Raw genomic sequence first — 72,089 nt, forward strand, 5'->3', positions numbered from 1 at the left:
AGGTGTTCCAGCGAGTGTCTCTATAGATCTTAGAAAACTATGTCTGGATTTAAGTTGTTGACGTGCTGGCTGATACCCAAACAGGGGATGAGCTGGAGTAAACCAGTTACATTGTTTGTTAAGGAAATTTCAGGTAAATGCCAGTTCAGCTAGGATAAGAGCAGGAAAATGTTGATGATCAGGATAATGATGAACTACTATTATTACTACAATCAACATCCACATTTCAACAGGACCCCTATGAAAGTGAAAAACCTTGAATAAATAAATTGTTGGATTTTTTTTTAACTTGGGAGATTTCTAGGTCCTTCAGCATGGCTCTATGTCAACACTAACTGGAAGCAGGTCATAAAATCTTACTGGAGAATATATAGTGAATATTTTAATCAAATCTATGACTAGTCACATCCTCAAAACTCAAACCTTCAAATGTGGAAGGCTGACTGCATTTCCGTTTGGAACTTCTCCCTTGATCAATCCATTTGGGATGATGAGAACTGGAATTCGGGAATAAACAGATCTAAGCCAGGTCTAAGTCATTGATGGAAATGATAGCTTTTAGCCCCTAGCCAAAGGAATGAAGCAAGTTAAGTTTGTTTACAAGAAATCAATACAAAGTAATAGGTTTTGAGATGAAAGCTGCATCATTCTTTTGTTGTTTGCTTGCTGTTTTGTATTTTTAAATTATGTAAATCACCTCTCAGTTCTTTCGAGAACATGAGACACATTTACCATTCAGTTGTAGTCCTGTTCATCCTGGTTTATGCGATTTACCTATTGATGTGCAAAATTTTCTGGAAGTCTTCCATTTTGCTGGACTAGGTAGATGGCTTTCCATTGAAAATATATTTACAATTTATTTATTTATTTATTCGCTATACTTGTATACTGCTGCTTCACAGCCTAGCCGGCGACTCAGCGTGGTTTACAACAAAATATAACAATCGGCAATATACAGTTTAAAAGCATAAAAAACATAATACGCAATACATATATCAACAAACAATCCAATTCAACTCCTGACTAAAATCGTGATCCAGTTTACAAGGTACATTAAGTATCTTAATTAGTTGTCAAAGGCTTTCATGACCAAAATCACTGGGTTGCAGAGTTTTCCACGCTGTGTGGCCATGTTCCAGAAGCATTCTCTCCTGATGTTTCAACCACATCCATGGCAGGCATCCTCAGAGGTTGAGGGACCTGTTGGAAACTAAGTAAGTGAGGTGTATATATATATATATATATATATATATATATATATAATCTGTGGAATGTCCAGGGTGGGGAAAAGACCTTGTCTGCTAGAGGTACATGTGAATGTTAATAATATAATAATAAAATGTATTTATTTATTTATTTATTTATTTATTTGCTGTATTTGTATACCGCCTATCTCAGCCAATTGGCGACTCAAGGTGGTTTCCAACAAATCAGTATACATAAAACATAATATAGATTAAAAACAGTATAAGACATCACAAAAGCAATAAAAACAACATCATCAGCGTCTCATTATTCTCAAGCATTGCCCAATTCCATTGTCAGGTCATTCGATTTCCTATATTAACTACTCTGTATTTGTAAACACTTGCTCAAATAGCCATGTTTTAACTTGCCTCCGAAATGACAAGAGGGAGGGAGGAGATCTGATCTCCCTAGGGAGGGCGTTCCATAGCCAAGGCGCCACCACTGAGAAGGTCCTGTCTCTCATCGCTGCCAAATGTGCTTGTGATGAAGGTGGGACCGAGAGCAGGGCCTCCCCAGATGATCTTAAAGTCCTCAGAGGTTCGTAAGGGGAGATAAGTTCGGACAGGTAAGTTGGGTCAGAACCATTTAGGGCTTTATAGGCCAAAGCCAGCACTTTGAATTGGGCCCGGTAGCAAACTGGCAGCCAGTGGAGCTGGCGCAATAAGGGAGTTGTATACTTCCTGAGCGCCGCTCCCGTTAGCAACCTGGCTGCAATTCATTGGACTAGTTGAAGCTTCCGGACTGTCTTCAAAGGCCATGTAAAGAGCGTTGCAGTAGTCTATACGGGATGTATACTTTATTCATGTACTGCTTTATTTAAGTACTGCTCTATCTCCCCTGGGGGACCCAGGGAGGTTTCCAAATTGTAAAAACACAAAACTATACAGAGTAAGCAAAAACAAAAACAAAAACAAAACAGAACACTATATAAGTATAAATAGTCAAACAACACATGTACAATAAAACCAATCGAGCTTATTCTTCATGCCAGGATTAACTATTAGGGCTGGACTTTCAGAAATGTTGCAATGTGCCACCTTGATTACATTTAATTGCTTGAAGTTTATTTATTTATTTATTTATTTATTTGTTTATTTATTTTCTATATTTGTACCCCACCTTTTTCACCCCGAGGGGAGACTCAGGGCGGCCTCACAATAAGCACCATACAATGCCATTACCATCATAAAACATTCAACAGATAAATTGGAAACATTAAAACAGTTAATTAAAAACAACTGATTGCACACACCAGTTAAAAACCAATCCAAGTCTGGGTCAATTCATTGTCACGAGTTGCCTAAGTTTCAAGGCCTGGCTGGTTGTTGCCTGTGGGAATCCTTTGTTGGGAGGTGTTAGCTGGCCCTGGTTGATACTTGTCTGGAATTCCCTTGCTTTTTGAGTCTTGCTCTTTATTTACTGTTCTGATTTTAGAATTTTTTAATACTGGTATCCAGATTTTGTTCATTTTCATGGTTTCCTCCTTTCTGTTGAAATTGTCCACATGCTTGTGGATTTCAATGGCTTCTCTGTGTAGTGTGACATGGTGGTTGTTAGAGTGGTCTAGCTTTTTTGTGTTCTCCAATAATATGCTGTGCCCAGGTTAGTTCATCAGGTGTTCTACTACAGCTGATCTTTCTGGTTGAATTCCTCTCTGTTGTTGTGCTGTTGTAATTTTAGAGTTTTTTAATACTGGTAGCCAGATTTTGTTCATTTTCCTGGTTTCTGTTAAAATTGTCCACATGCTTGTGTATTTCAATGGCTTCTCTGTGTAGTCTGACATGGTGGTTGTGAGAGTGGTCCAGCATTTCTGTGTTCTCAAATAAAATGCTGTGTCCAGGTTGGTTCATCAGGTGCTCTGCTATGGCTGACTTCTCTGGTTGAAGTAGTCTGCAGTGCCTTTCATGTTCCTTGACTCGTGTTTGGGCAATGCTGCATTTGGTGGTCCACAGCTGCATGGAATATGGTAGACTCCAGCAGAGGTGAGAGGCTCCCTCTTGTCCTTTGTTGAACATAGCATTTGTTGGATTGTCTTTGTGAGACCCCTCAACCTCTGAGGATGCCTGTCATTAATGTGGGAGAAACATCAGGAGAGAATGCTTCTGGAACATGGTCATGTTGCTGTTGTTTATTTGTTCAGTCGCTTCCGACTCTTCGTGATCTCATGGACCAACCCAAGCCAGAGCTCCCTGTCAGCCGTCACCATCCCCAGCTCCTTCAAGGTCAAGCCAGTCACTTCAAGGATACAATTCATCCATCTTGCCCTTGGTCGGCTCCTCTTCCTTTTTCCTTCCATTTTTCCCAGCATCATTGTCTTCTCTAAGCTTTCCTGTCTTCTCATTATGTGGCCAAAGTACTTCAACTTTGCCTCTAATATCCTTCTCTCCAATGAGCAGTCGGACATTATTTCCTGAAGTATGGACTGGTTGGATCTTCTTGCAGTCAAAGTCACTGTCAAAATTTTCCTCCAACACCACCGTTCAAAAGCATCTATCTTCCTTCGCTTAGACTTCCTTATGGTCCAGCTCTCACATCCATAGGAACATGGCTATACAGCCCAGGAAACCCAATATCTTAATTAATTTTGGTTTCCATTACTAACTACATCCTCCAGCTATAGCCTCTGCATATCAATTGCATGTCCTGCATCAGATGGCTGATATAAATCTATCTCGTTGCATTGCATGGTTCATTTGTAGCCTTCAGGTCATATAGAGACCCATTCCTGTAGATAAAATCTTAGGTATAAAGATGTTTCAGTCTTAAAGCTTCATATGCTATAAATATTAGAACATTTTCAGGATGATTATCCTTCCAGTCAGCCTGAAGGCACAGAACAACAGCTCTCTCTAGAAGCCAAATAATTAAACTAAAATGGTTGTATTTTAGGCATATCATGAGCTAATGTACCCATTGGGAAAAATTATCATGCTTGACAATAGGCAGTAGGAAAAGATGAAGACCACATTGATTCAATCAAGGAAGCCGTAGTCCTGTGTTTGCAAGCCCTGTGCAAACAAATCAATGACCAGGGCACTTGGAGGTTCCTCATTCATTGTTGTCATGTGTCATCTAGTTCTTTCTGACTTATGGAGATCCGAAAATGAACCTATCACAAGAAGTTTGGGGGCATCTTTCCTCAGAGGAGATTTGTCGATGCCTTCATCTCAGGCTAAAAGAGTGAGCTTTATCTGAAAACCACCAGTGGATTTTCACAGATGAACATGGAGTTGAACCTTGGTCTTCCAGATTCCTAGTCCATGATTCAAGTCATTACACCAAGTTAGTTCTAATAGATAGGGCCACCATATATCAAAGCTGACTTGAGAGCAACTAGGAGGAACAGCAAGAACAAATCCTTTATTTCAGAACACTTTTCTGCTTCCACGTCAGCTCATGCTCCATTCTTCAGCCTACTATCTAGTCACGAAACTTATATTGAGTTTGGAAGCAATGAAGCCTACTCTGTGACCATGTCAGATCAATGCAGCACCATTTGTGTGCAGTAGGATTTGATAACCCTTCATGTTGGAAAGAGAGAAAAAGAGGCCAAGTGCTTTTTCATGTCCCCAACAAGCAGTCCTCTCAGTTCCATTTACTTATGTAATGTCCATGAAACACTCCCAGCATTGTAGTTTTCAGCATTTCAAGTTATTCTAGCCACCTGTGATGCCTAGAACTTATACAAGCTCTTCCCCAGACTCGTATGAGCGCAAAGAGTATCACATTTCCCCCCACATTACTGAGATTGATTCTGTTAATTGTGGGGAAGTGGCACCAAATAAAAAGTCAACAAATAACAAATCCCACATTACCTCTATTTTATTTAGTTGTATATAAATATGTGTATATATTACACTGCAGTTCAACAGCATGATCATCTGATAACAGAGTGAAGAACTATATCTTTCCTTATAAATGAAGACAGGAAAAAATGTTTTTACACCATTTTTAAAGGTAGATCAAGATTAAACAATCAAAAAATTGGATTTGACTGGGAAGAAAACACATGGGACAAAGTTTTAAAAATTGAGAAGAAGGTAGTCACAATTCTTTATAATAAATTGATCCAATGGCAAACGGAAAAGGAGCAAGTTAAAAAATTGTATGATTAAATGGGCCGAAAATTTAAGAAGGCCCATTCAATTTAGAGAATGGGAACAAATGTGGAATAAAAAATTGAAATATACTTATGCCATGGACTTGAAGGAAAACTGGTATAAAATGTTCTATAGATGGTATTTGACTCCGAATAAACTAAGCCATATGTACCCAAATGTCTCAGATAAGTGTTGGAAATGTGGAGAACAAACGGGCACATTCTTCCACATGTGGTGGACGTGTAAAGAAACAATTAAGTTCTGGGCATCTATACATGAAGAAATACAAAAGATATTGAAGAGAAGTTTTAAAAAGAAACCTGAATATTATTTACTAGGATTTACGGACTCTGATCTTAAAGTGGAGGAAAATGAAGATAAACTACTTACATACTTTACTACTGCGGCAAGAATTACTTATGCCAAATTTTGGAAAAATGAACAGATACCTACTGCTGAAGAATGGTTGGAGAAAGTTAAAGAAATTAGAGACATGGATGAACTGACATTTTTAATGAGAAGAAATACCGGGAAACCGCTAAAGAGAACAGATTGGACTTCTTTTTATGACTATGAAAAGAAATTTAGAAAAATATTAGAGGATAAGAATATACAAGAGTAAAAGAAGTTGACGGAAAAGATCCTGATGTTGGAGTGGAAGTCATTTTAGAATAGTTTAGGTTAGTTTAGTTTTCTTTTTTGTTCTGTTTTTGTATGTTTTTTTCTCTTTCTCTCTTTTCTTTTCCTACTTTTCTATCTCCTTTTCATTGTTCCCCCTCTTTCGTTGTTTTGTTTTATAAAATACTTAATAAAAATCATTTAAAAAAAAAAGATTAAACAATCCTGTGTCCCTTATTCTGGTGAAAGGTTGACAGGAAAATAGATTTAAAGATGAGCTTAAAGCTAACCTTAAAAACTGTGACATAGACACTCAAGTGTTCTAACTAGAGGTCAGCTGTGGCCAGCAGTGCTGCGGAATTCGAAGAGGCACGAATAGAGGGTGAAAGGAAGAAATGTGCCAAGAGGAAAGCATGTCAAGCCAACCATGACCGGGACCACCTTCCACCTGGAAACCGATGTCCTCACTGTGGAAGAACATGTGGATTTAGAATAGGGCTCCACAGTCACCTACGGCCCCACCACCATGATCCTATACTTGGAAGGCCATCATACTCAGACTACGAGGGATCGCCTAAGTAAGTAAGTATGGTGAAAGTTGACAACCGATTGTATATATAGATACAAATATATTATCTGACCTATTTATATCTGGGGTACTTACAATAATATTGATTTAAAACAATGAATAATAGTAATCATTTCGAACATGAAAAATATATGAAACAGTTCAGGCATGAAAAAAACAAAACAATTCAAAACTGGTTAAAACAATTGTATCAAGTGCAACCATGAGAAATGAGCAGTCTGGATAAAATCACTTAGACCTCAAAGCTTTAATTGAGAACCATGTTTAGACTTGATGCCAAAATTATCGCAACATTATTTAATTATTTACCACATTTGTATACCGCCTTTCTCAGCCAGAGGCGACTCAAGGCACTTCACAGTCGGCAACGATTCGATGCCATAGCAATTATAAAAATAGAGTTAAAACAGTTATAAAAAACAGTTAAAACATTTAAAATGTGATATACAAAATACAGCCTGTAAAAACAAAATCCTCGGCGTCTCCTCAGTAAAATCATTGTCCAATTGCATAGTCAGTCATTTCACATATTCATTTTTGTCTAATTATGATCCAGTAGTAACCTTTTTGCAGAATGTCAGAAGGGAGAGAGCCAATCTTATATCCCTGGGAAGGGCGTTCCACAGCCAAGGGGCCACCACAGAGAAGGCACTGTCTCTCGTCCTCACCAAACAGATCTGCAAGATCCCCAGACCATCTTAAGGTCCTAGATTGTTCATAAGGAGAGATACATTCGGATAGGTAAGCGAGGCCAGAACTATTTAGCGCTTTATAGGCTCAAGCCAGTTGATGTCAGTTGGGGTTCCAGAGGGAAGTAGTTCCACAAATGAGATGCAGTGACAGAAAAGGTCCTCTCCTATGTTCACCAAGAGTATTGTCCCAAAATTGATGACTTTGAGAGAAAAGCAGATTTTTTAGACCTTGCTCTAGATAGGAATTGCTCTTCTTGTGGGTTTCAAGGATTAGCAATGCCCGTTTTTGAGCCCTCTCTCCAAAATCTGCTCAGTGAAGAAAACCTGAGACCTTGGTTTAGAAATTAGCATTGTGGTAGAACCTAATGTTTTCTGGTAAATATTTAGCACAAAAAGTGAAGAAAAGTTCCACAAAAAGAATGTATCCAATTATTTTCCTGCCAGTTTGCTGCTTTTTGTAGGGTTTCTTCTAATGTGTGTAGATTCCCCTTCCTTTATTTGTGTATGTAGCAAAATGGAGATAAATAGACCATGGAGCCAACCAGATTTGGCTGTATGACTATAAGAATGAAAGCAAATTAAGAGTGAAGAAAGCTCTTCTTGGGTTGGAAATTAAGTGCATTAAGTTTGTAGGACTGTCAGTGTTGCAACGAAGTCGTAGGCAGGGGCGGCTCGTCCATTATGCGAAGTAAGCGGTCGCAGAACACTTTTTTTTTTGCCAGGGGCGCAGAGACGCCTCTGTAAATGCCCCTCGACCGCCACTTGAGGAGCGCCCCCTCAGCTCACAACAGCCTTAGCAGTCTGGGGGGAGCCTCAGCTTTCTTGCCTCACTGCCAGGCGATCCTCTTCCCAAAGGGGCCGGGCCCTTGAGTCTCACCTAGCCCCTCTCATTCCTGCTCCACCCGGCCACTGGGTTCGCGAGCAGAGCGGGCGCTCAATTGTTCTCCACATTCGATCCCTTCCCCATGACCGGCTCCATTTCCCGATCTCCCGGTGCTCCACCCACCTCCTCTCCTCTCCCCAATCCGCGGGTGTGCCAAGGGGCGGAGCCGCCGCGCCTGGCCCGCTTCGGGTCCAGAGGCATGTCTGAAGACCCCAACGTGTGCACCGAAATTTGCCTCTTCTCCTGACTTTCACTTCAGCCATTGGGACCAAGAGAGAGAGAGAGAGCCCCTCCAGCTGGAGGTATCTCCCACCTCCGCTCCCTCCTTTGTTTTTGCGCCTACCTTCAGGAAAGGTGGGCATCTCCACCTCTCTCTCTCTCTCTGTTGGTCCCAATGGCTGAGGAGAAAGTCAGGAGAAGAGGTGACTTTTGGTGCACATGCCGGGGTCTTCAGGCATGCCTCCGGACCCAAAGCGGGCCAGGCAAGGGAGCAAGTGCGGCAAGTGTAGTTACTGGGATGTATAGTTCACCTACAATCAAAGAGCATTCTGAACTCCACCAATGATGGAATTGAACCAAATATGGCACACAGAACTCCCACGACAAACAGAAAATATATATCAATGATTGGTTGGGAGGGGGGGGGGCGCCAAAATACCATTTGCTTACCGTTGAAAATTACCTAGGGCCGCCTCTGGTCGTAGGGCTATTTTTCAAGCAAAATTTCTGCCAGTTGAAGCTGCCAAGAATCTTAGAATAGAGTGCTGTTGCTATTGCTGAAAGCCAGCTGCAAATGGGTTATCTGGATGCACTGGGTCCTGAAATATATTTATTTATTTATTTATTTATTTATTTATTTATTTTTATTTATTATTTGCATTTGTTAACCGCCACTCTCAGCCCGAAGGCGACTCGTGGCGGTGTACAGAACATAGAACATAAAGACAACAGTTACAGTAAATCCAGATCATGACGCACATCAACTAACACACAACTAATTAAACTAAAAATCCGCTTCGTCTTGTTAGGGTCATAATCAATCTCGTGGTCATATGAAACATGGGAGAGAACTGCAGAAATATTTTATGACCCAGTCCCATTGGGGAAATAGAAAATGGGGGTCTTATTACCTCCAAAATAGTCTGAATAACCTGTAGGTTTCTTTTATGCTCTCTGGATCTCCAGCTACCAGTTAAAGTGGGGGTGTTGTGGTTTTCAGACTAGCCTGCAGCAGGAAGAAAACTGCTAAAATATCTCTACCCTTTGAGAATAAACTTGATGAACGATTATATCTCTTACTTGGATAGAATCATAGAATTTGAAGATCCCAAGGTCCATCCCATCCAACCCTTTCTGTCATGCAGGAATACGAATAAAAGCCCTCCTACAAAATGGACATCCAAGGAAGCTGATAAAGAAACACAACCTCCGAACTATCTACAGAACCACTAAGAAAATCCAATAAATGCTTCATTCAGCAAAGCACAAGAGAGATCCTCTCACCTCTGCAGGAGTCTACCGTATACCATGCAGCTATGGACAAGTCTACATAGGGACCACCAAACGCAGCGCCCAAACACGAATCAAGGAACACGAAAGGCACTGCAGAGTAACTCAACCAGAGAGGTCAACCATAGCAGAGCACTTGGTGAACCAACCTGGGCACGGCATATTATTTGAGAACACAGAAATGCAGGACCACTCAAACAACTACCATGTCAGACTACACAAAGAAGCCATTGAAATCCACAAACATGTGGACAATTTCAACAAAAAGAAAAAAACATGAAAATGAACAAAATCTGGCTACCAATATTAAAAAAAACCTCTACAATCAGAGTTTTGTGTGTGTGTGTGAATCATATATATCTATCTATATGTATGGCTGGATGGCTCTTTGTCAGGAGGGCTTCTTGCACTGGTGAAGGGAGTTGTACTGGATAGCCTTAAGTATATTCTGTTGGTCATGGGGGTTCTGTGTGGGAAGTTTGCCCCAATTCTGTCGTTGGTGGGGTTCATAATGCTCTTTGATTGTAGGTGAACTATAGATCTAGTAACTACAACTCCCAAATGTCAAGGTCTATTTTCCCCAAACTCCATCTGTGTTCATATTTGGGCATATGGAATATTTGTGCCAAGTTTGGTCCAAATCCATCATTATTTGAGTCCACAGTACGCTCTGGATGTAGGTGAACTACATCTCCAAAGCTCACGCTCAATGTCCACCAAACCCTTGGTCATGGAAGTCCTGTGTGCCACGTTTGGTTCAATTCCATTGGTGGAGTTCAGAATGCTCTTTGATAGTAGGTGAACTATAAATCCTAGCAACTACAACTCCCAAATGACAAAATCAATTTTTTTTTTAGTGATGGCCACTCCTCGAGTTAGTAGGTGTATTGTGTCCAAATTTTGTGTCAATTCGTCCAGTGATTTTTGAGTTATGTTAAAATTACATTTTTATTTATATAGATTATTATTATTATTATTATTATTATTATTATTGACACAAAAACACAGTATGTCACAGCAAACAAGATCTATATGCTGGATTTCATATCACAAAATCACAAGTTCCCAAGCGTCTAGGACTATGTGATGTATTTTCAAATGATGCACACAGGTTCAAGTAAAGTGGCCCTTTGCAGCTGACAGATCGTGATTTTGCCAATATTTATGGTTTCCAAATGCCAGCTAAGGTCTTTTGACACGGCACCCAGTATGCTGATGACCACTAGGACCATTGTTGTTGTTGTTGTTGGTGGTGTTGAAGGCTTTCATGGCCGGAATCACTGGGTTTTGTAGGCTTTTCGGGCTATATGGAATGCCTCTAGAACATGGTCATATAGCCAAAAAAACCTACAACAACCCATTATTATTATTATTATTATTATTATTATTATTATTATTATTCCCCCAGGCAGTAAGAAGCGGCAGCCAGATTGCTCACCGGAGCGACATACAGGGAGCATACCACCCCCCTGTTATGTCAGCTCCACTGGCTACCGGTTCAGTTCCGGGCACAATTCAAGGTGCTGGTTTTGACCTACAAAGCCCTGTACGGTTCCAGTCCAGTGTATCTGTCCGAACGTATCTCCCTCTACGTCCCACCCCGAAATCTAAGATCATCTGGGGAGGCCCTGCTCTCGACCCCACCACTCTCACAAGTGAGGCTGGTGGGGACGAAGAGCAGGGCTTTCTCAGTGGTAGCCCCTCACCTGTGGAACTCACTCCCGGGGGAAATCAGGGCATCATCATCCCTCCTCTCCTTCAGGAGGAGGGTGAAGACGTGGTTATGGGACCAGGCCTTTGGGCAATCAGGCAATTAAATAAGACAATCAGGTGAATAAGACCAACAGGATTGATGAAGTGGAACGGAAAACTAGAACTATGAGTTAGCGATCGCTGACCATGTAAGAGAGGAATTGGGTTTGTATTGGTTTTTATTGATTTTATTGATTTTATTGATATAATGCATGAACTAGTATGATGTAATTGTGTAATTGTGTAATTTTGTGTCTTGATTGTTTTGTACTGCAGGCATCGAATTGTGCCTTGCTTCTGTAAGCTGCCCTGAGTCCCCTTCGGGGTGAGAAGGGCGGGGTAAAAGAACCCCAAATAAATAAATAATAAACCTTGAAACTGCTGGGCCATTAAATGCTAATCAATTTGGCCAATTGAAACATTCACACCTACTTCGAACAGACAAAAGTTCTTTCTCCCACCCTGGATTTTCCACAGATATATAAACCCAATTTTCCTAGTTTCCAACAGACCTCACAACCTCTGAGGATGCCTGCCAGAGATGCAGGCAAAATGGCAGGAGAGAATGCTTCTGGAACATGGCCATACAGCCTGGAAAACTCACAACAAAGCCTTCGACAATGCGATCCAGACTGTCTCAAAACCTCCAGAGAAGGAGATTCCATCACATTTCTGGGCAGAATATTTCACTGTTGAACAGCTCGTATCATCATGAAGATCTTCCTAATGTTTAGGTGAGATCTCTTTTTCTAGAGTACAAATCCATTGCTCTATCATGCCCTGGCCTCTGGAGCAGCAGAAAACAAGCTTGCTCCATATTAATAGGACATCCTTTCAAATATTTGGACATGGCTATTATGTCCCCTCTTAACCTTCTCTTCACTAAACATGCTCAGATGGATTATAATGCCCATCACTGGGATGGCGGGACTTGTAGTCCCACCTGTGTAGTGAAGTCTGGGTTGCAGAAGACTGGAGCAGCCGCAAGCTAGACCAAGCCTGCAATTCTTAACGCTCTAATTCCTTTGCAATTTCTTTTCCCGAGAACATCAGAAACGGCATTCGGGTAGATTTGTAACATCAGAGCTGTCACCTGGAAATGAGAATACAAGGAGAACACACCGCTGTGTGAGTGACAGAGACATCTCTTTGGATGATGGTTATTTAATGTGAAAAGCACACTCAATCTTCTTTTTCCCTACGGGACCTGCAAGCTCCCTTCCAGGAGTTGTCAGCAAACAGTGAAGCCATGGCTTGAAAGAGGACCAGACTGGAAGATTTATAATGTTAGAAAGACCAGCACTTAGTTTGCTTCTGCATCTAATGGTACAGGAGATGAGTTACTGTCATAAACACTGGAGAGATAAATAACTCTGGCAGATCAGAGTAAAATGTACCTAACCGTATGACCTCTGCATGTACTATTACTGTTTAACAGGTAACTGTGGATAATAGTAAACCCCACTGAAATGAATGATTTCCACCAGAAGTTACCTTACTTACTTAGGTGCCTTCTCATTGTCTGAGGATGATGGTCCTCCAAGTGTAGTGTCTTGGTAGTGAGTCCATAGGTGACTGTGGAGCCCTATTCTTGATCCACATGTTCTCCCACAGTGAGGACATCGGTTTCCAGGTGGAAAGAGGTCCTGGTCAGGGTTGGCTTGACATTCCTTCCCCTTGGCACATTTCTCCCTCTTGCCCTCCATTTGTGCCTCTTCGAATTCTGCAACACTGCTGGCCACAGCTGACCCCTAGTCAGAGCACTCGAGGGCCAGGGCTTCCCAGTTCTCGGTGTCTATGCCACAGTTTTTAAGGTTGGTTTTGAGCCCATCTTTAAATCTCTTTTTCTGTCCTCCAACATTTGATTTCCCCTTCTTGAGTTGAGAATATAGTAACTGCTTTGGGAGACAGTAATCAGGCATTTGGACAACATGTCCAGTCCAGCAGAGCTGATGCCGTAGGAGCATCGCTTCAATGCTGGTGACCTTTGCTTCTTTCAGCATGCTGGCATTTGTCTTCCCAAGAGATTTGCAGGATTTTTTTTGGAGACAACGCTGATGGATTTGTTCCAGGAGTTGAGTGTGATGTCTGTAGACAGTCCACATTTTGCAGGCGTATAGCAGGGTTAGGAGTACCATAGCTTTATAATTAAGTACCTTGGTATCCCTGTGGATGCAGAGGCGGCCCTAGATAATTTTCAATGGTAAGCAAACAGTATTTTGCCCCCCCCCCCCCCAGCCAATCACTGATATATATTTTCTGTTCATCGTGGGAATTCTGTGTGCCATATTTGGTTCAATTCCATCATTGGTGGAGTTCAGAATACTCTTTGATTGTAGGTGAACTATACATCCCAGTAACTACAACTCGCATATATCAAGGTCTATTTTCCCCAAGAGTGCCTCAAGAGCACCCCTGGGCAAAATCAACTATACTGCAAATGCTTACTTTGCGTAATGGGTTGAGCCGCCCCTGTGTGGATGTCCTGGTCTTTAAACACTCTGTGCTTCATTTGGAAAAATGCTGCAGTCGCAGAGCTCAAGCAGTGTTGCATTTCAGTGTCGATATTGACTTTTATGGAGAGGTGACTGCCAAGGTAGTGGAAATGGTCTACATTTTCTAACATTACACCATTAAGCTTTATTTCTGGCATTGCAGAGGGATTGGCTGTTGACTTCTGGAAGAGAACTTTGGTTTTCCTGATGTTCAATGAGAGGCCAAGCTTCTCGCATGCCTCTGCAAAGGTGCTTATGGTGACTTCTAGGTCTTCTTCTGAATGCGCACAGACTACATTATCATCAGCATATTGGAGTTCTATAACAGATATTGTTGTGACCAGTGGATAATAGTGAGTGAAATGAATGATTTCCATCAGAAGTTACCATTCTAAAGGACCTAGAAAATTGACAGTGAGGTATCTTCTCTGGAATTTTGGTAGATCCTTTAGTGCAGGCATGGGCAAACTTTGGTCCTCCAGGTGTTTCTAAATGTCCAACAGACATTTCAAACTGAGACAATCCCAGAAATTTGGGGACTAAAGGAACATTTCAGAATTCTTATTAGGGGTGACAATGCCCTCATTTTGGCCTTCTCCATATTAGCTCTGGAAGAAGTAAGAAGAAGCTCTGCAAATAAGATTCTCAGAAGGTCATGAAAATCATTGAAGGAAACTCCATTTTCCCCCTTATACTGTGATTGCTCAGACATTAAATCAGACCTGACAAAGCAACCTTTTCACATGAGCTCCTTCCATTTCCCTTTTTTATCACAAGAAAATAATGTCCAACTTTTTAACAACTCCCAAATGAATTAGGGCGACGCTTCATTAAGGTGAGAGCGCTAGCTTTTGCGCTGCCATGATTTTTACTGTTCAGGCCCCGAATATGATAGCAAAATTGGTGTTTTAGAGTTATTAAGACATCCTCTTGGAAGCAGGTGAACATTTGTAGTGATTCTGCAAGAGCTGCGGGGGAAATCACTTTCTTCTTATGAGGATGGGTTTACCTCTCTGATTGCACATGACGTACAAGAAGCTGATTTTATTACACTTGGACTGCTTTCAACGGATTTAGCCGTGGCTTAACTGCGCCATATCGATTGACCTGATGCTCTCACTAAAATGCCAGTCTTGGAGAAGATGCTGTGCCTCTCATCTGTAATTTAAAATCTCCCAAGATCAATTTGTAACTATCATTTTTTATTTTAAAACAATTGGAAGTTCAGAGATATCAGAACACCCATTAACAAGGACAGTGCGGACTACCATTACAGTAAAGGAATTTAAAGGTTAACTTACACCCATATTGGCATAGATCAGTGGTTCTCAACTTTACTAATGCCGTGACCCCTTAGTTAAGAGTCTCATGTTTTGGTGACCCCCAATCATAAAATTAATTTCGTTGCCACTTCACAACTGTAAGCTTGCTATTATTATGAATTATATAGTGTAAATATCTAATATGCAGATTGTATTTCCATTCATTAGACCATATTTAGCACAAATACCCAATACACCCAAATTTTAGTACTGGTGGGGAGTTTGGAGGGGATTGATTTTGTCATTTGGGAGTTGTAGTCACTGGGATTTGTAGTTCACCTACAATCAAAGAGCATTCTGAACTCCATCAATGATGGAATTGAACCAAATTTGGCACACCCAAGTCCCATGACCAGCAGAAAATACTGGAAGGGTTTGGTGGGCATTGACCTTGAGTTTTAGAGTTGTAGTTCACCTATATCCAGAGAGCACTGTGGACTCAAATAAATGATGAATCTGGACCAAATTTGGCACGGATACTCAATATGCCCAAACGTGAACACTGGTGGAGTTTGAGGAAAATAGACCTTGACATTTGGGAGTTGTAGTTGCTGGGATTTATAGTTCACCTACAATCAAAGAGCACTATGAACCCAACCAACGATAGAATTGGGCCAAACTTCTCACTCAGAACCCCCATGTCCAATGAAAATACTGTGTTTTCTTATAGTCTTTGGCGACCCCTCTGACACCCCCTCGCGACCCTCCCAGGGGTCTCGACCCCCAGGTTGAGGAACGCTGGCATAGATTATCCGACACCACTTTTTGTTGTATCCCAGGCAGAAACACCTCTGTACTTAAACACCACCACAGTCCAGTATAAATCAGCAAGCAGTTTATTGAGGATTATATAAAAAGCAAAGTAGTAAAAATGGAAGAAGTAACTTAGTCCAAAACCACAAAATAGTCCATAAAATCCAAGGTATAAAGGTATAATGCACAAACTAGGAAGGCAAGGAGTTGGAATACAAAAAGACAGCTTAAAATCCAACACAGAACTACAAGATAATCCATTAGACTTGGAAACCAGAACCCGAACCACTTGATGCATGAAACAAGAAATTTCCCTTGACTAAGGCACTATTCCAGATGCCTCCTTAATCAATGCTGTCCAGACTAAAGAAAGATCTTTTCCCTGTCTCATATAAAGGATCCCCTGTCACATGGAGAGACAAAACGTTTACAGCATTACGTTTACAGCCAGATCACAAACTCTTTGCTAATGAGCGAGTTGTTCCTCAGTTTGCCTGGGAATCTATTCTTTTAAGAGGATTATGTTTATGTTTTATAGTGTTTCATTTTTGTATGTTTTTGTACCATTCAGCAATTGAACATTTTGCCCTATGTTGGAAACTGCCCTGAGTCCTCTTGGGGAGATAGGGCAATATGTTATTATTATTATTATTATTATTATTGACACAAAAGCACAGTATGTCACAGCAAACGAGATCTATATGCTGGATTTATTTATTCATTTATTTGCTTTATTTCTATACCACATTTTTCAGCCCTTAACAGGCGACTCTATGCGGTTTATATCACAAAATCACAAGTAAAACACTTCCCAAGCGTCTAGGACTGTGTGATGTATTTTCGAATGATGTGCGCAGATCCAAGTAAGGTGGCCTTTTGCAGCTGACAGATCGTGATTTTGTCAGTGTTTATGGTTTCCAAATGCCGGCTGAGGTCTTTTGGCACGGCACCCAGTGTGCCAATGACCACTGGGACCACCTGTACTGGTTTATGCCAGAGCCTTTGCAGTTCGATTTTAAGGTCTTGATAGCGGCTGAGTTTTTCCTGTTGTTTTTCCTCAATGCGACTGTCACCTGGTATTGCGACATCAATAATCCAGACTTTTTTCTTTTCCACAATCGTGATGTCTGGTGTATTGTGTTCCAAAACTTTGTCAGTCTGGATTCGAAAGTCCCACAGAATTTTTGGATGTTCATTTTCCACTAACTTTGTGGGTTTATAATCCCACCAATTCTTTACTGCTGGCAGGTGGTACTTGTGATGTAAGTTCCAGCGAATCATCTGGGCCACAGAGTAGTTATTATTATTATTATTATTATTATTATAAAACTTTATCTGCCCTAACCCTAACCCTTGCCTAGAGAAAGGCTGCTGCGGGCCTTTCTCAGGAATTTGGCCTTCAGCTTCAGGTACACAGCTCTCACTTTCTGGAGTTAACTCAGGATGACTTGCAAGTTCATCACCCCCATTGACATCAGGTATCAGAGGTGGCTGATTAGGTACAACATTAGGTATCATTAGCTGCATCACAACACTTTTCAGTTGCTTTTGAAAAGCCCATTTCTCACACCTCCTTCCATCCCTCCCCCACTTTGTCCTCAGATAATCTTGGTAGTTGAGTTCAGAGTCCAAATGTAGTTTGCATACAATTCAGCAGAGAGGAGCCACATCGTTATCAGTTTTATTATTCACCATAAAACTATAAAGTAGTAAACATCGGCAGAATGTTTGCTGAAGTGGGGTGTATGGAGGAGCAAAGTTCAATAGGAAGTGCATGTCTACTATGAAACAATGAGATACATGGAGTAGGGTGCAATTTGACTACAGGCAGCAAACAAGCTATGTTCTGTAGGTTTGTTCTTAGACTGAATTTGTTTACAAGTCAGCATGGGTATGGGTACATCTTTTCAATGAAACTCATCCCAGCATTTGCGGGGGAGGAAAGGAGCCTGCTGACAGGCTCCCTCATGTTCCTCTTCAGCCAAGGAAGGCTCTGGAGAAGGAGGCTGGACAGAAGCTAATGCTCCTCTATTGTGGTTGGAGAGGAGGAATAAAGAAGTCTGTTGCCAGCTTCCTTCACCTTGGATAGGGAGAAACCGGGAGCCAGCTCCACCACTCCCCAGCTGGTTACCTCTGCCTCGTTCATATTTATGAGTTGCTTGTAAGTCAGATGTTCATAACTCTGAGATTGCCTGTATTTCCAAGGTCTATTGCTCTGATCTCAGCACATTAACATATCAACCTAGAACAGGAATGGTCAGACTGTGGTTCCTGGATCCCATTTTTGTCATTCCCATATCCCCCTGTCTCCAATTGCCCCTTCACTTAATTTGGCCATAAAACAATCTCACAGTAGGTGAGATCTCCAGTCCCCAACTGAAAGCAGTAGGTAGCAAAGTGGAGGTGAAACAGAAAGGAGAGTTCATATCTCTCTTGAGTAGACCATATTGTGGAAACTCCATGCTTATATTTTGCATCTTAATATTCCTGCCACACAACCAATCAGAAAATAGGAAGGCAACATTGAGGGTGTTGTTGTTGTTCAGCCGTTCAGTCATCTCTGACTCTTCGTGACCTCATGGACCAGCCCACGCCAGGGCTCCCTGTCGGCCGTCACCACTCCCAGCTCCTTCAAGGTCAGTCCAGTCGCTTCAAGGATGCCATCCATCTTGCCCTTGGTCAGCCCCTCTTCCTTTTGCCTTCCACTTTCCCCAGCATGATTGTCTTCTCTAGGCTTTGCTGTCTCCTCATGATGTGGCTAAAGTACTTCAACTTTGTCTCTAGTATCCTTCCCTCCAGTGAGCAGCTGGGCTTTATTTCCTGGAGGATGGACTGGTTGGATCTTCTTGCAGTCCAAGGCACTCTCAGAACTTTCCTACAACACCACAGTTCAAAAGCATCGATCTTCCTTCGCTCAGCCTTCCCTAAGGTCCAGCTCTCACATCCGTAGGTTACTACAGGGAATACCATGGCTTTGACTAGGCGGATCTTTGTTTCCAGTGTGATGTCTCTACTCTTTACTATTTTATTGAGATTGGATATTGCTCTTCTCCCAAGAATTAAGCGTCTTCTGATTTCCTGGCCATGAGAGTGGACTGAATTAATTAAGGAAGCCACAGCTCTGAATTTACTCTCTTGTTTACCACCCTTGCTGTAAACACCATTGAAACTGAATGGTCAGTAGATTCAGTAGTAATCAACTTGTGGCCGATAGCTGCCAGTCACCATAAAAATTAATGGATTACTAGTACTATGCTACTTCACTTCCGTCGTCACAGAAAACAATTAGCAGTTTCTGAGAGATGACAATAGCTGTGCAGTAAACTCCAGTTATGTCACCCACACAAGGTAAGGCCTGCCTGCTGTCATACACCCATAAAAATATAAAACCTTAAGACTTATAAGGATCACAAGAGTGATATAGTTTAACACACTGCTATGCAGAAAGACACTTACACACTCCTGAAAGATGTCCAGCCAACTTCTGTTTAAAGGTTCCTTTTTTCTATTGAAGACTTCCAAAGGAGGAGAGTCCCCAAGGCAGTCTTTTCCATTGTTGAAAGGTTCTAACAGTGGTTCTCAACTTGTGGGTCCCCAGATGTTTTGGCCATCAACTCCCAGAAATCCTAACAGCTGGTAAACTGCCTGGGATTTCTGAGACTTGTAAGCCAAAACATCTGGGGACTCACAGGTTGAGAACCACTGTAAAGACTGTCTTCCTAAAGTTTACATGGAATTGCCTGTTCTTTCTTCACACATGAACAGAACATTGGTTAAATGAAATGAAGAGAACCAAGTAGCTGTGTGTGTGAAAAAATAAGGTTTATAACACGTGGGAAATATAGACAATTCCCCATAGCCAACATATAAACGGATAGCAATTGTAGGCTACTTTGTTCAAAAGGACTCCCAAAGGTTCCTGGTTGTTACAGTAAGTCGTAGCAGGATCAAGCGTGTGTTAAAGAAAAACCTTATGATGTTAATTATGTGCAGCTGGTAATGTAGATCAGCTAGCATGTTTGGGCCTCACCCGGTGGGGTATAACTGTATGGATTTTAGAAGCAATATGCTACTCTGGAGAAGCAATATGCTACTCTGAGGAAGAGAAGCAATATGCTGTAATGCTGCTACGCTCTAACAATGATGGTGGAATAGCTATTTACTCAAGGCTGATGTTTTGCTCTCGCATTTGGATGAAGAAACCTTTTACTTACAAGGACTATGTAGGTTTATTGCACTGTTTTATTTTGTATACAAGACTGCAAGTTTATGCCTCTGCTGATAAAAGTAAAGTTTTCCTGTTCTGTTTTTCCTCTTGCCTGTGTGTCTTTTGCATGGGACTTGGCTAAAACACGCTGTCAACACTGGTTACCCAGCCAGAGTTTATAAATTGACGCCCGTTTCTGTAATCACAAGAGGGATGACCCAACCAGAAAAGCTCATATAGGCAAGATCCCAGCCCTTGTCCAACGGAATGTTGGTGGACAGGAAAAGAGGTTTAAAGATGGGCTCAAAGCCAACCTTTAAAACTCCGGCATAGACACTGAGAACTGGGAAGCCCTGGCCCTTGACCCCTCCAACTGGAGGTCAGCTGTGACCAGCAGTGCTGCAGAATTTGAAGAGGCACGAATGGAGGGTGAAAGGGAGAAGCGTGCCAAGAGGAAGGTGCATCAAGCCAACCCCGACCGAGACCGCCTTCCACCTGGAAACCAATGCCCTCACTGCGGAAGAAGATGCAGAGCAAGAATAGGGCTCCACAGCCACATACGGACCCACCAGAATACTGGAAGACAATCGTCCTCGAAAAACGAGGGATCGCCTAGGTAAAAGTACTTGTGTTCATTTCAACAGGATGTATATAGGTGACCTTTCCACTAGATTGTCCCTCAAACAAATGCTTTATCAAAGAAGAGCATAAATGTTCACATTGCTGCATTCTGGAGCATATTAGAAGATACATGATATCTAAGGTTGCAGAGATTGAAACTTGCTCACTCCTAAAGGTTGTAGGCCAACTATATGTCTCATCTAGAAGCCAGGGACCATATTGCTGCTTTTAGACCTGCAATTCTTAACATTTACTCTTCCAAATGTTTGAAACTTCAACTTCCAGAAGTCTCTGCCAGTACAGCTAATGATTCAGAACCGTGAGGGCTGAATTTTCAAGCAATTATAGGATGAAAGGCTAAGAACCGTCTAGAACAGGGGTTCTCAACCTGTGGATCCCCGGATGTTTTGATCTTCTATTCCCTGAAATCCTAACAGCTAGTAAACTGGCTGGGATTTCTGGGACTTGTAGGCCAAAAGACTTGGGGACCCACAGGTTGAGAACTACTTGTGTAGAACTTCTTTTAGATGACCTTGCATTTAATACCTTGTCGTTGCCACTAAAGCAAAAAAGAAGCTTTGGAATTGGACTCAGTCCCACAAGGAACATTTCTCTGAATATATACATTACAAAGTTATTCCTTCCCATATTCCCAAAATCCAGCTTTTATGCGTTGTTCTTCCTTTTAAGTAATTAGTGTCATGCTCTGTAAGCAGCTGAATTCATTTTGCTTTTGTTGATTTTATTTCCATTCATAAATGAAAGCAAACTGAAAACTTCATCAAATTTTGTTATAGGCCATAAGGTTCATTTATGATCATCACACTTCATCTGTGCCTAGAAGTAGCAGATCTTGGCAGTAGAGGACCATTGGTAATTATCCACAGGGAAAAAAATGTATCCCCAATAAATATTCTATCTTCTTTTTAAAAGTGCCGCAACTCATTAGTAGTTCAAGCCACAAGAAAAGGTGTATCATACAGGAGCAAGGAAAAAATAGTATAACAACATTAATCAAAGAGATATAAATCAAGGCTTTTACATCAGCCACAAAACACAAAAGTAGACATATTGGCCATAAGGGAAAAAAAATCACATAATCCACATTGTGGTATACTTTTATGAGCCCAACCAAAAAGGTACAAACAGGACAAGTATTTGAGACAAGCACTTCAGATTTTAATATCAACACTTACCTGATGAAGGGATTGAAAAATCTCAAAGGCCTGTAAACATTGTTATGTCTTCTAAGATGTCCTAATAAAAATATTCCACAATATGGAAACTGGAGCTTTATGAAGACAACTAGCCGTTCCCTGCCACACGTTGCTGTGGCCCAGTCTGTGTATATGTGTTTTGTGCGTGTATATGTGTATGTGTGCATATATGTGTGTGGTTTTGTGCATGTGTTGTAATGTATTTTTTTATTTTTTGCCTTTTTAAGTCTCTTCTGCTGTGTTTTTCAGTGTTTTATGAGTGATAGTCACTCGTTGGGCTCAAAGCCAACCTTAAAAACTCTGGCATAGACACTGAAAGCTGGGAAGCCATGGCCTTTGAGCGTTCCACCTGGAGATCAGCTGTGACCAGCAGTGCTGTAGAATTTGAAGAGGCACAAATGGAGGGCGAAAGAGAAACGTGTCAAGAGGAAGGCACGTCAAGCCAATCCCGACGGAGACTGCCTTCCACCTGGAAACCAATGCCCTCACTGCGGGAGAAGATGCAGGTCAAGAATAGGGCTCCACAGTCACCAACGGACCCACCGCCAGCACACTGATCCTGGAAGACTATCCTACTCGGACAACGAGGAATCACCTAAGTAAGTAAGTAAGGTCACTCGTTGGCCTGATGGGTGTATTGTGGCCAAATTTGGTGTCAATTTGTCAAGTGGTTTTTGAGTTGTGTTAATCCTACAAACGAACATTACATTTTTATTTATATAGACTAGCCATCCCCTGCCACGTGTTGCTGTGGCCCACATGGGGGTTCTGTGTGGGAGGTTTGGCCCAATTCTATCATTGGTGGGGTTCAGAATGCTCTTTGATTGTAGGTGAACTATAAATCCCAGCAACTACATCTCCCAAATGTCAAGATTCTATTTTCCCCAAGCTCCACCAGTGTTCACATTCGGGCATATTTAGTATTCGTGTAGAGTTTGGTCCAGATCCATCATTGTTTGAGTCCACAGTGATCTTTGGATGTAGCTGAACTACAACTCCAAAACCGAAGGACACTGCTCACTCTATGATTCTATGATTCTATGAAGCGATAACTATTGATCTACTCACATTTGCATGTTTTTGAACTGCTAGGTTGGCAGAAGCTGGGGCTAACAGTGGGAGCTCACCCTGCTCCCCAGATTCAAACCATGAACCTTTGGTCAGCAAGTTCAGCAGCTCAGCGGTTTAGCCCACTGCGCCAGCAGGAGACCTGCCCACAATCATACATACCAAATAAAGTTTTTTCAAAAAAAACTTCACAACCTCTGAGGATGCCTGCCCTAGATGTGGGTGAAATGCCAGGAGAGAATGCTTCTGGAACATAGCCATACAGCCTGGAAAAATGACAGTTTTTGTTGAAAGCCTTCAACAACACAAGGTTTAAAAACTCCCATCAGGGTGGAAAAGCACTTTTACTTTGAAGTATATGCAATCTTTAAGTTTCTAGGTATTTTCGGTATTGAGCTCTAATTGCTTGCATTAGAACAGTGGTTCTCAACCTGGGGTCCCCAGATGTTTTGGCCTTCAACTCCCAGAAATCCTAACAGCTGGTAAACTGGCTGGGATTTCTGGGAGTTGTAGGCCAAAAACATCTGGGGACCCCAGGTTGAGAAACACTGCATTAGAATGACTGAAAGGGGAAAAAAAGAAGGTACCAAGCTTCATAGTGGTAGATTTATTCATTTGCTATGATGTACAATCATATCTGAACAAAGGAGCCACTGAAAGAAAAGCTTGTGGCTTTAAAGCTGGAGCCATAAGACTGATGTTGGCTGTATTCAGCAAAGAAAAATGAGTAGGAGAAAAGCACAGAGCATGGACGGAAGCGAGGGCTGTGCTGGTACTTCTGCAGGGGCCGGTTTCTTTCTGGCGGCAGCACCTTCTCTTCCTCCCCTCTCACAGCATTTTCCTCTTCTCAAACTCCTTCAGGGATTTTTTTTTAAAAGAATACAAGAATACAAGATTTCGTTATAGTCATGACAAGTCTTTGCCAGATGCTTCTCTCTATACCTGATTGGGTCATTTCATATCTGCAAACAAACTCTTGCCCTGAATGTTCACTCCCTTTTCTTAATGGCTCCAACTGATCTTAAAGAAGCTACAAGATCCCCCATGCGTACCGATATTCCAGACTAACACAGCTATCAATCTATTGACTAACCTTGTATATAGTAGATCCCAGCTGAGCAGGAGACATACTGACAATGACACCGGCGTTTTGAAGGGCCGTGATTTTCTCTTTCGCGCCACCTTTCCCTCCAGCAATGATAGCCCCCGCGTGGCCCATTCGCCTGCCCGGAGGAGCAGTAACTCCTGCTATAAATGATACAACTGGCTTGGAGTCCTGGCCCTGTGAGGAAAGAGGATTCGTGTCATAAAAGAAAAGGAGAGGAGGCAAGAAATGCAATTGCTACAGTAAGTGCACTGAATGGTACTGGCTGCCAAGAGACAACAAAATTCTAAGTAACCGATATATTTTTTGTGTGTGTCAGAAGCAACTTGAGAAATTGCAAGTTGCTGCTGGTGTGAGAGAAGTGGCCATCTGCAAGGACGCTGCCCAGAGGACGCCTGGATGTTTTACTATCCTGTAGGAGGCTTCTCTCATGTCCCTCTATGAGAAGCTGGAGCTGACACATGGGAGCTCACCCAGGGGATGTCCAGATATTTAACTATCATGTGGGACTCGTCTCTCATATCTCTGCATGAGAAGCTGGAGCTGACACATGGGAGCCCACCCCACTCCCAGGATTTGAAGCACTAACCTTTTGGCCAGCAGTCCTGTCAGCACAAAGGTTTAACCCATTGTGCCACTGGGGTCTCCAGTAATCAATAATAAAATAGTGCTAAAGGGCTTGACTAAGGATCATGAACAGAAAAAAATGAACATCAATGTCCAATGGATGTTCTGAACAGAACAAAAATGGGCCTTAAAACCCAAGGAAATATTTAAACCAGAAAGCTGTGACCAACAGACCAAGTGGGCCCTCAAAGCAGACATGGGGTCAACATAAATTGAGAGGTGATGCGAAAGCACATTGGCACACCTGGGCTTCAATGACCTCAAGTATCTCCGCCTTTTGGGGTGGTATATAAATAAGTTTTTATCATTGTTTTATTATATTACTTCAGAGGAAAAAATCAAAACACCTGCCAGTATATTTTAGTGCCAATGTGGGCACAGTGCGCTTATCCTGAGCTTGTTATTATAGCTCCCAAGAGTTAAAAAAAGCTGTGAAAATTCCAAAAATGTGCTGTCCTTCTAGATCTGGCATGAGTAAACTTCAGCCCTGCCTCCAAGTGTTTTGGACTTCAACTCCCATAATTCCTAACAGCTGGTAGGAAGTTTGCCCATGACTGATCTAGATACACTCTTTGGGCAGAGTTATAATGTTGCAATGTTTTTAGCACAACTATTTTAAGCCCTTAAAACAATCAGGAATTTCACTAGACATGGTGGAGCCCCCGGTGGTGCAGTTGGTTAAACCCCTGTGCCAGCAGGACTAAAGACCGACAAGTCGCAGGTTCGAATCCGGGGAGAGGCGGATGAGCTCCCTCTATCAGCTCCAGCTCCTCATGCAAGGACATGAGAGAAGCCTCCCACAAAGATGATAAAAACATCAAATCATCCGGGTGTCCCCTGGGCAACGTCCTTGCAGATGGCCAATTCTCTCACGCCAGAAGCAACTTGGAGTTTCTCAAGTCGCTCCTGACACGACAAAAAACAAAAACAAAAAACTAGACATGGTTAAAAACTACCTAGGAGGCCAAGAACTGAAAATCTGCACAAAATGTCAATTAATTATTTATTATTTACTGTACTTATATGCTGCCTTTCTCAACCCTGGGTGGACTCAAGGTGGTTTGAAACATATTAATTGCAAAAATTCAATGCCAACATACAGTACAAAAAGAAATCATAATAACTAATTACTACACATAAATTTGACTTATGTTGTACTGTGGGTTGTATGCTGTATATTTATGTGTATGTCAAATGTTTTTGATATGGCCAATGGGCTAATCAATAAAATGTACCTATATATAACAGTGAACTTAAAATCAATTAAAAACATTAAACATAAGGCATACATAAAATTTAAACATTCAGTATTCAGACAACAACAAATGTGATAAAATAAGCCATGCTTCTGCAAGTTGTGCAAAAAGCAGCACATATTTGGACTTATCTTCCCTGTTCTCATGCAATGTATTAGTGAAAATTTTCAAACCCGTTCTGTGAATGGGAAGGCATTTCTGGATTTAAACCAAGGGATTTAGAGTTGAATAAAGGGCAGTGATTTTTTTTTCAAATGACGATTTCTTCTTCCTCCCTAAGAACAGAATCTACACATATCTTTTGATCATTTAACCTTACAGAATTGTTTTTCCTTAGGAAGTCAGCAGCATCTTCTTCAGCGTTTCCACCAATCTCTCCTATCAGTATAATCCCCTCAGTGTGAGGATCCTTCAAGAAGACATCCAGACAGTCGATAAAATTCGTTCCATTAAATGGATCTCCACCGATTCCTGAAGGGCGTAAAAAAAAAAAAATATTCAGAAGCTAAAATGTGCTTCAGAGACACTAGGGACTGCTGGATTTTAAGGTTATATTTTTAAACTCTTGCTTTTATGTCAATGGCAACATCATTTTTGCACTTCCCAACAATTATTTCAGCATATTAAACATTTTGACAGATATTTTTAAAAAACAACAACAAAAAACCAATTTTAAGATACATAAAATTAAAAATAGTTGTATTCTGTCTCAAACAATCTTACAACCAATATAGGTACTATATTGAATTTCATCACCGTTGTAAGTCACCTTGAGTCCCCCTACGGGGGTGAGAAAGGTGGGGTATAAATGAAACAAACAAACAAACAAACAAACGAATACTATGTATACCATTGGAGAGGGCAGGGGCATTTTATAATCCGTGAAATGGCACTCCAGCATCTATATAAATAAAATGTAATATTTGTTTGTGGGATTAAGATAACTCAATAACCACTGGGAGAATTGACACCAAATCTGGACACAATACACCTATCAGGCCAATGAGTGACCATCACTCATAAAAAAATTGGAAAACACAGCAGAAGAGACTTAAAAAGCCAAAAAATAAAAATTACACTACAACACATATGCAAAACCACATATATAATCTCAAACACACATACACACACAAAACACATATACACAGACTGGGCCATAGCAACATGTGGTAGGGAACAGCTAGTTCCTAATAAAAATTGATGTAAAATCATTTTGAAATTTATTTTCAGATGCATTTTTGGAGTGGAGCTGGACCAGGGGAGTGAAATGGACACATCTGCAGGCAGTTTTCAGCCATTTTGCACCTCAAAAAGCTAATAAAATCTTTACACAATGTTCTGATACATTGTGTAAGCCACAACTACTTTTAGCATTACATGTCTCCAAAGGTTTCTTTCATGCTGTAAAGAGAAAGACATCTATCACATCTTCTTTCAGATCCTCTCTGCACAATGATAAACAGGAATTTTCAGAAGAAAAGGTAACTTGTGAAGTGCCCCGAGAAAACTTTAAAATAGAATTGTGCCGACACCTCTAATAGGAATCTTTTTATTTACAGTGGCACTAGGGCAAGATTTCACAAACCCATCAAAGTATTATTATGATCCAGTTGCCCCAGTGGCACAGTGGGTTAAACCCCTGTGCTGGCAGGACTGAAGACCGACAGGTCACAGGTTCGAATCCGGGGAGAGGCGGATGAGCTCCCTCTGTCAGCTCCAGCTCCCCAAGCGGGGACATGAGAGAAGCCTCCCACAAGGATGATAAAAACATCAAATCATCCGAGCGTCCCCTGGGCAACGTACTTGTAGACAGCCAATTCTCTCACACCAGAAGCAACTTGCAGTTTCTCAAGTCGCTCCTGACACGACAAAAAAAAAAAAAGTTGCTAATGGGCTCCAATCTTCCAGACACCATTTATTTGTTTACCCCACAGGACATCAGAGAAGGGGCCAGAGGTGCCACCAGATGAGCTTCAGACATCAATGCATGGTGTAACCCTGAAGCCAATTCAGAGGGACCACAACAATTCCCACTGTTGCAATGTGTGGGTCTTAAACGTTGTTCAGGAGAACCTGGAACTGTGATTCCCATAATTCAACTCTGATGACACATCCAAATGGCCATAATGTCTTTTGAATAACACCCATTTTAAAGGCTATAGGGGAGGAATGTCAAATGAGCACTACTCCAAAGAAAAAGAAAAGGCAGAAGGGAAAGTGCATTAGCATTTCTAAGTAGTTTCTACAATTTGATGTGTTTTCTTACACATGGACTGAGTCTCTCTCAAAACCCACCAACACAGAAGGATTGTCCCAGTCCAACTTGAGTTGTCTGATGAACAGCTTCGTATGTCAATGTGCCAGATCTTGATACAATACCTGAAGGGTAAGGAGGAAAAAAAGGGTCATTGCAGATAAACAGCTTAAATGACAAGCTTAATACTTATTCATATCTATGCCACAAGGTCATGGTAGCGCAATGGGTTAAACCCTTTTGCCGGCTGCACTGAAGGTTGGCGGTTCAAATACGTGAAACAAGGTGAGCTCCCATCTGTCAGCTCCAGCTTCTCATGCAGGGACATGAGAAAAGCCTCCGATAGGATGATAAAACATCAGGGCATCCCCTGGGCAATGTCCTTGCAGACAGCAAATTCTCTCACAACAGAAGCGACTTGCAGTTTCTCAAGTCGCTCCAGACACACAAAAAAAATCTATGCCATACCACAATGCATATAATCAGTCTATACAAATCCACCGTGCTATTCAATTATACTTACAAGACACTGAACATTGCGATTATTTTACATTATGGATTCCTATGCGAAACTGCAACACAGAGGGCCCTGTTAAACCTGCAGTCCAGTCCCTGTTACATCACCTTTACTGCAATGGATTTGCACAAGTGGACTCAAACCATTTCAGCTGGAGACGGGACATTTTATAGAAAAGATTTCTGAGCTGTTGGAACCTATATACCCATTGCACAAGTTTGTAGACTGAGAGTGAAGAAATGAAAACATTCCCAAATATAATACGATCTGACATGTTATCATTCCCTGATTTTAGAATCTGTCAAAGATCCCACAAATAGTAGACACAGAAGTGTACATCTACCGAAATGGATTGTGCACCTGCTTTGGACCTGAAACACAAGCAACTTCAAGTTTTCACATTTCTGTTTATATGTTTTCTAAGGCAGACTAGGGCTGAAACAACAATCAGGTTTGACAGTAACAAGTTCAGCAAATGGGATCTGAAATTCCTTTCTCTTTTTGCCAAAAGGAAATAAATAATAGCATGCAACTATGCAACAATTCAAAATTCAAATCCCTACTTTGAGGGCTATATTCCAATGGTGGATGGAGGCAAAAGGCTGGAATCAAAAATACCAGTATGCTTTAATTAATGAATTTATTATTTAAAATATTTATATTCCACCCTTCTCACCCCGAAGGAGACTTGGGGCAGAGCAGAAGAATTCATTATATGCATACATATACGTTAAATACATTTGTGTAAGTTAATGCTCTCAGCTTTTGAGGAAGGCAAAGGCAAAACTTCTCTAAATAAATTCTGCCAAGAATGCCCTGAGATAATCAAGAATGGAAAATGGAATGCTGGTGGGCAGGAAAAGAGATTTAAAGATGGGCTCAAAGCCAACCTTAAAAACTCTGGCATAGACACAGAACTGGGAAGGCCTGGCCCTTGAGCGCTCCAGCTGGAAGTCAGCTGTGACCAGCAGTGCTGTAGAATTTGAAGAGGCACGGAGGGTGAAAGAGAGAACTGTGCCAAGAGGAAGGCACATCAAGCCAACCCCACCTGGAAACCAATGCCCTCACTGTGGGAGAACATGCAGATCAAGAATAGGGCTCTACAGTCACCTATGTAGCCACCGCCAATACACCGATCTTGGAAGACAATCCTACTCAGACAACGAGGCATCGCCTAAGTAAGTACCCTGATATAGGTTCATCTTAGGCTTGCCACAAGTCAGAAATGACTGTAAAGTGCTTAACAAAAAAACAAGCAGGGTAGAAAGAAACCCGTTAGCATTATAGGGACACATCCATCCCCTTAATCATGCAGTCGTACTTTCTTCACGATTGCACAATGATTAGATTTAGTTTATACTTGTGTAAGTGAAGCTGTGTACTCTTCATGCTGTTTTCTTAGGTGATGCATAACTATTTGCACTACATGAATCATAAGGACTGAATAAATTGCTACAGTGTGCTCAACACTGCACAAGAAACGGGCATGCATATCACACAACAAGAGCAACTACTACTACTACTACTACTACTACTGAAAAATCTAAATCATTGCTGGTCTTAGAATCACAGAGTTGGAAGAGACCTCATGGGCCATCCAGTCCAACCTCCTGCCAAGAAACAGGAAAACTGCATTCAAAGCACCCCCAACAGATGGCCAGCCAGCCTCTACTTAAAAGCCCCCAAAGAAGGAACCTCCACCACACTCTGGGGCAGAGAGTTCCACTGCTGAACAGCTCTCACAGTTAGAAAGTTATTCCTAATATTCAGGTGGAATCTCCTTTCCTGTCGTTTGAAGCCATTGTTCCATGTCCTAGTCTTTAGAGCAGCAGAAAACAAGCCCGTGCCCTCCTCTCTATGACTTCCCCGCATGTATTTATACATGGACCTCATCATGTCTCCTCCAAGCGTTCTCTTCTGCAGGCTAAACATGCCCAGCTCTTTAAGCCACTCCTCACAGGGTTTGTTCTCCAGACCCTTGGTTTTAGCTATAGTAGGCTTCTTGAATCAATAGAATCTTGAAAGTCAGCAATTATGTGCATTCCTGTGATCCAATGATTTTTTTTATTTATTTATTATTTCAAATATTTGTCCCTGAAGGGGGACTCTCTAGAACACTAACAATTGTTTTAGACCTAGGTTGGGACATTAAATGAGCTGTAAATGGACTACATGATACACATTTCTCCTGTTTCCAATGAATGCATCAGACTAAACTGAGATCTTACCAACTCTTCCTTTCTTGTGAATGTGTCCAGGCATGATACCAATTTTACATTCTCCAGGCTGGAAAAGAAAATAAAAAAAACCTTGATCATATTGGGCTTTCTTTCCTAGTCTAGCACAAAGAGATTTATCTGAAGATGTCTGCTTATCAAGATGACAATCTCAAAAGATAGGCAAGGATCCCATACTGCAAGGTCCTTTAGCCTTCAGTAAAAATCTATAGCCTTCCATTCTCTTAAAAACAACTAAAATAAAATGATACCGTTCTGTTTTAATGTCACTTGAACCCTTACGTTGATAACTCCGGGACAATTTGGGCCCACAAGCCGAGTCTTGTCCTGACGAAGCAACCTGTGCTTGACACGCACCATGTCCTGTTGAGGAATACCTTCTGTAATGCACACAACAAGGGAGATTTCGGCATCAATGGCTTCATTGATTGCAGCAGCAGCGAATGGCGGTGGCACGTATATGACAGAGGCAGAAGCACCCGTTTTTCCTATAGCCTAAAGATTAAAGAACATTGACACAACTGTGTCATATTAAGGAAATATTCAGCTTGCCATAAGAATATTCTTGTTAACAGGACCAACAATTCTCTCACTCTCTCTTTTTTTTTTTGCCATCCAAATATTTGTACAGCTTGTGTTTCCAAACTGCTTGGGACCAAAATTTTTTTGAGGTTTGGATTTTTTGCGGGTTTTGTGAATGCCCTATATACTTGATTATAAGTCGACTCGAAAATAAGCCAAGGAAGCAAATTTTACCACAAAAAACTGGAGAAAGTATTGACTCAAGTATAAGCTGAGGGTGGGAAGCGCAGCCAAAATTACATTAATTGAGGAATCAGTAGGCTAAATGTTTTTGAATCTATATAAATAAAAATGTAATGTTCATTTGTGGGATTAACATAACTCAAAAACCACTGGTCAAATTGACACGAAATTTGGACACAATGCACCTCTCGGGCCAACAAGTGACCATCACTCATAAAAACACTGTAAAACACAATAGAAGGGAATTAAAAGGCCAAAAAAGCAGTGCATGCGCAAAAATTACTCCCCCTGGCAAACAAAACACACAAAAGCATATCCACACACTCTTTAGAACTACAGCTCCCAGAATCCCCTAGATCAGGCCCTTTAGGGGAGGAGGATGCTCCAAATGCACTGCTTCTAAGCTGCAAGCTTGCTTCTCCTTGGATTTCTTTGAGAGCATCCCATTCTATACATATTTCCTATTTCCCATTCCTGGACTGCAATTCCCAGCAATCCTCCAGATAGATTGTAGGAAGATAGATCAATCAGAAAGACTGCTGAGTTACAGTCCAAGAATAGTTAGAGAAGGAAGAAAGGAGAGAAAGAAGAAGGGTGGAGAAGAAAGGAAAGAGGTAGAGAAGAAGGAACGAAGAAGAGAAGGAAAGAAAAAAAGGGAAAGAAGGAAAGAGGGAGGGAAGGAAGGAGAGAAAGACGGAGGGAAGGTTGGCCACAGCAACGTGTGGTGGGTACAGCTAGTATGTACATAAAACTGTAATGTAAGGTAAGACTGTCCAACTCTGATTAAACCATTATTCTACCCTTCTTCAATGTAAATGTTCTCATGTATCCTTCCAGTAATAATAAAATATCATTTGTGCCATACTGTTTAAGGCCTTACCACTTCTGTACCACTTCAACTGGTACAGAATCCAAACATTTGACTTTGAAAGTATCCTAGAGGCTGTATTCCCCATCAATCAATCTTTGGATCTGCTAGCCCTATGTAACAAGCATTGCAATCCACACTTCATGGAACCAAACATTACCTCCGACACAGAGTTGAAAACTGGAAGACCCAAATGAGTTTTGCCCCCTTTGCCTGGTGAAATTCCTCCTACTAGATTAGTGCCATATTCCAACGCCTGTTGACTGTGAAAGGTGCCCTGCAAAAGAGATACAAATATGACAAAACCCAAATAAGAACAGAAATGAAATGGTACTGAGCACAAGCCCTACTGAAATAAATTGCCACAACTGAGATACATGTTTATTGTATAGTCATATAAGGAAATACTGATGGAAGAAAGATGGTAAAACTGTACAGCAATCATCCAAACTGCTATAACTTTAAAAATCTAGCGTATTTTTTTGGGAAAAGACCAAGAATAAAGTACTTATTAGACTAAATTAACATATGAATTCTAACAGCCAGTAAGATTTCTGCACTCTTGTGGGCAGGACAAAAAACAAAAGTCAACTCTGTTCTGAAAGAAGAATCACAGATCTTTTCTTTGGAAGTAACCCCGCAAATTCAAACCCAAGAAAAATGCAACATTTCAAAATAAAATAGCAAATTTACAGAGGAATAGCATTTGGATACTATTACTCAAGGTCAGCCAATGAATGTCATGTAATGTAACTCAAGAACTGCAGAAGGAAAATTGTTTATCACAGGACACCCAAGCAGGAAAGAAAAGTCTTGCCACTAGATGGCATGATGGCTCATTTTAATTTAAAAGAGCAAATACCATTCTATATAATGGCACAATAAAATGGTATCCCTTTTTTGAAAAATGTGTTCCAGGTATGAATGATTAAATTCATAGATACGATAGCCAACTTCATCATTGATACGAGGACCAACTGTATCATTCAATACCAGATACTGAAAGGACAATGCTTCCATCCCCCAATTTTACTTGAGTCAACCACCTGCTTACTACTAGAACCAGGATGCTGACTTTGATGGACCTATAGTTTAACACAGGGATCTTCAACTAAGGCCCATGGACTAAATGCAGCCCTCCAAGGTCATTTATCTGGCCCCTGCCCTAAGCTTTACTTAGGTTTGCCCTAAGTCTGAAATTACCTAAAGGCACACAACAACAATCCTAATTAACTTGACTATTTCGTCATCCAAAAGTAGGCCCACACTTCCCATTGAAAGATGGGTAAGTTTATGTTGGTGAAAATTGTTCTTCATATAAAATATTGTTTTTTCTTTTAGGGTTTTTTTTTTTTTGCATTACAGATATGTGCAGTGTATATAGGAATCAGTTCATTTTTTCCCCAAACTATAGTTTGCCCCCAAAAAGTCTGAGGAACTGTGAACCAGCCCCTCACTTAAAAAGTTTGAAGACCCCTGATTTAACTCATCAGGGCATTTCTGATCAACTATAATGAAAAAGAGGGTTCTGAATTTAACAGATCTTTGATTTAACTCATTCCGTCTTCACTGTACCCACATATATCAGCTTCTATAGAAACAGATTCCTTCTGAAGAAAGTTCAAAGACCCCCTTGGGCTCCTGACACACAGTTTGAGTCACTTTGCTATGTTATGAGTAAAGGAACTGATTGGCCACTGAAATACACACCTGTTTGCCAGTAAAACCCTGGCAAATGACCTTTGTGTCTTTTGTGATGTAAAGATTCTTCCGTGTCGCTGAATAGGAACAATGCCGTACCCCATTTTTTTGCACTAAAAAAAGAGAGGAAAAGATACCAGAAAAATTATACACATACTTTCACCATTAAGCTGAATTATACATTCCATCAACTACTCACTTAGCAAAGACAGTTTTTTATTGGAGAGAGAGAAGGAAAGCAAGAATGAGTAAGGTAATGCAGTGCAACTTTAGCTGAGACAATTTTACTAATAAAGCAACGGTATTCATGTGCATTTTCTACTGGATTAGAGTATAACTGTGGGCTGAAAATGCGATAAATCAGTGAAGATAACTATGTTCCATGACTTCTTATTTAGAAAACACCCTTTAGACCTTAAATAGAACAGCACACATATGTATTGCAAGTATATGTTTCATGTTACGAATTATCACTTTGCACATACTTACTTAAAATTTTACTTATACTGTTTTATTACGCTCTGAAAAATTTCCTACTAACCCAATGATATACTAAAGGCAAAATTACTTATTATCCCACTATCATACTATAGAAAAAAACCTCAATTTCTATCCTCTAACTTCATTAATATTTTACCACTCTTCAAATCCTACAAGTATTTTTCTTTCTTTTTAACATAAGACATAAAGGCTTCCAATTGTTTTTTTAAAAGCGTCTTTTGATTTTTCCTTTATTGGACATGAGAACTTGTCCAAGAACAGAACATACACCTGCACAAAACTCAGGTGTTATTCTGAATTTATTATCCCACTCTCAGGTAATTCTCTTCATTTGCAGTGTTTAGAAACTATAAAACAATTATGACTGCCACCAGCTGCCTTTCCTCCATTATATTTCCCACCAAACGCAAATCTTCATGGGGAAAATAGTTGTTTTTGCTTTGAAAGGAGACGGCATGAACCTGAAACAATACCAAGAATTCAGTTTGCAAGGATACATCTGAGGCAATATTTTGTCATTGTGGAAACAAATCCAGCTGCTATGAGCACAAGATAGTAAAGGCAAACCCTCTGAGGGAGCAGAGTATTTTGCCAAAGCAAGTGGAAATAATCTGTTTGTACAGACTTCAACTAACTTTCTCAAGAAGGATTAGCCTGTCCCAAGCGAGAAAAGGTTTGCTTTTTGTTCCCTTATTCTGCAAATAATAGTCCTATTCATAGGTTTGTGCAATGATTGTCCACTTATGGCTTCTCCTTTAAACTGAAGGTTTGGAATAATTCCCTGCTCTCCAAAGGTTCTTCAGTTGTAGTATGGGATACATAGTTCTCTTCAGGCAGCTTCCTGCAGCCTGCTGGCTGCCTGTAAGCAGGAAGAGAAAGAAAGCTCAACAGCAGGAATGCAGGAAAAAATGAAACAAGGAGGCAATGGAAACTGTCCAAATTAATTGCAATTCAAAGGACACATATGCCAAGTCTCAAGGAGACATTTGTTATTACAGCAAAAGAGAAAATTAGAGATTTTTAAAAACAGTAAAATGGGATCTGTGTCCTTTAGCTGCAACTTGGAGTTTATCATAGCGAACGTGCAATTCTTGTTAACTGCATGTCTCGAAAAAACCAAGTTAGGTACAGCTCATGATATTTTGATTTTAGATCTCAGCCTTAGCAATGAAGTATTTGAATTCACGCACATTTTGAACAAAATGGGAAATAGATACCCATTTTGCATCCTTCTTCTTGGCTCTTTCTTGAACAGAAGGTTGTAGTCAATGAAATCTTAGTCATTACAGAAAACTATTATATGTAGAAAGACGCTTCAGGGAAATCATAACAACAACTAATCTTTAAACTCTCCAGGACTGCAGACAACCATTCTGGCTTGCTAGGGTTTTATTTTGTTTTATTTTTCAAACTGCCAAGTCTTTGCACTTTGTGGATGTCACAAAGAACCTGGAGTCCCTATATTTCATAGGGAAAATTCTCAACTAATTCCACACTGCTACACATTTTAACTGTGTAGAAAATGAACAGTTCCAAAATGCATTTTGTTACTGTTATGTGCCTTCTAGTCAGCTTTAAGTTACACTGACTCTATGAATGAGAGACCTCCAAAAGACCCTATTACTGACAAGTCCCCTCTGATTTGGAAAACTCTTCTTAGAATCATAGCGTTGGACGAGATCACATGAGCCATCTAGTCCAACTTCAGCCGTGAGGAAAAGCACAATCAAAGCACCGATGTGAATTTATGCTTTGATTGTGTCTTCCACTGAATCAATCCACTTGCAATGCAGTTTTCCTCTTTTCCTAGTGCTTTCTATTTTTTAGGGTATATCTACACTGTAGAATCAATGCAGTTTGACATCTCTTGAACTGCCATGGCTCAATGCTATAGAATTCTGAAGTTTCCAATTTGGTGATTCATCAACTGGGTTGTTTTAGGTTTTGGCAGAGAAGGCTAGAGACCTTGTAAAACTACAACTCCCACGGTTCCATATCATTGAGCCATGGCAGTTAAATTGGTGCCATGCTATATTAATTGTGTAGATCAATGATGGGCAACCTTTTGAGCTTGGTGTGTCAATACTTGCCACAAAAAAAAAACGAGCATAATTCGGGTGGGGTGTCACTTCGAGAAAAAACCCATAATTTCATGATATTTGTAGTTTAATAACAAAAATATATTATTGTAATATATAACTGTATTTAATAATCCAAAAACTATATCTCGGCATTATAGAAAAATGCTGGTGTAGGAGCCGAGGATGAAATGCCCTTCTTGGAATGTGGCCCCATCTTCTCTGTATGCGGCCGCATGCGACCGTGTGTCATCGAAAATGGCTACACGTGTCATAGGTTCGCCATCATGGGTGTAGATGCACCCTAAGAGACTTGCCCAAGATCAACTAGTGTGCTTCCTTATACATTTGAATCCTAGTCCAATGTTCAAACCAATATACTCTGGTGTCTTCCTTATATTTCAGTTCTAAAATCAAACTCTTGTTTTAATAGCACAATGAAGAAATAAGAGAATAAGAAAAGCATAAGAATAAGAATAGGAGTAAAAAGAAGAAATGCTAGGACAGCATCTTCATTGAAGGCTGGAACAGAACCCTGGGCTATTAAAAGGAAAAAGCTCTGTTGCTATCAGTGATGCAGGCTGAGTATTTCTTGCCTAAAATGCTTTGGACATCCGACTTATGCAGGCAGTCCTTGAGTTACAAACATGACTTATGAAGTCTTATAGTTAAGAACAGAGGTTGAGAAATCTACCCTTTGGAAGGGAAATTCGCTTCTGAAAAAGTTATCATGGGGCAAAGGTGTCTTCACTATAGCTGTTTCACCAATTCTTATTTCCACAACAAGCCATTTTTTTTTCCAAAATCACAGGGACATAAAGTGAAATTAAATCTTCTGAACAGGGGCACAGAGAGCAAAACAAACACCACAGGGCTGTTAACCCTTCCCTATGCTATCCACAGCATGCATTTGTGTGTGTGTGTTTGTGTGTATACAAGCAAGCGCACACACACACACACATGGCTGGAGCTACACTTTAAAAATGTACCTGTTCCAATTTACAAAGCAATTCAACTCAAGAACAAACCTGCAGAACCAATCTTGTTCCTAATTTAGGGCCTGTATGCTTCATATTGATCTTATACATGTGAATATTACAGATATTCAAAATCGTTTTGTGCATGCCTCAACATTTGCGTGCACTGAAAGCAAAGGTGTCATAATCTTAGCCACCCATTTGGACAGCTTGGATTTGGGGAGAATTTTTGATGCACAAATTATAGATAAATGAGGCATATCTTGTATTGAACTTGAAAAGTACCTTCTCACTGCCCTCAGGATCAAGTTAAACTGCAAGAAACGGGGGCCAATTCCCACGCTAGAAGGCTACATTCCTATTTATTCCACATCTTTCTTCTAGACCAGTCTACACTGCCATATAATCCAGATTGTCAAAGCAGACAATCCACATTATCAGCTTTGAACTGGATTATGAGTCTACACTGCCATATAATCCAGATTGTCAAAGCAGACAATCCATATTATTAGCTTTGTACTAGATGATATGAGTCTACACTGCCATATAATCCAGATTGTCAAAGCAGAAAAATCCACATTATCTACTTTGAACTGGATTATGAGCCTATCTGCTTTGAACTGGATTATATGAGTCTACACTGCCATATAACCCAGACTGTCAAAGCAGAAAATCCACATTATCTACTTTGAACTGGATTATGAGCCTATCTGCTTTGAACTGGATTATATGAGTCTACACTGCCATATAATCCAGATTGGCAAAGCAGACAATCCACATTATCTTCTTTGAACTGGATTATGAGCCTATCTGCTTTGAACTGAATTATATGAGTCTACACTGCCATATAATCCAGATTGTCAAAGCAGACAATACACTTTATCTACTTTGAACTGGATTATGAGCCTATCTGCTTTGAACTGAATTATATGAGTCTACACTGCCATATAATTCAGATTGTCAAAGCAGACAATCCACATTATCAGCTTTGAACTGGATTATGAGCCTATCTGCTTTGAACTGGATTATATGACTCTACACTGCCATATAATCCAAATTGTTAAAGCAGACAATACACTTTATCTACTTTGAACTGGATTATATGAGTCTACACTGCCATATAATCCAGATTGTCAAAGCAGACAATACACTTCATCTACTTTTGAACTGGATTATGAGCCTATCTGCTTTGAACTGAATTATATGACTCTACCCTGTCGTAGAATCCAGACTGTCAAAGCAGACAATCCACATTATCAGCTTTGAATCGGATTATATGAATCTGCACTGCCATATAATCCAGATTGTCATAGCAGATAATGCAGATTATCTGCTTTGAACTGGATTATATGGCAGTGTAGACCAGGCATGGGCAAACTTGGGCCCTCCAGGTGTCTTGAACTTGAACTGGAGGGCCCAAATTTGCCCATGCCTGGTCTACACTGCCACATAATCCAGTTCAAAGCAGAGAATCCGGATTTTACAATGGCAGTGTAGAAGTGTCTTAAGAATCCTCAGCCCATACAAATGTGTCAAAGTGACTTCGTTTGTGGGCTGCGAGCCTCAGAAACCTCCCCCAGCCTTGCTCTCAACAGGCCACCGCTGCAAAGCTTGGGAAAGTAACTCCCAGAGCCCTCCCAAGCGAATTGTAGTCCTAAAGAAGTAACTTTTCCAAGGCTCCAAGGTCGAGGGAGCATTCCCCCGGCGTCACCTGACGCCAAAGGACCCAGAAAGAGCGACCTAGCCTGGGGCGAGGCCTTCGCTTACGGAGGAAGAGGAGCCGGCGGCCCAGGCCTCGAGCGCCGCTCCCGCAGCCGGACATCCTGGCCTTCCTTCTTCACCCCGGGCGCCAATGACAAGGGGGCCTCGCCGCCCTCCCCACTTCCGGCCTCGGGAAATCGCTCCTCTGCTCAGTGCGCCTGCGCGCGGAGACGAACTTAGCTGTCTAGAGAGAACGCCTGATTTTTTTTCTCCCCTCAGAAAATACATACACATATACACATAGGTGACTACAGACGTGCCTTAGATTCTAAACAGGGGTCCTCCAGTGGACTTCAACTCCCAGAAGGCTCAGGTATCTTGGCCGATTGGTAGGAACTCTGGGAGCTGCCGTCCAAAAGTAACCCTGGAGGACCAAAGATTGGGAAACTCCTGCTGTATGTCTCTCTGGGACCCCTTCGACACAGCTGAATAAAATCCCACATTATCTGCTTTGACTTAAATCTAGAAATAGTTTTCTAAGATCTACAGAGACACTACAAACACACCTCAGCAAGCGAGAGTCCAAAAGTGGCAGGCTCAAACCCAGAACCTCAACCAATGGCTGATACCAAATGAGAGACTCCTCCCTGGGCACACAGAGGACTGGGCGACTTGGAAGGCACTGAACAGACTGCGCTCTGGCACCACGAGATGCAGAGCCAACCGAGTGTGGAGAGGAGCAAACCACTGACCACCTGCTGCAATGCAACCTGAGCCCTGCCACATGCACGACGGAGGACCTTCTTGCGGCAACCCCAGAGACACTCCAAGTGGCCAGATACTGGTCAAAGGACATTTAATCAACTACCAAACTCACAAATTTTGTATTTTGTCTGTTTGTTTGATTTGTTCTGTTAGAAATGTAATATAATTTGACTGGTTGTCCTGACACGACAAATAAATAATCTGCTTTGAACTGGAATATGTGGCAGTATAGACTCAGGGCCCTTCCACACAGTCATATAACCCAGAATATCAAGGCAGGTGAACGGTTTGGTGGGCACTGACCTTGAGTTTGGGAGTTGTAGTTCACCTACATCCAGAGAGCACTGTGGACTCAAACAATGGTGAATCTGGACCAAACTTGGCACGGATACTCAATATGGCCAAATGTGAACACAGGTGCCCCCCCCCCCCCCGGTGGATCTTAGAGTTTGCACCAGTTCATAGAAGGCAATTTGGGAGTTGTAGTTGCTGGGATTTATAGTTCACCTCCAATCAAAGAGCATTCTGAACCCCACCAATGATAGAATTGGGCCAAACATGGAACCCTCATGAAAATAATGTGGTTCTGATGGTCTTTGGTGACCCCTCTGACATCTCCTCGCGACCCCCCCCCCCTCGGGCCCCAACCCCCAGGTTGAGAAACGCGGTACTATACCATTATAATGTAATATTATTAGTAATATTACATGTAATATATAATAATATATTATAATTTATTTATGTCTATGTTCTGCTAACATTGTGTAATTTTTGTATATTTTGTTTACGTGGAAACCGCCCTGAGTCCCCTAGGGGAGATAAAGTGGTATATAAATAAAGTTTTATTATATTTTTATTATATCAGTAGCCGTCACCTGCCACATGTGGCTGTGGCCTAGTCTGGTGATCTAGAAAATAAAGTAATGAGAAAATGTTGGTTTCTAATCTATGTAATTTCTTTATGCTTGTGGGTAAACAATATTTCTTGTTGTTTCTTTGTCAGTGTTGATGTGGAGAGTGTCTGGTTTGCCTACTCTGGAATATGCAACATATCATTGTCCTTCTTTAAGGGTCCCTTTCAAATCTATAATACTATATCTGTTTCTGTGTTAATCATATCTATCTCTATCTATGGCTGGATGGCTCTTTGTCGGGAGGGCTCTGATTACATTTCTTGCCCTGGTGAAGAGAGTTGGACCGGATGGCCTTAAGTATTTTCTGTTGGTCATGGCGGTTCTGTGTGGGAAGTTTTCCCCAATTCTGTCGTTTGTGGGCTTCAGAATGCTCTTTGATTGTAGGTGAACTATAAATCCCAGCAACTAAAACTCCCAAATGTCAAGATCTATTTCCCCCAAATTCCATCTATGTTCATATTTGGGCATATGGAATATTTGTGCTAAGTTTAGTCCAGATCCATCATTGTTTGAGTCCACAGTGCTCTCTGGATGTAGGTGAACTACAACTCCCAAATTCAAGGTCAATACCCACCAAACCCTTCCAGTATTTTCTGTTGGTCACGGGAGTCCTGTGTGCCACATTTGGTTCAATGCCATAATTGGTGGAGTTCAGAATGCTCTTTGATTGTCGGTGAACTAGTTAAACAACAGCTCCTGGGTTTCCATAATACTGAGCCGTGGCAGTTGAAGTAGCATCAAAGCATGTGAATTCTACAGCAGGCATGGGCAAACTTGGGCCTTCTGGCTGTTTTGGACTTCAACTCCAAAACACCGGGAGGGCCCAAATTTGCCCATGCCTGTTCTACGATGTAGATGCATCCCCCAGTGCAGCAATGAGCAGGGAGGAAGACTCGAGGAACCCCAACCCCACCCCTATTAAAAAGGAATTGGGCTCTATTTATTTGTTTCGTGTCAAAAGCATTGCATAAATAAACATGCATAAACCTGATAAAATGGGGGAACACAAGTGGCTAATTTTTTTTTTAACCAAAACAGGCAACAGCGACTGCATTGACTGTAGCTTGAAACAATTCTTCATTTGTGCATGAGGCAGGACATGGTGGGCAAACTTACAGATGTGGAGTTGTTTGTTCTGCTCTATAGTCGCACAAGGTGGAGGATTATTCTCGGTAGTGCCATTTTGTCAGGGTTTCTTTTGTCAGCCCACTCCATTTCTGAGTCTGTTCAGGGACTTCCAAGGTCCCTTCCACACAGCCCTATATCCCAGAATATCAAGGCAGAAAATCCCTCATTATCTGCGTATGGACTCAGATATCCCAGTTCAAAGCAGATATTGTGGGATTTTCTGCCTTGATATTCTGGGATATAGGACTGTGTGGAAAGGCCCCAAGTTGCCCATTCTTGTTTTGCCCCTGGAGGCAGACTCTCATAGAGGGTCATCCTTTTGGGATTTCCTGGTTTAGCTGCCCAGAGGGATACTCTTGCTGTTGCTGGGGGAACATTAAGAGGAGTGGTGGTTGGCATGAAGCGAGGCTGATAGCAATGCAGTGGGTGGCTTTCACAGTGTTCAACCTTATTTCTCTCACTGTTGGCAGCAAGTTCTTATTGCACATCGGGGGGGGGGGGGGGGATGGCAATGCCAGCTAGCTTATAGAATCTATCAACAGGTGTAGGTTTGAGAAATCCTGTGATTATTCTACATGTTTCATTGAGTGCTATATTCACCTGCTTCACATGGGCAGACTTGTGCCAAACAGCACAGGCATACTCAGCAGTTGAGTAAGACAAAGGCCAGGGCAGATGCTCATATTAATTTTGGGTCTGCACATGGATTGAACCTCCTCGAAGACCGACTAAATACAGTTGGGCGTCTCTTGGGCAACATTTCCTGTAAACAGCTAAGATCTTCAATCCAACCAAGTGTACAGCTCTTTGGGAGAACAACATTGCCTTCAAGTACATACAACTTCTAAGTACTATGGCCTTGCTCCCAAGTTTCCAAGTTCATGGAACAATAAAAAATGGACTATCCTTCTCTGTCTAGCACCCCTTTGTGGCTTCTGCCTGGATAATGGAACAGTCAACATATTTCTGTAAAGTACACATATGAAAATACACTGAACAATTTAAAATTTATAGTTAAACATTGACTGTGTAGGCCTGCCAGATTTGCTTCTCCTTTTCCTGTGATCAAGATTAAATTTATCGAAAAGAACAATAAAAAATCTATACATATTTTTCATATTGTTCAAAAATGTATATGGATTTTTCAGTGACTATGATTTGTGGAAAAGTTGATAGCTGCCAGGGTGACGGTGGTGGTCCTCTGGTGAGCTATTTTCCAAATGCCACCAGGTATTATCAGTTAGGAATTACCAGTGCTGGTTACGGCTGTGGCAGGCCAAAACACCCAGGACTGTATGTACGTACAGCGAACTACAGAAGTTGGATAGATTCACAACTATTTAACAAAGCCATTAGTGTGGGCATACGATTTGTTCTGGTTTTTTTTCCTGATAGTTGGGAGGATGTTGTTACATACTGTTCTATGAAGAAGCAAAATATCCTTTTCTTGCACTTGGGGCATCATGTATTATTTTTAAAGTTTTTTTCTTCCTACAAATATTTGACAAAAGTAATAAAGTTAAATTGTGTTCCACTGAAAAAAATGCATATGGATATGGATATATACACATATACATATACATAGAGAGACACATAGCAAAAAGTGTGTGACGCCAGCTGTAAATCGTAGCATCGTCATCTCCATAACACCAAAGTGGCAGTCTGCTTCCTTTATTGCCAGCCAACATTGAGCTCCATATATTGTGGCAGGCCTTATGAGTTTGATTTTTGATTTTAGGTGATCAGGCATCTTCTTGTCTCAAAGTACATCTGCTACCAAGTGCCATTTCATCCAAGCCCCCTTAATCCATGTTGTTGTTTATTCGTTCAGTCGTCTCCGACTCTTCGTGACCTCATGGACCAGCCCACGCCAGAGCTCCCTGTCGGCCGTCACCACCCCCAGCTCCTTCAAGGTCAGTCCAGTCACTTCAAGGATGCCATCCATCCATCTTGCCCTTGGTCGGCCCCTCTTCCTTTTTCCTTCCACTTTCCCCAGCATAATTGTCTTCTCTCGGCTTTGCTGTCTCCTCATGATGTGGCCAAAGTACTTCAACTTTGTCTCTAGTATCCTTCCCTCCAATGAGCAGTCGGGCTTTATTTCCTGGAGGATGGACTGGTTGGATCTTCTTGCAGTCCAAGGCACTCTCAGAACTTTCCTCCAGCCCCACAGCTCAAAAGCATCTATCTTCCTTCGCTCAGCCTTCCCTAAGGTCCAGCTCTCACATCCGTAGGTTACTACGGGGAATACCATGGCTTTGACTAGGCAATGGATCTTTGTTGCCAGTGTGATGTCTCTACTCTTTACTATTTTATTGAGACTGGACATTGCTCTCCTCCCAAGAAGTAAGCATCTTCTGATTTCCTGGCCACAGTCTGCATCTGCAGTAATCTTTGCGCCTAGAAATACAAAGTCTGTCACGGCCTCCACATTTTCTCCCTCTATTTTCCAGTTGTCAATCATTCTTGTTGCCATAATCTTGGTTTTTTTTATGTTTAGCTGCAGCCCAGCTTTTGCGCTTTCTTCTTTCACCTTGATTAGAAGGCTCCTCAGCTCCTCCTCGCTTTCAGCCATCAGAGTGGTGTCATCTGCATATCTGAGGTTGTTAATGTTTCTTCCAGCAATTTTCACCCCAGCTTTGCATTCCTCAAGCCCCGCGCATCCTCGCATGATGTGTTCTGCATACAAGTTTAAAAGGTTGGGTGAGAGTATGCAGCCTTGCCGTACGCCTTTCCCAATCTTGAACCAGTCTGTTTTTCCGTGGTCAATTCTTACTGTTGCTACTTGATCCTTGTACAGATTCCTCAGGAGAGAGACAAGGTGGCTTGGTATGCCCATCCCACCAAGAACTTGCCACAATTTATTATGATCCACACAGTCAAAGGCTTTAGAATAGTCAATGAAGCAGAAATAGATGTTTTTCTGAAACTCCCTGCCTTTCTCCATTATCCAGCGGATATTGGCAATCTGGTCTCTCGTTCCTCTGCCTTTTCTAAACCCAGCTTGAACATCTGGCAACTCTCACTCCATGTATTGCTGGAGTCTTCTTTGCAGGATCTTGAGCATTACCTTACTGGCATGAGAAATAAGGGCCACTGTACGGAAGTTTGAGCAGTCTTTCGCATTTCCCTTTTTTGGTATGGGGATATAAGTTGATTTTTTCCAGTCTGATCCATGTAGTAACATCAAAAGTTGCCATCTCGAGTTATTGATCCCAGATATTTGAAGGTGTTGACTTTTGGGCGATCCACCCCATCCACCTGGATGGTACCAGTCTTCTCTTTGTTGTTCACCAGGTGCTCCGTCTTTTTGATGTTGAGGTGATGACCGAATTGCACCAACTGGTCACGCCATGCTTGCACTTGACATTCAAGTTCTTTCTTGTTTTCAGAGGCAAGCATTACATCGCCAGCATACAGCAAAGTCCAAAATGCTGGTTTCTGCAGCTGTCTAGTAATTGCTTCCATTACAACAACAAAAAGGAGGGGAGATAAATGGTTCCCAAACTTTGATAGCCAATTTATCTATTTCTGCTTTTCTAAAAAAAGTTTACAATCCATTATTTTATTGTTGGGAGATTTGACTTCCAATGTTGTGCATGTCGCATCTTTGCTGCAATTATCATGTAGTGCAGTACTTTGTAGTTTAGTGGTTTTGTTTATTTATTTGTTATTCATCATCAAGGTGGCAGGGAGAAATAACAGTAATTTAAGTTCCAATTACATATTTGATTTTAAAAATCCCTGTAGAGTTTTTAGTGTCCATTTCCAAAGAAATCGCTTGCTTTTTTAGCAGACCATCACATGTGATAGAAAGTTTCTTTCTTTTTTTTCTTTTTTCTTTTTTGCTTTCATTTCCAATAGGTACTGTTTTTACACTTATACATTTTAGCAAGTTTTGCTGGCATCATCTTGTAAAACTTTTCTCTATGGTCATAATACAAGATTTTCTTTCCACATTTTCCCCATTTATTTAATTCTATGTTACATCCAAAAATTTTGTGCCCATTTGATCATACATTTTTTTTTATCAGGGCTGGTTCCATGTTGCTCCTCCATTTCTTTTCTTTTAACCACAGTCACCATACACTGAGTTGATAAAGGCTTCACTTTCAAGTAGGATATTTCCTACTTCTCAAATATGTACAACTCAGGAAGACCATCTTGCCCGTTTTATGAAGGAGCCCAAGGCTATAAAACACTGTGAAAACAAATGCGATGCTGCTAGACTTGGGTAAACACCCTCCTCAGAGGTAATAAACTCAGGAGACCGAGAAGTAAAACAAAGACTTTGAAACATGGGCCAGACTTTGTTCCGATTCAATGATTTCTGTTTTCACAAAGTAGTAGAGATGGAAGCAGTGTACCAAAAGGCTTTAGGAGCAAAGAAAAAGTTCTCCAGGAGTTCAATCTTATACAAGCCATGCCACTTTGAAGCTGCTTTTAAAATGTCCAAATTTCTATCATAGAATGATACAAGAGTTATTCTGCCAGTACAGGCTTATTCTGCTATGGAGGAATACACCACTAAAGCACTCCCAAACAATGGCCATCCGAACTCTTTAAAAACTTCCAAAGAAAGTGCAGCATCTCCTAGCTCCTCTGTTCTTCTTGAACACACTATGATGATGTTTGATCAATAACAAGCTGCAAAACACCAGCACAGCTTCAGGAAATGTTCACTTGGGGTAATTTGTAGGAGTTTGGAAATGTCAGTTTTAGTTTTTCAAAAGGCAATTGTCACATTTCCCCAACAGGAAAGGCCAATGGGAGACTGAGTCTATGACAATTCAGCTCTCCTGGCTGTGGGAAACCATGCACTTTTCCAAATCAATCTTGCCATCTAGATCCAAGCTAAGTGAATAAAACAGGGTAGATTTTATAACACCACAACAAAGCAAATTCAAGTGAAGATAACTGGGATAACTGTGAAGTCCACAAAGTTCTAGTTAATTCTTGAAAAATCCATGAGGAGAGGGGAAAAAAGAAAAAAATTGTGTCGTTCATTCTTGATAAATTGGCCGATGATTTCTGATAAATTGGCCGAGATTTCTGGGAATTGTGGGTCAAAACATCTGGGGACCCACAGGTTGAGACACACTATTACAGAATCCCAAACTGGTCTTCTTCCTCAGACCACATGGAATGATGATAAAAACCTGTTCAAATAATATAGGACTAAAGCATTTTGATACTATTTTAATTGTCATGGCTCAATGCTATGGAATTCTGGGAGTTGTAGTTTGCTAGGGCACTAGTACTCTCGGTCAGAGAAGGCTAAATACCTTGCAAATCTAAACCCAGGACTGCATATTATCAAGAAGAGAAAAGTAGGTATATAGTATATGTAATGGACTATCCACTTCCGTAGAACTTCTCTTAAAGATATTGAATTTGGCAACACTTCACTCAAGTATTACCATACCATTAATTCTCTATTCATTTTAAATAACAATATTGACAGAAAAGGAATTTGAAACACCAAAACACAGTTTTACTACAGACTTGATAATATTCTCAAGTGTTCCAGAAGCTTTAAATCAAGTTACTAACACTCTCTTAACATCAAGCTCTAAATCAAGTTACTACCATACTCTTAACATCAAGATATACATTCTAGTAACGCTTTACATCAATATTATTATACACAAGTGGCAGTAGTACAAATTCTTCATATGAGTAATATCAACGTCGAGTTGCTCTTGAATGAGTTCCTGCCCGCTGTGTAACAGAGTAGTTGTCACAGTTTTTTATCAATATTTATCAAGGTTGTTTTTTCTGGATAACAGGGATGGCCAAGAAGTTCGAGTACAACTGGTTTCCTGGGTACAGGCCAGTTTTGATACTTCCTCAGGTATTCTCCCTGCTTGCTTGGCTCTGCCTTCTCATTCCTTCTTGTACATATGAAAATATAAAGGAAAACTACTAGTATACTAAGCAGTACAGTTGAACTGATATATACCATACTAAAAATAGACATGTAGAAAAACATCCCTAACTGATGTATATAGTAATCAATAATCTTAGTATTATGGTCATCACTTACATGTCCATGCAGCATCTTTGCATGTGGTGTTCTTTAATTGCGAGCACTCTAACGTATTACAGTAGGTTCTTAAGTACTGGAGGATCATTAAGAGACAATGAATACTATGGGATCATTAAAGGTAACAGCTGAATTCTAGTTTGTCATTCAAACCTTGAGGTGTTAATGTCTTGTCTTAATGTATTATCAAGCCAGGGCAGTTAAATTGGTATCAATACATTAATTCTATGGTGTAGATTAGAATGTAGATGCCACCCTGTTCATTCTTTTTCTAGTTACTTAAATTTCTCAATAGTCCACCAGATGTCACTAGTATTCCATGGCTTGAAGTGAAGGCAGAACTTGATTTTGAAGCTGTTTTCAGACATAGACATAGCCAATGCCATTCACTTGCCTTAACAAAGCATTTCGCTTCATAAGGCAAAAGAATAATAAATTTAATAAATAATAAATAATAAATTTCAGAAGGACAGGGCTTGCAGTTCTTTTTCTCACTCTGCTAAATCATCAAATCATAGAAGGTCAGACAATTGTAAGGATAGGGCTGATGAATAAGGTGCATAGGTCATATGGCAGCAAAAGTGATAGAGGTTATAATTTGGTGCGGAACAAAAGTAAAGTGTGAGGACAATATTTGATTCTTAGTTGGGGCAAAGATATCTGGGGGACTGTCTAGTCAAAAGCACAGCAGAACATGTCTTTAGAGCTTTGCAGAAGGTGTACAGGGAAGGAGTTCCAGTGCAAGGGGCTACCACGAAAAAGGGCCTCTCTCTTGTCCCCACCAACTGTACCTGTGACGTGGGTGGGAGCGAGAGAACAGCCTCCCCAGAAGATCTTAGAGACTGTGTCCGTTCATAGGGCAAGATGTGGTCATGAAGATCGACAGTCCCAAACTGTTAGATTCATATTCACTTTGCACAATGGCTGGCTGAATATTGTCCTTTTCAGACATCTAATGTAAGAGTCTGCTACATCCAGCCAGATAAAATTTGAAGCTGCAGTTGAGTATCAGGTTCATATATAGCCTTATCTATATCTACAGTGTAAAGTAAATCAAAGGCCAAGGGCATTTTCTTCCAAAGTTGGCTTCTCCATTCCTCGTAGAATCTATGATTCAAGCTTTTGCAGATTTGATGACTGGCAGATTTGAATAATATGCTCTCTTTAGGAATTTCTAGGTCCTCCAATGTGCCTATATTGTCAACGTTTGATGGACATTGATCACATAGTTGCACTGGAGGACCTACACATTTCTAGAGAGAAGAACTCTCCAGCAGTTTCAAAGTTGTCCAGCACAACTCTTTGTTCAACTTTTAGTGGAAGAACCTAGAGATGTCCAGAAAATTGTTCTCTCAAGAAGTTTATTTAGTCATTTTTCCTCTTTCACGGGAGTCTTGTACCCCTAATCCCAATGAAATTTGAGAGGCTATGGTATATTAAAACGTGGTCCCAGTTCAAAGTGCAGGTCATCACCTACAAAGCCCTAAACGGCTTGGGCCCTGCCTATCTTTGGTACCGCATCTCCCCCTATGTTCCGGCACATGCAATAAGATCTGCTGGGGAGGTCCTCCTCATGGACCCACCACTATCACACGTGTGGTTGGTGGGGATGAGAGAGAGGGCCTTCTTGGTGATGCTCCCCCCCTCCAGCTTTGGAATGCCCTCCCTAGAAATATTAGGCAGGCCCCCACACTGTCCTCCTTCCAGAAGGATTTGAAGACTTGGATGTTTCAACAGGCTTTTGAGAATGTCTAATCCCAATGGTCTGCAATTAATGTCACAGCACAGCACTTTTGCCCCATGCCCTAGTTATTTATCTAAAATTTGCACTATCCTATTCCTAGCTCCTGTTTGCAGTTGTCTATGTTTTATGACAGTTCTCATCGTAGGATAATGGGCACGGTCTTGAGTTTAAACTTTGTTTTATATGTTATTGGTTTTATTTTATATTGCATTGTGTGCTTATTATGCATTGTTTTAGGCACATTGTGCCATATGTAAGCCGCCCCAAGTCCCTTCGGAGAGATAGAAACGGGGTACAAAAATAAAGTTGTTATTATTATTATTATTATTATTATTATTATTATTATTATTTGAAACACAACAAGATTGGTATGCAGCAAACAAGATCACTCTGCTGGCTTTTGTCACACGTCAAACACTTCCCAAGTGTCTAGGACTATGTGATGTATCTACAAATAATGCATGCAGATCGAAGTAGGGTGGCCTTTTGCAGCTGACAGATAGAAATTTTGTCAGCACCAATTGTGTTTAAGTGCAGGCCAAAGTCCTTAGGCACTGCACCCAGTGTGCCAATCACTACTGGGACCACCTTTACTGACTTGTGCCAGAGTCTTCGATAATATAATAATTATATAGCATTATTATTTGAAACATAACAAGATGAGTCCACAGCAGACAAGATCACTCTGCTGGCTGTTGTATTGGATCACATGTCAGACACTTCCCAAGTGTCTAGGACTGTGTGATGTATCGGTGAATAATGCGTGCAGATCCCAGTAAGGTGGCCTTTTGCAGCTGGCAGATGGTAATTTTGTCAGCGCCGATTGTGTTTAAGTGCAGGCCAAGGTCCTTAGGCACTGCACCCAGTGTGCCGATCACCACTGGGACCACTTTTACTGGCTTGTGCCAGAGTGTTTGAAGTTCAATCTTTAAATCCTCATATAGTGTCAGCTTTTCCAGTTGTTTCTCTTCAATCCTGCTGTTGCCTGGGATTGCAACATCGATGACCCATACTTTGTTTTTAACAAAGATCAGGAGTACTGTGCTCCAAAATTCTGTCAGTCTAAATTCGGAAGACCCAAAGTAGTTTGATGTGTTCATTTTCTGTAACTTTTTCAGGTTTGTGATCCCACCAGTTCTTTGTCACAGGCAGATGGCATTTGTGGCATAAATTCCAATGGATCATCTGAGCAATGGTGTTATGCCTCTGCTTATAGTCTGTGCAATCTTCTTGCAGCAGCTGAGGATGTGATTTATTGTTTCATCTGCTTCTTTGCAGATTCTACACATGGGATTTATTGTCAACTTTTCAATTATTATTTTCAATTTAGCATTATGTTGTTGTTGTTTTTAAATTTCTTTGGAATGGTTTTTGCAACAGATGGATTGCGGATCAGAACAGAAAAATGAGTTAAGATCATGGTGGAACAATGAGATAAGTACTCCTTGAGGTCAAAAAATCTGTTCCTTCTCTCTTCCATGTGGATCCTATTTCAGATTAAAATCTCCCCATTTCTTTCCAGTGTCCAGCCTGCTGTTGTTTCCACTTCATTGCTATGGGCCTTTGATATTTTAACCTGATCCCTAGATGAATGGAGAAAAACCCATCTTGCTGATCCATCTCTTGGGGACAGAAGAGTTAAGGGGAAGCTGCCAGGTGCCTCTGCAATCACTCTTGTGGCTCCGGCTGACTTTGCAAAGCCCTCTGTTTTTGTAGCAAGATGGCCAGGTGGGAGAAGAATGGATCCCTTCTGCCTCTTGGGTTTGTTTACTTATGAAGCGGGTGGACCTGCCGCATTTAATTGAACTAAGTTCATTGTGCCAAGATTCAATCAAACATGCAGGCCCTGGCAGCAACCAACAAAAGACGGATGCCACAGAAGCAGGCAGCCAAAAGCCTTTAGGAAAACCTTGGCATGTTACTATTCTCTTTCCATCACTCTAAGGCTGGATCTACACTGCCATATAATCCAGATTTTGAATTCAGATTATCTGCTTTGAACTGGATTATATGAGTCTACACTGCCATATAAACCAGTTGTCTGTGTAACTTTGAAATTCTGTAACATAATAATGCATGGAATAAGTCTTTTCTCGAAGATTGGCCTAAAAGCAGTACTTGGTAGATCCTTTGTTTAAAGTTATTGTTACTTGCCTATTTGGCTTCCTGCTCATTTTCAGGGCTCATTCTAGCTCCATGTTTCACTTGGGAAATATAGAATCATAGAATCATAGAATCAAAGAGTTGGAAGAGACCTCATGGGCCATCCAGTCCAACCCCCTGCCAAGAAACAGGAATATTGCATTCAAATCACCCCTGAAGACTAGGATGCGGCACAATGTCTTCAAACTACAAGAAAGGAGATTCCATCTGAACATTAGGAATAACTTCCTGACTGTGAGAGCCATTCAGCGGTGGAACTCTCTGCCCCAGAGTGTGGTGGAGGCCCCTTCTTGGGAAGCTTTTAAACAGAAGCTGGATGGCCATCTGATGGGGGTGCTTTGAATGCAACTTTCCTGCTTCTTGGCAGGGGGTTGGACTGGATGGTCCATGAGGTCTCTTCCAACTCTATGATTCTATGTGTGAATTCTGCATGGAGTAAGGTCTGAACTGTGAAGATATGCATCAGTCCAAGATTCTTCTCATCAGTGTTTCTTGACATTTGATAAACATGTTTTTCAACCATTTTGGGTGGGAATATTTTCAAATATTCTTCCCATCCCAAGCTGGCACAAGAGAATGAGTTTGCCATTCGTAAACAGCCTGTCGTGTTTCCATCACTACCTGTGAGTCGACTGATTAGATCCGATGCAAGCTGCTCTCAATTTCTCTATTGCGCCCATGGAAGCTCACACGCTTTTCTCCTTCTGCCTGAACAGCACATTCTTGTGGGCAGCTTTACTGGAAATTCTTCACCTATAAAGTGCCCGTTTCTCTGTTAACGTCCAGGAGAAACAAGGGAAAGAATGTCGCGTCTCACAATGCTACAGTATTTCAGCTGGAAGGGCCCTTTAGTCTCGTTGCTCTCTGTTCCAAAAAGCTGAAATCTTCCCAGGCCAGGGAGGATGGGGGGATGTACTTTTGTTGACATGGGCAATGGATTGCAGGAGAGGGGGTTGCAAAGGAATGACCCTGCACCTACTTGGCACAATGTTGAAATATTTCTCCTACGCTGTCCACCTGCCATTGAATGTCTCTGTTAACCTGCTATCCAAACCTGCTGCAGGTGTCCCAATTCTTTGTAAAGTCTCAAGGGAGGGGAAAGATTGAAAGAGCTAGGCCATAGAGTCAAGCTGAAATAATTATAGTATAGTAGAGTCTAAGGCTTTCATGACCGGAATCACTGGGTGGCTGCGAGTTTTATGGACTGAATGGCCATGTTCCAGAAGCATTCCCTCCTGACGTTTTCTCCACACCTATGGCAGGCATCCCCAAAGGTTGTGAGGTGTGGCATCCTCACAACCTCTGAAGATGCCTGTCATAGATGTGGATGAAATGTCAGGAGAGAATGCTTCTGGAACATAGCCACACAGCATGGAAAATTCACAGCAACCCACAAATGAAAAACAATTTTAGCGGAAATGTTACAATAAGTTAAGTTTGTCTTTTTGTCTTATTTTGCTTTTAATTACTGTATTTCAATATTAATACAAATCAATACAGAGTTTTTGCTATGGTATAGCATGGGGTATAGTATTAGGCCTGTTTCTCACAGTAACTCTCAACCAATATTAATCTGACATCTACCAATCCCCAAGAGTGCCGGTTAACTAAGAGTCTACTGTATTATCATTGGCTTTCCCTAGCCTGTGGATGACAAAAATTAAAAAAGCAAGCAAAAAACAATTGTTAAAACTATATGGTTTTTAAAGGACCCTCAACCAATATTAATCTTACATTATATTAATCTGTGCATGATCTTTTTCCTGTCAGAAGCAACTTGAGAAACTGCAAGTCACTTCTGGTGTGAGAGAATTGGCCATTTGCAAGGATATTGCCCAGGGACACCAAGATATTTTTTGACATTTGATATTGGAGGCTTCCCTCATGTCCCCATATGAGGAGCTGGAACTGACAGAGGAAGCTCAACCCACTCTCCCCAGATTCGAACTCCTGTCCTATTATTCAGCAGTCCCGCCAGCACAAGGGGTTAACCTATTGCGCCAGCGGGGGCTGTGTGTGTGATTATATATTACCGAGTGACTCCCTCTGATGGTGTCACCCAGTGCAGTCCACACCCTCATAAACTCTTGTGTGATATCCCCGTGGCCAGATGTGATGTTTCTAGGAATGGGTACAGCCAGTGAAGCAGCTTTAATGTGTGAATGCAATCCTGGACAACACAGAAACCTGTGCTGACTCCAGGAGTATACCCAAACTGTCAACCCATATATTCAGGGGGAATGGAACTCCATCCAATTTCAAGCTCTTAATGGGGGTCAATGAAAGCTTAGGGCACCTCTACATTGACCACTTACTAATAAGGTCAACTGAATCAGCTCCATGGGGGCCAAACTAAGAAAGGAACTGATTGAGATTAACACGAGAGCAACCTTGGCTCACCTTAACCAAAGTTGCAGAACGCTCCAAATATTATCCCAGAATTTGGCACAACCGGCAACCTTGGGCCCATGTAAACAAAGACCACCAAGACAAGGAGAGCAGGAGGGGACAATTTGGAGTACTACACACCAGATAAGGGGTCAGTGTCGATCTGACCTCAAGAGGAGGATTTCAGTGTTTTAGAATGGGGAAAAGCACTGTACAAAAACTATGAAGTTACCAAATGGAGGAGAATGGGCAACCCATAGAGCAGGACTGAGGCTCAAGGAGGACCAGATTTGACCCAGGGCCAAAGACTCTCCACCTCCACCCCACATTAAAGGACATTGGAGCTGGCCTCAGTTGACTGTATATGTCACCCAAGCTAAGTGACGGTTTCTTTGGAAGGAGTTAAGTTCCCTAAGTCTTCTTAATAAACCAAGCAAACATTTGAAAAGCACCAGGAGAAAAATAGGACTAAAGCAAACAGCGAAGTGTGTTTCTTGAGCGAGGAGCTAAAAGATTTGCTATTGTTAGGCCTTTTGTTTCTTGTTTTGGAAGCAGAGCCTGCAAAGGCCAGACAGGAATCCTGTTTGTAAAAGCGGCTTCTGGGGAAAGTGTTTTGATGGAGAGCCAGTCATCACTATCAGAAACAGAGACAGGAGACTAGAGATACATCCACACTGTAGAATGAATGCAGTTTGGCACCACTTAAACTAGGAAGGGCTCAATGCTATTTTTAAGAAATTGAAGACATGATTAAAATGCTCCCATATATCTAGAGCAGGCATGGACAAACTTACAGCACTTTCAAAAAGCATAGATAAAATGGAGATCCTGGGGGTCGGGACCCCTGGAGGTCACAAGGGGAGTTTCATAGGGGTCACCAAAGACCATCAGAAAACCCACATTGCTGATGGTCTTAGGAAACCCTTTGGAAGAGAAGGGTGAATATCTCTTTGTCTATCATTCTCTTCCTTTTTTTTTTTTTTTTTTGGAAACGGATGGCAAATCCTCCCACCAAAAGCCCTCATCCTGCTGTGATTGTAGGTGAACTATGAATCCCAGCAACTACAACTCCCAAATGTCAAGGTCTATTTTCCACAAACTCCACGAGTGTTCACATTTGGGCATATTGAATATTTGTGCCAAGCTTGGTCCAGATCCATCATTGTTTGAGCCCACAGTGCTCTCTGGAGGTAGGTGAACTACAACTTCAAAACTCAAGCTCAATGCCCACCAAATCCTTCCAGCATTTTCTGTTGGTCAGGGGAGTTCTGTGTCCCAAGTTTGGTTCTATTCCATCATTAGTGGAGTTCAGAATGCTCTTTGATTGTAGGTTAACTATAAATGACAGCAGCTACAATTCCCAAATGACAAAATCAATCCACCCCCTCCCCACCCCATCAGTATTCACATTTCAACATATTGTGTATTTATGCCAAATTTGGTACCGTGAATGAAAATACATCCTGCATATCAGATATTTACATTACGATTCATAACAGTAGCAAAAAGACAGTAATGAAGTCGCAATGAAAATAATGTTATGTTTGGGGGGTCACCACAACATGAGAAACTGTATTAAGGGGTTGTGGCATTGGGAAGGTTGAGAAACACTGTCTTAGGCTATGCTGTTGCAATGTCGAAAGAAAACAGCAAGCTTTTGCAATTGATCTTGTTTTAGTCTGCACAACTTTAATCTGCACAACTATGCAATAAAAAAGGTTTTGATTAAGCAATATTCAGCCTAAATGGACTGACAATGCAGCGTTCTGTATTAGCAGCTGTCCATTTTGCTGTATGAGGCTTTCATGAACTGCTGATAGAAATGTACTGCTTGAGAAAACAATTGTGCAGTGCGCACTGATGTGACTCTTGATTGTCTGTCAGCGGCGTTGTCTTTGGAAATGGGTTGTGTTTTCTTTCTTTTAAATTACAACCACCGTCTGGCTCTCTCTCTCTCTCTCTTTCTCTCTCCCTCTCCCTTTCTCTCTTTTCCATTCTGTAATCACCTTGAGCAAATACTGCCCCCCCCCCCCCAAATAAAAAAGTTTCAAGCAACAGTTCAGAACATTCTCCGGCTTCAGAATCAAAAGTGCAATTTCTGCATCCCAATCTGGGGTTTCAAATTGTCTCCATATGTTTGTAGAGTTTGACCTCATTAGTAAGTTGATTGTCTCTGCAACATTAGCACTTAATCATTCAAGGGCATACTCTCCCCCCCTCAACCTATAAAGGGTATTAAAAAAAAACTTGAGGTTCCATTGATCTATAGATGGTTTTTATTACTACCAGGAAGGGTGGGGTGGGGGGTAAAGCATGCACTGAATAGTTTCCGGGGGCTATTAAAAGAGCTTTCAGTATGATCTCAGTCGTTCAGATTTACGATGGGAAGTTTTGGGAAATCCCTCCGGGATGCTGTCATCAATAAAACCAGGGACCACTGTAATCTGGGAACAAAAGGTAGCTAAAAATATATGTGGCCATTCCAACAGACCTTCCTGGGGTACTCGAGAGCTTTCCAAGTTTTAGCTCCTCTATCTTTCCAACTTTGAAAGAGCCATTTTCCCATTTGACAAACAGAAAAATAACCCCGAGGTCCTCCACCAAAGTTGCATGGCACATGCAACCTTTTGTATTAGTTGTGCTATGTAGATCTTGAGCTGAAAGGCAACATGATTAAATTGAATAAAATATGTAACAAAATACATAACCAAATGTGCCCATGTTTCTATGCAGATGTGGATCCATGTGCGATGGACATCAATACTGCTCAGCCTTATACAATTAGCATCCCATATTCATGAGTTCTGTATCCATGGATTCAACTATCTATGGCTTGAGAATATTTTTTTTAAAGCCACCCCCCTCCCTGGATTCAAAACCCCAACCTTTTGGTCAGCAAGTTCAGCAGCTCAGAGGTTTATCCCGCTGCACCACGGGGAGGGGGGGGCTATTACACAATATCTGTCATTAACATTAGTTTTGAAGAAATTTCCAAAAGGGAGATGATATTATGCACTTCTGTAGAGAGGGGTGACAGCTTGCTGCTAAGGACCATCCATTGGAATGCCCCTTTTCACCATGGCAAGCTCTGAAACAGAACTGAGACTATGATGGATCCTCATCACATGTTGTTTTGAGCCAAAATAATGGGTCCTTAGTGCTATTTTGGCTAAATTCACAATTTCTCCCCGTGATTCCCAATCTGCCCAATTTCACAATGTGTAATGAAGTGGTATGTCTACAGGGAAGAGCAAGATTCCACTCTGCTCCACCAACTGAACTGAAAGCAGATTATTTCTTCAGAGGTCAACATTGACACTTAAATACAACACCGCCTGAGCTCTGTGAATGCAGCATTTTTCCAAATGAAGCACAGTATATTTGAGGACCGGGACATCCGTAGGGATACCAAGGTGCTTGTTTATAAAGCTGTTGTCCTCCCAACTCTGCTATATGCCTGTGAGATGTGGACTATTTACAGATGTCACATGCAACTCCTGGAACGATTCCATCAGTGTTACCTCTGAAAAATCCAGCAAATCTCTTGGGAAGACAAGCCAACAAATGTCAGCGTGCTGGAAGAAGCAAAGACCGCCAGTATTGAAGCAATGGTCCTTCGCCATCAACTCCGCTGGACCGGCCACGTTGTCCGGATGCCTGACCACCATCTCCCAAAGCAGTGGCTCTACTTTGAACTCAAGAATGGAAAATGAAATGTTGGTGGGCAGGAAAAAAGATTTAAATATGGGCTCAAAGCCAACCTTAAAAACTCTGGCATAGACACCGAGAACTGGGAAGCCCTGGCCCTTGAGTGCTCTAACTAGGGGTCAGCTGTGATCAGCAGTGCTGTAGAGTTGAAGAGGCACGAATGGTGGGTGAAAGAGAAAAATGTGCCAAGAGGAAGATGCGTCAAGCCAACCCCGACCAGGACCACCTTCCACCTGGAAACCAATGCCCTCACTGCAGGAGAAGATGCAGGTCAAGAATAGGGCTCCACAGTCATCTACATTCCCACCGCCAGTACACCGATCTTGGAAAACAATCCTACTCGGACAATGAGGGATCACCTAAGTCAAGTCCATGCAGTTTAATTTCACTTAATCATTTCACAAGGTTTCGCCTGCCCCAACAATTCTTTGGTTTAAGGGATATCAAGTATCACTCTATTCACCTGGAATGCTATGTCCAGTTCTGGGCACCACGATTCAATAAAGCTACTGATAAGCTGGAACATGTCCAGAGAAGGACAGCCAAAAAGGTCAAATGCCTGGAAGCCAAGTCCTTCGAGGAGTGGCTTGGAGAATTTGGTGTATTTACTTTGGAGAAGAGAAGATTGAGAGGTGGCATGATAACTATGTTTAGATATCTGACAGAACTTCCTGATGGTAAGAGCTTTTCAAAGGTATAATATTTTGCCTCAGAGTGCAGTGGAGTTTCCTTCTTTGTGTTGGATGTGATTTGACTGTGTCTTCCTGCATGGATGGCCCTTGTAGCCTCTTCCAACTCTATGACTGTATGATTCTATGACCAGAAAAAGAGTTGCTAGATAGAATCGTGTTAGTTTGTGCAACCTTTCCTACAGAAATGGCTTGGATAAACATCCACATTCAGTTCATTGTGCATGGAGTGTCATTGTGTGTGGATGTGTCTAACCATTCCACATTGTCCATGGATATACATGCACATCCGTGGGCACATCTGACATTTTGGTTCAGTCACATCATGCTGCTATCCAATACATTGGTTGTATGGCATAAGGAATGGTTCCCCTGCAGAGATTTCCACTACACAATGCAGTCTTTTTCCAAAATGAAAATGCCAATACAAATTGGGAAACTCCGCAGAGACTCACAGGCCAGCTGAGAGCGCTTTTCCATTTGCAGGCAGGAAATTGGTATCAGGCCTGCAGCCTAAGCAGAAATCTCCCTCCGAGATAATACAGAACCAGGGCAGTCAGCCAGATCCATGGGCAAGTTCTTTCAAGATAAAGCTAAATGCTTAACACATTTCATGACACCTCCTTCATGCACTAGACTCTCTCTCTTTGAATGTGTATTTATGTGAATGTACACACATGCAAGGAGCCAAGGGCTTTTATTACTTTCTTCACATCCTTTATCTAAAATAGCCCTCCACATTGAGCCTAAGAATAACTCTTTCCTCCATCTGAAATATTCTTGTTGTTCGGTATTGTTCTCCACTTATACCAGATGTGCTTGACGAATTATCTCTGAGAGCATTTAAGTGCTATTGTTCCAGAAGTGGACTATAGCTCTCTTGCAGAGAATTCTTAGTACTTTTGTTGTTATTGTGTGCCTTCAAGTCTTTTCCGACATAAAGTACCCCAAGGTGAATTTATCACAGCATTTTCTTGGTAAGATTTGTTTGAAAGAGATTTGCCATTTCCATCCTCTGAAGCTGAGAAAGTGTGACTTGTCCAAGGTCACCCAGTGGGTTTCACGGCTAAGTGGGGATTTGATTCCCTAAGGTGGAATCATGATTGTTACAGTGCTAACATATCCCTGTAATTATGTATAGCAATTTGATTCCTGGGTTTGGGATTTTGGTAAGACAGTCCATTTCACCCTAGAACAGTGTTTCCCAACCTTCCTAATGCCGTGATCCCCCCTTAATACATGTTGTGGTGACCTCCACCCATAACATTATATTTGTTGCTACTTCATAACTGTAATTTTGCTACTGTTATGAATCATAATATAAATATCTGATATGCAGGATGCATTTTCATTTACGGGACCAAATTTGGCACAAACACCTGATACCAGGCCTGTAGCGAGGGGGGGGGGCGTTTAGGGGTTCAAACCCCCCCCCCCCCCGAAATGTTTCAGTTTTTTTTTAAAAACCCAGTTTACTCATGAATTTTAACAGGTTAACCAAATCCCCATGCTAAGTCTATGAGATGCAAAAAATTAAGAGTCCCTCCAGAACTGCAAACACTATCTCAAGCAAATATTTATTTATTTATTTGTTATTTGAACTTATATGCCACCACTCCCCTGGGGCTCGGAGTGGCTTACAAAAAAAGGCTAAAATCGAACACAATTTAAAAACAATTTAAAATAATTTAAAAACAACAAGATCAAAGATCAAAGGCCTGTCAAAACAGGTATGTCTTACACGCCCTGCGGAAAGCTGATAAGTCCCGCAAGGCACGGAATTCAGGTGGCAGAGTATTCCAGAGTGATGGTGCCACTACTGTAAAGGCTCTGCATCTGATTGCTGTTAGACGCAAAGTCTTGACACTGGGAATTTCCAATAGATCTTGGTCCTCAGAATGGAGGGATCTCTGGGGTTGGGAGGGGGTGAGGCGGTCCCTCAGGTACATCGGCCCCAGATCATGCAAGGCCTTAAATATTGACAATTTATTCACACTGTCATTACTTGCAGCAATAGCCGATGTAGTGAAGCAACCACGTTGTGTGTGTGTGTGTGTGTTCAATGCTCTCATTAAGGAGGCCAGACTTGGTGGAGGTGGTTGACAGGGGCGGAGCTGCAGGCTATTGAAGGCTGCTCTGCCCCCTGCTGTGCTCTTTGCTTCAGTGTGAGCTAGAAGGCAGGTTTCAACCCCCCCCCCCACCCCCATGAAACTTTCAACACCCCCCCCAAAAAAATTTCAACCCCTCCCGATTTTTTTTTTCTGGCTACGGCCCTGCCTGATACACGCAAATTTGAATACTGGTGAGATTGGGGGGGGGGGGGGGGGATGGTTTTGTCATTTGGGAATTGTAGTTGCTGGCATTTATAATAAACCTAGAATCTAAGAGTATTCCGAACTCCACCAATGATGGAATTGAACCAAAGTTGGCACACAGAACTCCTATGATCAACAGAAAATACTGGAAGCGTTTGGTGGGCATTGACTTTGAGTTTTGGAGTTGTAGTTCACCTACATCCAGAGAGCACTGTGGACTCAAACAATGATGGATCTAGACCAAACTTAGCATGAATACTCAATATGCCCAATGTGAACAATGGTGGAGTTTGGGGAAAATAGACCTTGACATTTGAGAGTTGTTATTGCAGAGATTTATAGTTCATCTACAATCAAAGAGCATTCTGAACCCCAGCCATGGTAGAATAGGGAAAAACTTCTCACGCAGAATACCCATACCTTGAAGGGATTCGCTGGCACAAGCCTTCCTCCTGCCTCACACACTTTCCCTCACCTGTACGTGCGCACCACGCTGCCATGCTTCGAGCACGCCTGCTCCCCCCTCCCTGCTATGCACCTCAGAAACAGCCCTCCCCTTTGTTGAGAGTCGACCAATCACAGCAGAGAAGGGCTTTTGGTGGGAGGATTTGCTATTTGTTTCCAAGAAGAACGAGAAGGACAGACAAAGAGATCTTCAGCCTTTTCTGCCAAAGTGGTTCCTACTTAGGCGATCTCTCGTAGTCTGAGAATAATGGTCCTCCAAGTAATGTGTCTTAGTAGTGGATACGTAGGTAGCTGTGGAGTCCTATTCTTGACCTGCATCTTCTCCCTCAGTGAGGGCATTGGTTTCCAGGTGGAAGGCTGTCCCAGTCGGGGTTGGCTTGATGCACCTTCCTCTTGGCACATTTGTCTCTTTCACCCTCCATTTGTGCCTCTTCAAATTCTACAGCACTGCTGGTCACAGCTGACCTCCAGCTAGAGCACTCAAGGGCTAGGACTTCCCAGTTCTCGGTGTCTATGCCACAGTTTTTAAGGTTGGCTTTGAGCCCATCTTTGAATCTCTTTTCCTGTCCGCCAACATTCTGTTTCCCGTTCTTGAGTCCCTAAGACTATCAGATATAGATGTTTTCTGATGGTCTTTGATGATCCTTATGGAACCACCTTGTAACCCCTTCTGGGGTCCCGACCCTCCGGTTGAAAAATGCTGCCCTAGATAATCTAATTTGAATTAGATCTACACCTCTTCTTCTCAAGGTGGAAGTATCATTCAATAAAATACCTTAAAGAACCAAACATCCTTCTGAGACCAAGATGAAAATCATTTCTTGCTACAGTACACACCAAAAATGACAGTGATGTTAAACACAAACCAAGTAAATAGCAGCAACTTGATTTCATATGACCTTTGGGAAAAACAAGTTAGATTAGTGGAGGAAAGAATATCTCCCTTTGATACTTTCACAGTTGGACAGGGAATTCAAAGATGGGGAGAAAAATGTTTTGTCTCAGCCTTGGCACAGATGAGGTCATTGGGAATCAATTTATCTCTACTGCTGAGGATGCTGAAATTTAGAAAAGAAGTATAGCCAATAGCTTTTGATCTGTTCATTCCTCTCTCCCTTCATGGAATGGAGTGCAGCCTTCCAGTGATTTCTTGCTTTCTTCTTCGAAAGAGCCAATCCCATAACCAACACGTTTTGCTTTGTTTTGTTTGATGTCTGACCATATTTAAGGTCAAAAGAAGCAGGTGCAGGTCTACTGACAGATGGCAATTCCAACATAGAACATAATGTACACTATGCTTTCTTCTGCAGACAAACTAATTGCCATTTGCCTGTTGGTGGAACACCAAGAAATGTTCCAGATTTCACACCATTGTTGCTCTTCGTGATTTTGACTTGATACACATGTGGATGGAGAAACTGGCACCTAACACCAACACCATTTCTGTAGTTTTGATTAATTTGTCGTGCATTTTAAGGTCAACTTGTGCCCTCAAGGGACTGATATTTCTCCAACACAAATTTTAATTGAACTGTGGAAAGGAATCCTCATAAATAAGAAGGTAATGGGAAAACTAGATGTCCACCAAGCACAGGTGGTGTCCTTGTTGCAACCTGTGTCCAGCTATATCTCTTGGATGTCAGGAAAAAAATTCAAAATTGAATCTGGGAAGGAGAAGGTTGGGAAGAAAAATTCCTGTGGCCAACGTCTGGCTACAATTAATGGGAACAATATTCAGACAGCAATGGCTCCAGCAATGTGCTGGCAAGGGTAGTATCATAAAACTCACTTTCAGGGTAAAATTAAAAGGGCTGTTAAGTTAAGTAGCAAGCTAAGCACTCAACAGGGAAAGAAAAACATGGCTAAGAAAGGCCATAGGATGTGTAAATGAGGTGGCCTGGTGCCCTCATCTATATGTGGTGACTTTCATGGCAACAGGATGGTGAACCCATTCTGAATGGTGGCCCAGTCCTTATGGGAACTCTCCAAAGTGCTGATCCCTAACCTAATTACAGTCTCATTACTCTTGATAGTACAGTTGTATTTCCTTGATAATACAATTGTATTTCCAGGAATGTTGGCCAGGAGAAACAAGGGGTCACATAATATATATCGTGTCAGTTGATGGAAAGACAATGGTTAGAATTCTGTTGATATTTTACCCATGTGTAATTACAGCTCTAGTTTTAGCTGATTGAAAGGTAAAGGTAGAAGTTTCCCCTTGACATTACATCTAGTCGTCTCTGACTCTGGAGGGTGGTGCTCATCTGTGTTGTCATGCGCTGGGCCTATGACAATGTCTGTTTACAGGACATGCTTTCTGTATGCCCAACGGGACACCGGGGTGCCTCAGCTAAAGGGCCCCATAGGTTTCCCAACACAAAGTTCTGCAGAGGCTCAAAATAGATTCAATGAAGTTCTTTATTAAGACTTAAATCTTCGAACAAATGAATTAAATGCTTTATAATCTTGAAAAACTAGTAGTTTTCTCCATCTGCCAACAAGGGACAGGCAACTGCTTGATAAACTGTTCCTCTCCTCTTTAGGGAAACCTTCCGATCCCTCCTTGGGCAATCTTTCTTTACCCTGCTGACGTGAGGCCCCAACTCCCGGCTCCAAGCTGCATTATGGATAGCCTGAGTGGTCCCTTACCAGGCAATGGTTGCTGTACATCTGCCAAGCTGGTGTCCTGTAGATTTGCCCCATGTAGGCCATGGAACCATTCCTTTATTTTCCAGCAAAAGCTGGCTGTATTCCCCCAGCAAAGCTGTGGAACTGTAACTTTACTCCCCAGCAAAGCTGGCTGTAGATCTATTTATTTAACCCCAACAAAACTGTAGAGGTTCTCCTTTTTCCCCAGCAAAAGCTATAAGAAGTTAAGCTATTTGCAGGTGGGACAGAGAAAGCCCACACGTCCTGTTGTAAGGCTGTGAGACTGAACTAAAATTCCCCCTTTCCCTCCAAAACTGGGGAAAGGGGTGGATCTAAAGGCTCTAACGATGATTGATAGGTTGTTGGCCCTATGACTGCAACCTGGGGAAAGCTACCCAATTGCAAAATGCATGGCCCAAATGGATTCATGCAAACTAACAGTTCAAGAAAAAGAAATTCAAATCTCCTGGCATAGCCGTGCCAGCACATCATCTCAATTTCTAAGCCAAAGAGTTGGCACAGTCCATAGACGCCCCCAAGGTCATGTGGCTGGTATGACAGCATGGAGCGCTGTTACCTTCCTGCTGAAGCAGTACCTATTGATCAACTCACATTTGCATGTTTTTGAACTGCTAGGTTGGCAGAAGCTGGGGCTAACAGTGAGAGCTCACCCCATTCCCTGAATTCAAACTGCTGACCTTTTGGTCAGAGAGTTTGGCAATTCAATAGGGGCTCCAAAATGCAAGTCACTTCTGGTGTGAGAGAATTGTCCATCTGCATGTCTGAGTGTTTTACCATCCTGTGGGAGGCTTCTCTCATATCCCCACACAAGAAGCTGGAGCTGACAGACAGGAGCTCACCCTGCTCCCTGGATATGAACATCCAACCTTTTGGTCAGCAATTCTGCTGACACAAGGGTTTAACCCATTGCGCTACCGGGGGCTTGATTGAAAAACAATGGCTAAAATCTATTAAGGACCCTTCCAGACAGGCCCTACATCCCAGGATCTGATCCCAGGTTTTCTGCTTTAAACTGAATTATATGAGTCTTCACTGCCAGATAATCTGGGATAAACAAAAAACTCGGGATCAGATCCTCAAGATACAAGATCTCAGTCCCCTCGAGGAAATAGAGCGGAATATAAATAAAGTATATTATTATTATTATTTGAAACACAACAAGATGAGTCCACAGCAGGCAAGATCACTCTGCTGACTGTTGTATTGGATCACACGTCAGACACTTCCCAAGTGTCTAGGACTGCAGTTCCAGGATCCCTGACCACTCTGAAAGTTTTGAATCAAATCCTATGCTTCTTTTAACAGCAACAGGAAAGAAAGAAAGAAAGAAAGAAAGAAAGAAAGAAAGAAAGAAAGGCTACTTTTCAACTCATTTATCGGTTGGCCCTGGACATTGGTATGGTAATGATCCACCGTGGCTCCCCTTCCTTCCTTCCTTCTTATTAAACTTCCCAGTCTTTCTGAAGTCACTTAAGCTCTTGGAGATTGCCTGGTTCTCTTGGAACTTCAAAAGACTTATTTTATGAATATGATTTGGTGGAGGTGAGATATTAGTAGCTGAGCTTTCTTACTGGAAGAAGGGTTGAAAAGGCATCCATGAGCTACCCTTGTGAATGCCAGGCGTCTTCCTTCAGGACTGCAAATGTATATTTATATACATTTATGCAGCAACGGGAAATAAGTAATTTGACCCTTTCCTAAAATGCTACTTGTCCTCACTCTCGGAATAAAGCTGTTGGCAGGAGATACTTTGCATACTCTCCAAGGGTCCCGATTTGGCTGGGACAGTTTTTTATGGTTTTTGGATTATTACTGTCTTCAGTTGAATGATGGTGACAAATGCTTTATCTAAGGTCCCATCCAGACAGTACCTTTATCCCAGGAGCTTCCGCAACAAACAGGAGGGTGGCCAGACACCGTTTCTTGTAAACGCAAAAGCAATCTGGGTTGTTGTAGATTTTTTCGGGCTATATGGCCATGGTCTAGAGGCATTCTCTCCTGATGTTTCGCCTGCATCTATGGCAAGCATCCATCTAATCACCTCTCAACAAAAGTTTGCTCTAGGCACTGTCAGGCCATTATATGTTAATCAAGGTGGTCCGTTGAAACATTCACACCTATTTCCAGCAGACAAGAGTCCTTTGTCCCACCCTGGTCATTCCACAGATATATAAAGCCTTTTTCCTAGTCCCAACATACCTCACTACCTCTGAGGATGCTTGCTATAGATGCAGGCGAAATGTCAGGAGAGAATGCCTCTAGAACATAGCCATATATCCCGAAAAAACCTACAACAACCTAGTGATTCCAGCCATGAAAGCCTTCAACAATATGCAAAAGCAATCGCTACAAAAGGCAAAAATGTGAGATTTCCAGGTATGGGAAAATCCTGGTTTTGAGCCAAATATGCACATCTTCACATGTCTGTATGTCCCTGAAATAGGAAATCATTGGATTTTTAAAAAATCTGGGTTTGTTCCCAGGTTTTAGATGTTTGTTCCTGATTGGTTGGGTCCTAAAAAGAAGGTGACACTTGAGTAGAAGACAAAAAGTTGGTTTGTGTGCTCAGAACTTCATGTAACTTGTGGAGGACACAGTTTCTCTGGCCAGGACAAGGAATTGAACTTTTGCAGTGATTTGCAGCAGCGATATTCTGCATATCCACATCTTAAGGGTTTCTTAAAGAAAACACTGAAGTTTCCAGTGGAAGTCTTGTGGTGGCCATCTTGGGAGTCTTGCAACAAAGCATTAAGACAGGACAATAGAGGCAGAAATCCCAGGACCAACAGGACTATATGTGGACCTCTTCTGACATCCTGGGATTTTTTTACCCCTGTCTAAAACCCATGATTTAGTGTTATCTGGAAGTGCCCTGGGTTGCTGTGAGTTTTCCAGGCTGTATGGCCATGTTCCAGAAGCATTCTATCCTGATGTTTCACCTACATCTATGGCAGGCATCCTCAGAAGTTGTGAGGTCTGTTGGAAACTAGGCAAGTGAAGTTTATATATCTGTGGAATAATGTTTGGGTGGGAGAAAGATTTCTTGTCTGTTTGAGTCAAGTCTGCATGTTGCAACTGGCCACCTTGATAGACATTGAATAGCCTTGCAGCTTTAAAGTCTGGCTGAACTCTCCGGGACAGAGTTCCAGAGCCGTTCAGCAGTGGAACTCTCTGCCCCAGAGTGTGGTGGAGGCAGAGGCGGCCCTAGGTAATTTTCAACAGTAAGCAAACAGTATTTTGGCACCCCCCCCCCCAAACCAATCAGTGATATATTTTTTCTGTTCATTGTGGCAGTTCTGTGTGCCATATTTGGTTCAATTCCATCATTGCTGGAGTTCAGAATACTCTTTGGTTGTAGGTGAAATATACATCCTATTGACTACAACTCACATATGTCAAGGTTTATTTTCCCCCAAGAGTGCTTCAAGAGCGCCCCTGGGCAAAATCAACTATACTGCAAATGCTTACTTTGCGTAATGGGTTGAGCCGCCCCTGGGTGGAGGCTCCTTCTTTGGAAGCTTTTAAACAGAGGTTGGATGGCCATCTGTCAGGGGTGATTTGAATGCAATATTCCTGCTTCTTGGCAGGGGGTTGGACTAGATGGCCCATGAGGTCTCTTCCAACTCTTTGATTCTATAATTCTATGATTTCTGCCTGGGGATTCTTTGTCGGGAGGTGTTAGCTGGCCCTGATTGTTTCCTATCTGAAATCCCCACCTTTTTTTTTTTTTAGTATTGTTCTTTATTTACTGTCCTGACTTTAGAGTTGTTTTTCTATATACTGGAAGATCTGGCTACCAGTATTAAAAATCTGGCTACCAATATATTAAAAAACTCTAAAATCAGGATAGTAAATAAAGAGCAACACTCAAAGAATCTTGCCTTTCCCAGTTACTTCCCTCTCCCTTTTCTCTGGATGCTTAAACTATTTCCAAACTCTCAACTAAAGTTTTAAGTTATTGCAATGATAGAAATTTGGGAAAGGGGGGATTTCGATTAAAGGGCTATGCTCTCTTTCTCCCCCTTAAGCTATATCCCTGTCTGTTCCATATTTTCGAAATTCCTCCTTGGAGAAATGATTAGAAAGCAATGGCTTTAAAAGCACACACACACACACATCCTTTATTGCCTCTGGTGTGACAAGAGCCACAAATATTCATCTTGTCTTTTGGCAGATCCAGAGAGGGAAAAATGAAACCCAAAGTATCCCGAATGGCATTTATTATTCCCCCAACAGGCTGTGAAACCAAGTGAAACAAGAGAAGCGACTGAGCGTGGGTTTCAAGGCAGGAAGAGCCTGTAAAATGACAGGCTCAAGTAGCAGCTTTGGAAACTTTTCAGACCAGAAGATGAGCGGTTTAAAGGTTTGATGAGATAATACCACAAAACCAGACAAGACAGGCAAATAAGTCTTTAAATTGCCACAGTATTGTTCTGACTCTTAAGTTGCCAAATCTGAACCTTTCCAGATGTTGTTTGACTACAGCTCCCACCATCTCTAACAACGAGCCATGCTGACTCTGCCTGATGGGTGTTGGAGTTCAAACACATCCAAGAGACACAGGTTTCACAGTCCTATTTCCGTTCCCCTCCAGCATTTCCTCGCCCTAATCTGAATTGCATGAACACCCTCTCCAGATATCAGGGTTATAGAAGCAGGTATAGTGTATTGGTTGTGCCACAAAACACAAAATGTGGCCTGCTGAATGTGTCTAGCTAAACCTCACATACTTGGCTGAAATTGATGGAATGTAGTCTTAGATATAACTAGCCGTCCCCTGCCACACGTTGCTGTGGCCCAGTCTGTGTATATGTGTTTTGCGTTTGTATATATGTGTTTATGTGAGTGTATATATTTGTGTATATGTGTGTATATATGTGTGTTTGCATATATATGTGGGTATATATGTGTGCATGTGTAAATGTTTGTGTATTTGTGTGTTTATGTATATGTATATTGTGTATATGTGTGTGCTTGTCTATATGCATATTTGTTTGTATATATGTGTGTGCATAGCTGTGTGCATGTGTATATGTATATGTGTATGAATGCATGCATGTATGTGTGCATGTGTATGTATATGTGTGTGTATGTGAGTGTATATATTTGTGTATATGTGTGCATATATGTGTGTTTGCATATATATGTGGATATATATGTGTGCATATGTATATATTTGTGTATTTGTGTGTTTATGTATATGTATATTGTGTATATGTGTGCTTGTCTATATGCATATTTGTTTGTATATGTGTCTGTATGTGTGTGCATATGTGTGTGCATGTGTATATGTGTATGTATGCATGCATGTATCTGTGTATGTATATATGTGTGTATGTTTATTTGTGTGTGCTTGTGCATATATACACACACACACACATGTGTATGAATGTGTGCATGTTTATATGTATATGAGCGTATGTGAACTCTTACTTACAGATTACTCAACCCTTTTGAAATAAGACTTGCATTAACCCTTCCATCACCAACTGCTAGTCCTACCACCACCATCAACTGCAGAACATGATACACGACATCCGTGCACAAGCCTTATATTTTCCATTCACAATAAAGTTTTAAGGATGCAATACATTTTTTTTTAATTTCTGGCAGAAAAGTTGCACCCCCCCCCCCATGAACTACTTCTGTGTCCCAATGGAAACTATGGATTCAATTAACCAAGTGACCAAGAAGGAAGCTGATCGGCAAGGCATGCTTGCATGGAGGAGAAAGATACACAAGCTAGATGGCAAATAGATTGAGTAATTCCTGGGCTCTTCTACAGGTGCAGAACAGCCTGAAAAGTGTTTCAAGATCACAGTGCAGATAATACTAGAGATGTTATCAGAACAGACAGTGGACCATCTGGCTGAGTATTCCTCTCCAGAATACGTTCATCTCCAAACCCTTTAAAGGAAGCCACAAATCTTGCACAAGGTCTTCAATTCAGTAATGTTATATCTGTAAAAGCATCAGAGAAGGGCCGGGTGGAGAAAGGGGGGAGGGTGGATTTCTCTCTTCTTCCAGGTGGTGGGGATGAGCTTACGTTCCAAAGCTTAATTCATCAAAACCCTTCAAACTTCTGTCCTACCTTGTCAGTTGTAAATTGACTTTGAAAGCCTGACAGCTTCTTTGGGAAATTTTTTACACATGTAAATTATATTTTCACATAACTTGTCTGAGGAAAAAGCATGGGTGTTTATTTCTCACAGTCTCTCAAACTGCATGCACACACACATCCTAATACCTCTAAATTATTTGTCCTCTAAGTCCAATTATAGTCTTCTGTCCATCTGAAATGCTACCTTAACTACAGATCCTCTCATACAGGCAATGAGCCTAGAATCATTTACACTATAATTCCTTAAGTCCCATTATGCATTACAAGATTGACTTGAATTGTGCTTCAGTATGATATATGCACTGCCATATGGATGTGTGTGTCTATATATATACATAAATGTAATGTTCGTTTGTGGGATTAACATAACTCATAAACCACTGGACGAATTGACACAAAATTTGGACACAATACACCTATCAGGCCAACAAGTGACCATCTATATAAATAAAAATGTAATGTTCCTTTCTGGGATTAACATAACTCAAAAACCAGTGGGCAAGTTGACACCAAATTTGGATACAATACACCTATCAGGCCAACAAGTGACCATCACTCATAAAAACACTGAAAAACACAACAGAAGAGACTTAAAAAGCCAAAAAACCCAAAAAAAAACCATTACAACTCATGTGCAAAACCACACATATATACGCAAACACACATACACATATATACACACACAAAACACATATACACAGACTGGGCCACAGCAACACATGGCAGGGGATGGCTAGTCACTCATAAAAACACTAAAAAACACAGCAGAGGAAACTTTAAAAGCAAAAAATATATATAAATACATTACAACACATGTGCAAAACCACACACACACACACACACACACATATACACATACACAGACTGGGCCAAAGCAACGCATGCCAAGCAGGAACCCACAATTAAAGCACTCTTTCTGGTCTTTTCCATCTCTCTTTTTCCGTCTCCCTTTCCCCCCATCTTTGTGGAGCTTCATTTCTAGCCTTTTTTCACCTTGGTCATCCTTCTCTGGAAACATTTCAAGTGTGTTTTGAGTCATCTTCCCAGTTCACGTGGGGCAACTATTCTGAAGACCCTTTGAAGCAGAGGGTTTATTCTCCATTTCTTTAGCATTTGATGAAACTCACAAAGTTTTTTTTTTTGTAGGCAAGCCAAGACAGAAAGATTGCAACATTACAGAATGCCACTAAAATATATAGTTTAATTTACTGCTGGCTGTAAATTGGCTCAGCTAAGGTCATTATGAAACTGTGGACAACAGATCCAATGTCTCCCAGTTACCTTATCTGATATCCTCAGCTTTGTATATCTC

General features: G+C 41.5%; 1 protein-coding gene across 1 annotated transcript; it reads right to left on the reverse strand.

Moving 5' to 3' along the window:
* Positions 1-23,666: 23,666 nt before the first annotated feature.
* Positions 23,667-39,858, reverse strand: SUCLG1 (succinate-CoA ligase GDP/ADP-forming subunit alpha). Its single transcript, XM_060779410.2, has 9 exons — positions 39,728-39,858; positions 34,414-34,517; positions 32,864-32,980; positions 31,353-31,565; positions 31,062-31,119; positions 28,358-28,441; positions 26,382-26,533; positions 24,168-24,356; positions 23,667-23,929 (listed from the first exon to the last, which is right to left on the reverse strand). Exons 1-9 carry the CDS (start codon positions 39,780-39,782, stop codon positions 23,903-23,905), a joined length of 999 nt encoding a protein of 332 aa, XP_060635393.2. The 5' UTR covers positions 39,783-39,858; the 3' UTR covers positions 23,667-23,902.
* Positions 39,859-72,089: the final 32,231 nt, after the last annotated feature.

Source organism: Anolis sagrei, chromosome 5 (genome assembly GCF_037176765.1).
Source record: "Anolis sagrei isolate rAnoSag1 chromosome 5, rAnoSag1.mat, whole genome shotgun sequence".
NCBI classification, from domain to species: domain Eukaryota; kingdom Metazoa; phylum Chordata; class Lepidosauria; order Squamata; family Dactyloidae; genus Anolis; species Anolis sagrei.

Excerpts from the sequence above, each read along its gene's own strand:
- SUCLG1 (XM_060779410.2), bottom strand. The coding sequence starts at position 39,782 with ATGTCCGGCTGCGGGAGCGGCGCTCGAGGCCTGGGCCGCCGGCTCCTC. Across the intron at positions 32,981-34,413 it reads AGGGTTTTACTGGCAAACAG|GGCACCTTTCACAGTCAACA; the intron begins GTGTGTATTTCA and ends TCTCTTTTGCAG. Across the intron at positions 24,357-26,381 it reads TCCTAAGGAAAAACAATTCT|GGCCAGGACTCCAAGCCAGT; the intron begins GTAAGGTTAAAT and ends CTTTCCTCACAG.